At 35.0% G+C, this 60,948-nt stretch overlaps 1 protein-coding gene across 6 annotated transcripts; it reads left to right on the top strand.

Moving 5' to 3' along the window:
• The first annotated feature begins 2,587 nt into the window (after positions 1-2,587).
• On the top strand, positions 2,588-20,558 carry LOC147388169 (protein NARROW LEAF 1-like). 6 transcript variants are annotated; one of them, XM_086421846.1, is made up of 6 exons: positions 2,588-2,791; positions 7,303-7,809; positions 8,389-8,532; positions 16,835-17,075; positions 18,851-19,351; positions 19,858-20,558. In XM_086421846.1, exons 2-6 carry the CDS (start codon positions 7,315-7,317, stop codon positions 20,292-20,294), a joined length of 1,818 nt encoding a protein of 605 aa, XP_086277972.1. In that variant the 5' UTR covers positions 2,588-2,791; positions 7,303-7,314; the 3' UTR covers positions 20,295-20,558. The 6 variants fall into 6 exon arrangements, with proteins under 6 accessions (XP_086277972.1, XP_086277971.1, XP_086277969.1 ...); XM_086421845.1 differs by having other exon boundaries at positions 7,293-7,809; XM_086421843.1 differs by having other exon boundaries at positions 7,281-7,809.
• The last annotated feature ends 40,390 nt before the right edge of the window (positions 20,559-60,948 follow it).

Here is a 60,948-nt window from a genome sequence, read left to right as displayed (position 1 = left end):
GTGAAGATGATCTCTATGATGAGAAGATCATCCTAAAAAAAATCAGTTCAATCTGAAACTTCTAAGCCCATCAAAAGTGATTTAGAATGTAAATCGTCAATTTTTTACCAATAATTTGTAAACCACGTTTGATGGACTTAGAAGTTTTAGATTGAGCTTATTTTTTATAGGCATGATATTCTCATCATAGAGACCATCATCGGGAAACATTAGCTCAATCTGAAACTTCTAACCCATATTTTGAAAAATTATTATTTTTACATATGTAAAAACAATGGTTTTTCAAAATATTGGTTAGAGGTTTTGAATTGAGCTGATTTTTAGCGAGAATGGTCATTATGATGAGAAGATCATTTTCACAAAACATCAGCTCAGTATGAAACTTCTAAATCCATCAAAAGTGATTTACAAATTATTCGCAAAAAGTCGACGGTCCACATCCTAAATCACTTTTATTAAGGTTAAAAGTTTCAGATTGGACTGATTTTTTTTTTTTCCAGATGATCTTCCCATCATAGAGATCATCCTCATAAAAAATCAGCTCAATCCGAAACTTCTAACCCATATATGAAAAAACATATGTAAAAACAATATAACATTAATAAATTTTCAAAATATGAGTTAGAAGTTTCGAATTGAGCTGATTTTTTGTGAGGATGATCTCTATGATAGGAATGTTATCCGAAAAAAAATTAGTCCAATCTGAAACTTATAAACTCCATTAAAAGTGATTTAGAATGTGGACCGTCACTTTTTTGCCAATAATTTGTAAATCATTTTTGATGGATTTAGAAGTTTCAGATTGAGCTGATTTTTTGTGAGGATGATCTTCTCATCATAGTGACCATTATCGCAAAAAATCAGCTCAATCCAAAACCTCTAACCCATATTTTGAAAAATCATTGTTTTATATATATATGGGGGCGGTTCATGGGACGTATGTAAAAACATATGTAAAAAACAATGGTTTTTCAAAACATGGGTTAGAGGTTTTGGATTGAGCTGATTTTTTGCGAGAATGGTCACTATAATGAGAAGATCATCTTCACAAAAAATCAGTTCAATTTGAAACTTCTAAATCCATCAAAAGTGATTTATAATTTGTATTATAATAGAGTCTCTGAAACTCGATTAAGATATTGAAAATCCAATTTGTTTGAATAAAAATGATGAATTATAACGATTGGGGCACATTTGTCATTTCAATCATGAGAAATGTGGGGAGTAAGGTCCACGGACTGATTAGAAATAATATTTTTTTACTAAATGAACTATTAAGAGAAACCCTAAAACTTATGGATTAATTAAAAAGAAATCCCTCTGTGAAGATCCTTCCAATAATTTATCCATTTAATCTTTAATGGGGGCATCATAAATAAATTAGGAAAAATTACTTAATAGTCATTGACACTAACTTTTATTTCAATTTAATCCTTGACTTTTGTGGGTTATTAAAATAGTCCATTTAGTAAATCCCTCTTTTCAAAACAGTCTCGAAACCCCACTCTAGACATTTCTCACGATTGAAATATCAAAATTTCCTTAGCCATTCAAATTCATCATTTTTGTATAAAAAAAAAAAAAAATTGGATTTTCGTCATCCCCATTGAGTTTTGGAGTTCATTATGATGAAAATAATTTGAAAAGGAAGAATAAGTCATTTTTATTTATTTATTTTCAAGTATTCTGAAGATTTATGAAAAAAGTTAAGGTTTTTCAATTGTTTTGCTCCCTTTTTGGATGAAAATCGATCAAGGATGATTCTTTTGGTTTGAAATCATTTGCACAAAATCGTTCCATCAATTTTTAAGTCGATATTTCTATTATTTTAGTTAGAAAAACTTGAAAAAATGAAAACGGATGGATTTTATAGCATTAAGGTTGACATTTTTTTATTTTTTATTTTAATTATTGTTGAACTCAACAATAATTAAAACTGGTGAGCTCCATAATAAATAAAATTGGTGAGGTCGACAATAATTATGTTGAGTTCGACAATAATTTTTTTAGAAAAATATCAACCTCGACAATACAATATTGAACTCAAAAATAAAAATTGTCAACCTCGACGCTATAAAACTTATTCATTTTCATTTTTTTCGAGTTCTTCTAACTAAAATACATAGAAAGATCGACTTAAAACTTTACATAACAACTTGTGTAGATAATTTTTAATAAAAAAAATAAAGTAAAATAATTACATATATTTTCAAAATGGAATCTCCATTCTCAAATCATTTTTATTAGAATGGAATCTCCAAAACTTGATCAAAGTTTTGAAAATCCAAATTTTTTGGACGAAAATGGTAATTTTGAATGGTTAGGGTAATTTCTAACATTTCAATAGTGGAAAATGTCTAGAGGTGTTCCAAGACTATTTTGAAAAGAGGAATTTACTAAATAAACTATTTTGATAACCCACAAAAGTCGATGACTAAATTGAAAAAAAAGTTAGCGTTAGGGACTATTAAGTAATTTTTTCAATAATTTAAGAAATTAAGGTGTAATAAATAAAATTTGGGGTGCCAAAATTTAATTCATTTGCGGAGTGTTTTTATTTTAATTTTAATTTTATTTCATGGGGTTTTGTCGTAACAATCCATTCTGCAATTGATGCAAGCTGGCAATCCCAGTTATTACAGAAGAGATTCCTGTTGTAATCTGACAAATGGGCAATCTACTACTGCTACTACTAGTACTAGCCCATCTAAATACTCATCAAAAGGGGGTCTAAACCTCAGTTTTTTGACGAGCTCTCTTCCTTCGTCTTCTTCATCACCAGCTTTGATCGGTGAGTTCTCATTCGAATTTTCTTTAAAGATCATTTTTTTCTTCTATTTCAAGCTATTTTTTTCTTTGTATTTTATTTTTAAAGCTCATGCATGAAGTGGGTACTGCTCTGTTTTCTTGAACTTTCAGATACCCATTTGTAGATTGTTTCAGCTTCTAGCCTATTTGATGCTTAATCTTGGGATTTTTGGTCCATTTTTTCATTTATTTGTTCTAGATTTTTTTTCCCTTTGATTTTCAAGCTGATTTTATTTTTCCCAACTTCAAACATGTTGTACATACTGTTTATGCTCTCTGGGTTTGCTTTATTTTTTATTATTATTTAATTTAGTTAATTTCAAAAAAATATTGTTGTTCTTTCCTTTTTGCATGACATTCTGGTTTATTTTTTTGAAGTAGGCTTTGCATATATGCATCTATGGGTACTTTTCTAGTTATGGATTTTCCTTCTTCTTTGATTATTTGTTGGTTTTGGATTTTGTATTCCCCATCAACTGATACCCATTTGAGATTGTCTCTTGTCCCCTTTGTAATTAAAGTATATTGATCATGTTTGTATGAAATAGGCTAAATTTACTTATTTTGGTTTCTGTTTTTTTTTTTTTTTTTTGAATGTTTTAGTTCTTTATCCTCTATGAATTTCTTGATTCATGTTGTTATTCTTCTTCTTTTGTCATAATTTTTCTCTGAAAATTCAATTCCAAGCCATTTTTTTCGGATTCTTTTCACCTATTGAAGACGATGCAGCCAGAAATCCAAGTCCTACAAACTTGGCTAGAGGTTGCCTGGTTCCGAGGAAATTCCTTCCTCACAAAGAATTTTTTACTTCCATAGAGGTTGGTCAGTTTTCTTTAGCTTTGTAGGGCTGTGGAGAGATTTGCCTTATCTTAACAACATTCATCAGCCTACACCATCCTCTCTGCTATCATTATGGTATCCAATTCCTTCCACAACCTTTCGAAGCTTTGACCAGCCATTAGTAGACTTCAACAATCTAAGATGGGCATTTTCAAAGCTTTATCCTTTCACTAGCCTTTTCTTTCCTTGATATTCATAATTGACCTTCCCTGAGCGGCTTTTGTCAAGGATCTTGAAACTAAATTATTTTTGAAAGGTTCTTCAAAATAAAGTACTTGTTTTGCATTGTGTTAAAGTTGAGTCACCCCCAATCAACGACTAGACACCTTCTTTGAAAATGCCTTAAAAGATATTTGTGAGGTTATTTTTCTTGATTTGATCCTCACCCTGTAAAGTCTCAAGCTTATTAGGGGGTGGACCGGTAGACGACACTCCAACGATCTAGTTAGTAGAATGAATTTTGACAAAGTTTGTGAGGTCATAGATTGCCTATCTTTGCCATTTGTCTTTCCTCCTATTTATAACATTCACTTGTGTATATTTCATGTCTATAAGCATGATTCGTTGATTGTGGAACCGATTGGACCAATTTGCATAGTTGCTAATGGCTGTGAGGTGGTTATTGTGAATCGCTCGTTTTTCAGTTGCTATTTTATTCTCACATGATTGCACATCACTAAAGTAGCAATTGTTTGCACGCTCGACATTCAATACGGGCCACATGTATTATGTTGGCCACATAGACTATGTGGACCACATTGTCCTTGGCATCGTGGGTGGATAAACTTCCTAGATTCTTTTCTGTTACCCTATCTTAATTGCCCACATCCACGATCTTAGTGACATGTTTTCAATTCTGATTGAATGGGACTTTTAAACACTGACAATTACCCCCTCTGGAATGCAAATATTTCATTTATATGCTTGAGATTTGCGCTGTTAATGTAGATGAAAGTTCGGAGTGTCTTAATGTTTTGCTGCAAGTTAGTCTGTTCCGTGTGATGGGACATGTGTCCCTCAGTTTGTTGTCTTTATATTTCTCCATTTTAGCACTTTCATTGTCCTTGTCTTATTTGCCTCTCACTATTCTTCAAGGTAAACTACAGACCTTATCCAATTTTCCTTTCTCTTTTGCTAAAAATGGCCCCTCTCAACATTCCTAAAATTAAAGAGAGGTTCGGAGTCCTGGACCTGTGTCACTTCATCCATGCAATGGTTTCGACTCTAAAACTGGGGAGAAGAATATAGCCATTTTTGTGGATCAGCTCCATTCAGGACCTCGTTTCCCTCTTGATAAATTAGTGAGGGAGGTCAATCAGTTCGTGATCTGATTTTAGATATGTTGGGATTGATGTATTTTTGGCTAAGCTTAGTAAGGAGTAGACAGGTGTATTTTTTGAAGATTTAGTTTTTAGGTGGGAGTCTCTATGTTCTTTGTAATCAAAAATCCTTTTTTCCTTGTGATCTTGGTTGGTCATCTTGACCACTTATTTTTTTTTAAGGATAAAATTACACTTATCGAAAAAAAAATAGTGAGGGGGTCTTGCATGGATTTGGGTGTGCTCTAGGGAAGATGCATGATATTTCCAAATTAGAATCGATTGTCCAGGTTGACTGAAATAGAATTGAAATCTAAATTAATACGTTGATTGCACATGTTTGGCAATTTCAAATAAGTTGTGAAAACCTAGTTAGTATCGGGCGAATGAGTTATAATTTGGTGAAAAAAACCCAAATGTGTCCATATGTAAAGTTGTTGACCTTGATTACTTACATCAAAGTAGAATCATGTTGCAAACTTCCTTATCATTTCAAACATCAATCAATGCAATGTGCCTCACATGGAGTCCAATAGAGCCACTTCTTCTTGTCCATCAACTTCTTTCCATCTAACTTGTGTGCAGATGGATTATAAATAACTATTTGCACCCTCTTCTCCTCTCCAACTCCATCCCCCATTTCATCAAGAAATTTAAACACCATGTGGGTATTTTTTGCTATGCACCATCCACAAACTTCATAAAATATTCATTTTAATTATTAAAAAGAAAATTAATCAACCTTTGGCCATAAATGTATATCCATCCGCCGGACATAAGTGTGACCCCTAACCTCGCCCACGTACTTTTAACCTCTTCGAGCATCAAATCATGAGTCTTTACTTATTTTTAAGAATCCAAGTCAGCATCTCATACATGGAGCCATACCCTTATGCCCCATTTGAGCGTCATAAAGGACAAACTGTGTCTGTTAAATGCATTCACTTTATCACCTGAAAAATGCCTAATGTCCAAGCATACTTGATTCTTATGCTCCTCTGCTTTATGTTCTGCTAGGAAGTATATTTGTTGTGTGTTCCTCGCCATACCCTCTACTTCCCTCCACATCAACAACCAAAAATGGCTCCATCGGTCCCCCAACTCACAGATATATAAATGGCAACATGATCACCATTGCTAGATGTTTCTGGACCTGATATGTCACCTACATCTAAGGTTTAAAATCTCATCTCTATGCAGTGTTTTAGTTAGGAGAAAAATCGGGACCTTCTTGACTGTAGCATTCCAAGACATTCCCAAAACATTCAATGTTTTGGTTTGAATATTTTATTCTGGTGTGGACTGAAACTGGAATATGTCAGGCAAAACCTTGAAACATTACGGAACTCTCAACCATGCTTCATCTTCTAATGGGACACCATAATGAGCTCATGTGTTGGCCATGGAATCAACAGTTGCATGCATGTGCTAAATGTAGGCTCTACTAAACATTTGAGATATGCTATTTTACCTCTAAACATCTGCAAGAATCGTTGAATACAGGGACACATTGTTATAGGTACCTGCATGATGACCCTTCATCCTCTTCACATCTCCTTTAATAATTTTACCTCACAAATTGCTTCAGATGTGTAAATGTACAACTTTCCAAATCTTCTTTTGGTCCTTCAACCTTGGTCGGACCCTTCTATTTTTTCTACCTCCTTGTTGCTTTTTAACTCCTCACCATCTTCTAACAAATACCAAAGACAAAGAATAAGAAAAAGAACAAAGAAAAAAAAAAAAAGGTAAAAGGATTTTGAGTTATTTGGAAGCAAAAAGGGAAATGTAAATGTAGTTGTCCCAAACACCTCCAAAACTTTGATTAGTTTCTTGTATTTGATGAGACTTATTGCAAGAAATCTGTAGGAAGAAAATCCAACAAGATTTGAACCCACAACATTTTTTTTTATCATAAATGAAATACTAGGGTTCTAAAATTTTGAATTTTAGGTTTTATTTTTTTCAAGTAAGATGAGGATTTACTACAAAAGCTAGAGCTTTTAGGTCGTTTTGGGAATATAAATAAGGGAGGTATTTTGTGGAAAGAATAAAAAATGATTTTTCAAAATTTGGGTGGTCCATATGATACAGTGAGGCTAGCCTCAAGGGTCCTAGAGGCTATATGCATCAATAGGCTGAGCATAAGCTTTGAAATTCTCTGTTTGGGCTAAAGCCTTGGGCTATGGGCTTGTGCCTTGCTTCAAGGTGTACATCTCAACAGTCTTGTAGGATAGATTTTGCAGAGTTCTTTCTTTCTTTAATTTTTTTTCCCCATATTTGATGAAGTTGTCTTTTTGGCTATCGCAAAAGATTCTTTATTAGTTCCATGTAGGCTAACTGAAGAATGGAAAGGGCAAGTTCTTTGGATTTAAGGGGCCGTCACTCTGGATCGACACAATCAGAGGAATCAGCTTTGGACCTTGAAAGGAACTACTGTGGTCATCCAAATCTACCATCATCAAGTCCACCACTTCAAGCTTTTGCATCAGCTGGTCAACACTCCGAAAGCAATGCTGCCTACTTCTCATGGCCTAATTCCAGCAGATTGAATGGTGCCGCTGAAGATCGGGCAAACTACTTCGGAAACCTTCAGAAAGGTGTGTTGCCCGAAATTCTTGACCAGTTGCCTACGGGGAAGCAAGCGACCACCTTGCTTGAGCTGATGACTATAAGAGCATTTCATAGCCAGATCTTGCGTCGTTACAGTCTCGGTACCGCAATTGGGTTTCGTATTCGCCGAGGTACATTGACAGATATACCCGCTATTCTCGTCTTTGTTGCCCGGAAGGTTCATAGGCAATGGCTTAGTCCCATTCAATGTTTGCCGTCTGCCCTTGAGGTGAGTGAAGAGTAAATAGAAATGGTTCATTTTGTTATGAAAAACGCTTTCCTTACTAAACTTAGTAAGATTTTTACTCTTACTTGGGGTCCTTGACCTCAAATGGATTACCACATTGGCAATCGAACACCATAGCCCTCTAGAGTTCATGAAAAAACTTAGATCCAACAATTTTTTTATTTTTCAAAAAGTAATTTTTTTGGGCATGATCCAAGGTTTTGAACGGAACTCCCAATTTAAAATTAAATTCAACGGTGAAAAATAACATTTTTTGAATTTTATAGAATTTTGTCCTTTACAACCCTGTGGCATTGGATCATGTTGTTGGTGGCCACAAGGTGAGCTCAACGACCCTTACTAAGAGTTGAAATCTTACTAAGTAAGGCTAGTCGGACTCTTTTGTTATACTTTTTATGGTGGCTTATGTTGATGTTCCCTATTTCCTTCTCTGTCCTGCCTCTTATTCTCTGCTTGTTGAGGATGAGGGGGTGGGGTGGGGGGTTAACTTTGAAATCTTTATGCATTTGTGAGTGTTCGATGTTTTATTTCGAAGTTGAAGTGATTGGTGTCTATGATTAGGGCCCGGGAGGTGTATGGTGTGATGTGGACGTTGTAGAATTCTCGTATTTTGGTGCACCTGCAGCGACTCCCAAAGAACAATTATACACTGAGCTTGTCGATGGCTTAAGAGGAAGTGATTTGTGCATTGGTTCAGGTTCTCAGGTATTTTTTTGCTTCTCTTTGGCAACCTTCATGTTCTATATTTTGCTGGAGTTATTTATTTTCCTCTTCTATTTGTTCCCTATGATTTGTCTGAGTAATGTAGGCAAATTTGCATGTTGACCAAGATACTCGATGCACTAGCCATGGGTGCTGGTCTTCTTTTGGTGACATTAATCTTCCAACTTTTCATTTTTTCCATGAGACACAAAAAACATAAAATTAGGTCCTGCATATCTTTGGTTGCCTTTAGACATATAGATATGTTGGTTTAGGTTTGTTCTTATTTTATACAATAACTTAATCGGGTAGTTTTGTTACACAAAATGTATTTTAGGTCTTAAACCATATGCATGGACTGTTTCTTTTCTTATTTTTTTTCTTTTTCTGATAGGTTAACGGGTGAAGGTGTGGATTTTTGATCCCAGGTCTCTTCTCTAATTATTCTCAGCCTAATGAAGTTACCCAATTTTCAAATCTCAATCTATAAGAGTTGTATGCTCAATTTGACTATCCCTTCTCCTAAAAATTGGGAATTTGCTCCAAATTAAATATGTAGATGTTATATTAAAGAAGGAACAACTGCCGAAAGCATAAATTTTGACTTCGTAAGGAACTCCTGAGCTGAGGTGCCCAATATCTACTATTTGCTTTGGGATTTCCTTGTAGTCTGGATTGTGCTTATGGTGAGTCCAGTTTAGTCATGTATTAGTAGTAGTTAATGGTGTTTTATTACTAAGCAAAAAAGAAAAAGAGGAAATATTTTCAGATTTGTGCCATTTAAGCTTCTAGATGCCAAATTAAAAGGGAACGACTGCCCGACGCAGGAGTTTTGATTTCGGAGGCAAAAAAAAAAAGAGGGTGCCAATGTGCGTGCCCTACTATTTGGGATAAGGGGGGAGGGTGTACTGGGAATCCATATAGCAAATTGTGTATGGATTCCAATCTTGACATAAATTAAGCTTTATAGTGTTTGGGATTGGGTTTTTGATCAGCAAATGGACATAGGAGTTATTTGTTTGATATAATTAGAAAAAAAGTAAGAGGAACGATAAGCATGTCAACATGTATTGGAACATTTTGTTGCCTTTATGCATATATATATATATAGGGAAATGTTCGGCACCCTACACTTTACCCAACGTGTTTTGTCCTACATGGGTTAGAAGTTTTGGAATGGGCTGATTTTTGGTTTGGATGATCTCTACGGTTAGAAGATCCTCCTCACCAAAAATCAGCCCATTCCGAAATTTCTAGCTCCATGTTTACAAGTTGAAAAATCGTGGACCGTCCATTTTTTGTAAATCATTTTTGATGGGGTTAGAAGTTTTGGAATGGGCTGATTTTTGGTGAGGATGATCTCCTCACTATAGAGATCATCCTCACCAAAAATCAGCCTATTCCAAAACTTCTAACCCATGTAGGACAAAACACGTAGGGTAAAGTGTAGGGTGCCGAACGTGACCCATATATATATATATATATACATAGATACATATTCGAAAGTTGTTATTTATGATTCTACTATGCATGTACACTTTGTGTCAGAGTTCAGCATTATCCAACAGGGCCATAGCCAAGTGATTACATTCTGCTTTGTCAATCAGATTACTTTTTTGATAAGTAAATTCCATTACTAAGGGGATTTTGAGATGACCAATCAAAAACAAGAAAGCAAATTGAGGCACTCAAGTAACACCAATGCCTTGGACCCCAAACTATACTCAACAGCAATCCTACAAACCCAATCCCATCTACCGAAAAATCCACCAAAACTATACCCTTAAATTCCTTAAGACAGTTTGCACTAGTAGAAAATAATTCCCAAAATTGAGATGATAACTTCCTAAAACGAATGCTCACAACTCCCAAAGGCTTGACTATCCCTTTCATTCTAGATTCCCCGATAGATGGTGAAGGTTACTAAACCCAAAAAATCCTCTTGAAAGCTAAACAGAAAAACCTGAAAGCCTGCCAGTCCTCAAACAAAGATGAGAGAGGATGATGAATGTACCCAAGAAAGCTAAAAGGGGATAGGAATTGAGACTAGATCTCACAAGCCACCACACAATGGATGAGAAAATTATGGACAAACTTATTGTCACCCTTACACGTATAACATAAGTGCAGACCAATGACACCTTGCCAAATGACACTATCCATTGTAAGGATCTTGTTGGGCAAAACCAATCAAATAAAGAAGAAACTTTTGAAAGAACTTTAGGACTCTAGACTGCTTCATATGTGGATGATAAGGGAGATGACTGAACTAAGGACCGATGAAGAGATTTGTTAAGAAAAAAACCATCCTGATTAGCTGGATAAAAGGGTTTAAAGGGCAAGGGAAAACCTTGGAAAAATTATAAAATGTACATGTATCATGCATAATTACACATGTCATGATGCTAAAAAAAGGTCAACTATCAACATATCTTTGGAGGAAAAAAAAATATAATAACTGTTGAAAAAAGTTTAATGCCATAATATCAAGACATTGTAATCAAATTCCATATTAAACTACATATATGAATAACCAAATCCTATTTTATAACTCAAGTAAACAATATTCATGAACCAAATCACAAATAACCATGAGGCCACAAAAAAATGTGTTTAATCTTTTAATGAAAAGTAGTGTTGGAAAAGTTAAAAAAACATATTTAAAATGTAGAAAAAGGCATTCTTTTTTCTCATTGTAATCTTTAGAGGTAGAAAAAGTATTTTAAACATGATTTAAAAAAAAGAACAATCATCTTTTCGTGACTACGCCTTGGAGAGACTGTGACAAGATTAAAGATTAAGGCCAATCTCACAGTTATTGAACGTTCTTCTAAAGCCCAAGTCCGAAGAGACATAACATTTGAATCATGAAACTAAGAATTGACATAAATTCTTTTGAGACGACAAAAACAAATTGGAAAATTTCTTCATAAGAGCCACATCATCTCTCTCTCCAGAACCATTAGGGCCCGATTGATTCAGCTGCTTGAATCTGCTGTCAGCTTCTACTGTCAGAATCTGTTGTTAGAATCTGAAACACTGAAAAACTTGTTTGATAGAGCTTTTGTAAAAGTGCTGTGCTGTCAGAATCTGGTGATTACTGTTTGATACAGCTTCAAGAATCTACTGTATTAGGGTAAAATGACCAGAATACCCTTAAGGTTGATAATGCATCCAGAATGCATTAAAAATTATCAAAATACCTCTATAAATATATAATTACACTAAATATATATAAATATAATAAAATTATATAAAAATTAAAAAATATAATTATTTTAATTTTAAAATATTTATAATTATAAAAAAAAATTATAGAAAAATTTATAATTATATAGAAATTTTGGCAACATCTCCTCTTAAAAATGGACATATGAAATTTTCCTGACAAACAAAATACCTGCATAGTACGCAATCCAAAATTCACATTGTACATAAGCACTTACGAGTATCAAAGACCAATCAATTGGCACATGTTAGGAGACAATGAATTACCTTTCAACCCCCCTTGAATAGAACCCACGGTTAGATATCAAACTAATATCAGAAACTCTAATAATTACAACTAAGGGAGTTTTGGTTATTTAATATAAAAAAATCCTGAAGGAATTACTTTAAAAAAGAAAGTAATTTAGACAAACATACACCTCTTCGTTTAAGTGAATATTTGAGATGCACCCTTGGTTTTCAAATACCTTTAGATGTCTTTAACAAGGCCACTATTTTTATATCTGAATCTATAATCAAGTTAAACTAATAAAAATATCTATCCTAAAGAGTAAATTTCACTAAGGTATGAAACAAAGTAGCTCGGCTATAAATTCTTTAAATTCAACATAGGACATATAAATTGAATTCACCTTTACTATCCCCAAGAATTGCACTTATCACACGTTTCACTCCCAAAAAAAGATACAAAACTACAACATGTAAATCATCGTCCTCTATACAATAGTTGTCATACTTACCTTCCCTATAAAACAACGTTATCAGCTCCAATATTTTAGCGGAACAAATATAAATGGAAGTCTTATAAAAAAATTTCTTATACCCATCAAAAGAAAAATATAATAAAAGTTCATAGTTTCACAGTTCTCATTCTTAGCATGCTGTACAAGGTAACACCATAAGTAAATTAAATGAGAAGATAGAACCATCCCGCATAATGGCCAACTACAAAAAATAATACATGCATTATTTCTTTGGATATTTGAGGAGCATTTTCTTTGGGGCATCAAAAAGGATTTTTTTATCCATTATAAAACCCTAAAAAATATATGAATCTATTTATCTCTTGAAATTGAGGGGACTAAAACCTGATAATATATGAATCTATTGTTCATTTGGGGTTTCAGATCTTGGTGAATTGAGTTGGAGATCGATAACTCCCCTTATAAATTTGATTATCGAATACCCAATAACATTATATTCAATTTATAAAACATATATATATATAAATTATTGAATATCCGAAAACATTCGAGACAATTTTTTTTTTTTTTTTAAATTATAATCTATAACTCCCTTATCTTTCGAATCGATTTATAACAAGAACAGAACCAAAAGAGATGATAATTCATCGATTCGAGAACCAAAAAAAGTGAAAGATATTAAATAAATACAGATGGAGAATAAAACTGAAACAAAATCGTCTCACCGGGGAGTTGCACTGATTCATAAATAAGAATTTGCGAAGTAAAAAAAATAAAAAATAAAAAAATAAAACCCAAATTCAATGTTAGAATAACAGAGCATTGGATCATCGAACAAAAATTCTATTTTGTGCTAGGGTTTAACAAGAATAGAACCAGACGAGACGATAATCCATGGATTCAAGAAAAACAAAAAAGCGAAATAAATTAAACAAACCGAGATGGAAACTGAAACAAAATCGTCTCACCAGGCACTAGATCCAGGACCGTAAGTTTTCGGATGAGAATTCCAGAAGTTCGAGTGACCCATTTTCGCAGAAGAAAAAATCCCAATTTCGAATATCTATTATCGAAGCGCAATTGAAATGGAGAAATCTATTGGCACCATCAATTGAAGCTCGAGAAATCTATTGGCACCATGAATCAGTCGGCTGGTCGTCGTCTTCAATGAGATCAGTCGGCTGTAGAAATCGAAGGGTGAAATGATTGAGAAGCACCCATACCAAATCGAGGGTTTCTATGGCAGAGAGAGAGAGAGAGAGACTTTAGGAAAAGAGGAGAGACGACGACGACGACGACGTCGGTGTCCGAGGGTTCGGTCGAGAATGATGTTGCTGTGTGAGGGTTCTGTCGAAGAAGAGACGAAGAGAAATGAGTTAAAAAAAAACGGAGGGCAATAATGTCTTTTCACATGAGACGTTTTTCGGTAATTCGCGTCTCCCGCAAACGCAAATTGAAGAAGTTCTAAAATTCCGCTTTTCACATTTGCGTTTATAAACGCAATTTGGTAACGCAAAACGCAAATGATTGCAACCCATTTGATTCAGCTTCAAAACGCCGCGTTTTGACGCAAACGCCGGTAAAATTGCGTTTTGAAGCGCAATCAATCGCCCCCAAAATCTACTGCCTCCAAATCTGAAAATAATTCTCTCCGAAAATCAGAGAATTACAATGTTCCAGGGACTTGTCACTAAGAGTAAGAGAGGGAGGATAGTGCAAGCTGATACCTTGAAGTGTGGAGATAGAGAGCTAGTAACTCTACCAGATGCTCACATCCCCTCTCTTCGTTATCAGAGGCCCTAGGCTTTCGTAAGGCGAAGTGTAGTGGGCCCCAATATTTTTTCCAGAATTTTTTCCTAGAATCTGTTATCTCTTCTTTTCTTTATTGTGCATTATTCGTCATTAGTCCTTCATTTATTTTCCCTTATGATGGTCGCTTGTATGATTGTTTGACAGCCTTCAATGATTCCTTTTATTGATGACCAACTATCATTTGAATGGTAGGTGCTAGCTATCAGAGACCTGGGTTCAAATCCTACCAACACCAAGTTACTTAACTCACTAAAAACAGGCTTACCGATAAATAAAAGAAACTATCATTTGAATATAAAGATTACATAATGGACGAAATATTTTTCCATCTAAAGGATCTTCCATCCTTGAGACAAGATGATCTGTTTCATGAAGAATGATACCATACAAAAGATTCTACAATTCATATATACGAAGTTGGATCTAGCATGGTTCAATATTTAGTTGGAGATCTGCAAAGTTGAATGTTCTTCCAGTTTTTTGTCAAGATTAACCATACTCTGAATGGGAAGTAGAATAGTACCTATAAATGAAATTACTTAATAGAGATTTTATTTCGTCTAGAGGTTCACATTGTTGCATACCTTTGAAACTTGAGGTGAAAATTACTATATTGCTATACAATGAAAAATAATTCTAGAATCATACGAAATTACTTGCTCGTATTTTCAAGCATACTATGAATACAATAATAGAAATAATTCTTGGGATAGGTACATGGCCTTGGAGCCGATTCCCCCTTTCTCCTGTGTGAGAAGGCTCCAAAGTGAGAACACTTTTTCATCTTACCCCCCCCCCCCCCCCTTTAAGTATTCTGCTTGTTTCTTCTATGTTTTTTTGAGAATTATAGGGTAATAAGAAGATACCAATATACCACTGGGTTTACTTCCCATCTAGCTCCTAGGGTTTCCCCTCTCCTACTATTATGCTTCTTCCTTTTAACTAAACAATGGAGAAATGATATTCTTTTCTAACTTTTTTATGGAAATAAAAGAAACAAAATAGAGCGAGCCCTTAGTACTTTTAAACGATCTGCAAGTAGGCAGATAGTGGTGGACATTGGTTATTGCTACAAGAAGAGCTTGGATCTTTTTTCACAATTCCCATAATTGATGCCAATTGGTAAGAAAATTAGAGAACACCCATCATATTGATTCCTTCGGTTCTCCCAATTTGTATGGGAAAATCCGAGATTCTATCGATTCCTTGGCTCCCCCAATAGTCACATACTCACAACAAATGCACACATTTAACCATACATAACAAATTAACAATCACATAGGGATCATAAAAGAGACTATGAGAGGAAGAGATGAGCATTGGGCTTGTTGATGGGGTTCATCGCCAAATTTAGTGTTGAGCTTTAGAGAATCGATCCACTATTTTTCATGGTCCTAATTTCTATTTTCCTCCTCTCAATTTAGTAGGGGGAAGGGCTCTTTAAATAGCTAAAATCCATTGGCTACAAAATAAGTAACTTTTTTTCTAAGGAAAATATGACATCAATCAGGGATAACACAACTCTACCATCAATCGAGAGGATTCAGAATCTTACCTTATCCATGCCACATGATAGGATTTGTGTATATCTGAGCATCATGATGCATGTCATTAGCATTTAGTTTTAAGTGAGACTATTCTTAGAATATTGACCTCGAGATACACAACATCTTGACCACATGCTAGGAATATCCCGACCTCTCGATCACATTCTAGGTAATATCCAAATCTCCGACCATGTGCTTGGGAATATCCCAACCATGGATTTCTCAAGTTCTTTCATGACTTTGGGGGTTTAATGTTGAGTGTATATTTTCCTCCACTCTCAGGTGTGTCATACCCCTCTCCAACAGATTGGTCTATCACGGGTTCAATTCTTTCCACCTTTATGGGTGAGGGTGAGTGTTGAGTGTATATTTTCCTCCACTCTCGGGTGTGTCATGCCCCCCGGTTAATCTCCGTGACCCTCTAATATTTATAGTTCTCCCCCCTCCAACATAACGGTCCTTTGGAGTTGTTGGTTGGTTAACACTTAACATTTAATGCTCACATCTCAAAGTTCTATTTACAGGTCAAATTCATATTTTATGCCCATACAATCCTCTCTTTTCCCTAGTATCAGAGCCCCTAGCTTTCTTGTGCACTAGCGAATCATGGTGGACTCAGTTTCTTTTCGTACAAATTTTTATCTATTCTTTTTTTTATCGTATGTTAATTCTCATTAATCCTTATGGAAGGCATCCAGTTCATGAAAATTCAAGCCTTCTCTCTTTTCTATGTAGTAGTCACCATATAAGGAACATAATTTGTAATACCTGGCTTATCATTGGTGGTGAGATGTATCCTTCCCTTTCTAGAAGGTCATGGATTCAAATCTTCCTTAGGGTCTTTTTTTTTTTTCTAAAAAAAATTATTTTTGTAGATACTCTTTTAAAACTGTGAATTGCGTTTTGAGGATGAGATATGTTTAGATTCATCTGTTTTAATTAGTCATTTTCACTCTGTCTAGATATTGTCGTTGCAACCCTTCAAATGATTGAGTAATCTTTCTTCACATGTAGGTTGCAAGCCAAGAGACATATGGAACCTTGGGTGCCATAGTGAAGAGCCGGACTGGCAACCGTCAAGTTGGTTTCCTGACAAACCGACATGTAGCAGTTGATTTAGACTATCCAAACCAGAAGATGTTTCATCCTTTGCCACCCAGCCTTGGGCCTGGGGTGTATCTTGGAGCAGTGGAGAGGGCAACATCTTTCATTACGGATGATCTTTGGTATGGCACCTTTGCTGGAACCAACCCAGGTAATGTAGTGCTAAATTATTGCTCTCATTAATGTTATCCCATATCTGTAGCAGAAAATGTCAAAACCTACTCAACTCAATCTGATGAGTGAGAAAAAACCTGCCGTTATCACAATTTTTTTTGTTGAGTCAATTGATGGGAGATTTTTGCTAGAGAATTATGTGAAAAAGAACATTAGGCACGAGAAGGTTTAATTTCCCAAAATGATGCTTCATTTCCCAAAACCCAATGCAGGGATATGTAGACAGCACCTTTTTCAATATCTGCCGTCTTAAACAAAGTCCTTATTTCTTTCTTTTTTTCTTTTTTTTTAGATAAATGAAGAAATTATATTAAATAAACGAAGAGCGGTCAAGGTGACCATCTCAACGGAGCAATTCAAAAGACCAAAACAGACCCAAAACAGGCTCAAAGAAGGAAGCTAAGACAGATATTATAAACCCAGTCCCACTTTACACAAAGTCCTTGTACCTCAAACAAAGAAGGAAGCTAAGACAAATATTATAAACCCAGTCCCACTTTATATAAAGTCCTTGTATCTAAAACACCTTTGCTCTAGAATGATTGAAGTCCAATAATCAAAAGGTTTGGTTGGTACATCAATGGCCTTTTTTATACTCATATTTTCTTTAAAGATTCACCTATTTCCTTACAAATCTATATAATAAAATACAACTGTGGACCCCACTCTAGTTGCAGTTACGGGGATAAACGTCCCCTCCAGCTGTAGTGGAGTGGGGTCCACACTATCCTGACTTTATTTCTTTCCTCTTCCCCCCCCCCCCCCCCTCTCCTCTTTTCAATACTATTCCTCAAATGTTACTATCTTTCGTCTTTTACACTTTTAAACCCAAAAAGGATGTCTGTGTAATAGGCACGGGGAAATTCTAGTCTACATAACAAAACACAACTGTGCAGGGGCGGATTTACAGTGGGGGCAGTGGGGGCAATTGCCCCCACAAGAATTTCTAAACTTAATAGGGAGGTATTAATAATTTGAAATTTTTTTTTAACATTCTACTGCTTTGCCCCCACAGAAGTTTTGAAATTTTTTTTATTTGTAATTTGCCCCCACAAAAACTTTTAACATTCTACTGCTTTGCCCCATAGAAAATCAAAAAAAATTTCTATTTGTAATTTGCCCCCACGAAAACAAAATCCTGGCTCCGCCCCTGCAACTGTGGACCCTCACTCTAGCTACAATTATAGGGGATAAACCTTTCCTCCAGTTATAATGGAATGGGGTTAACGTTACCCCACCTTTTCTCTTCTCTCCCTTCAACTTTATTATCTTTCCTCTTCTCCCCCGTCCCTCTTTTTCAATAATACTCCCTCTAACTTTGCTATCTTTCCTCTTTTACCCCTTTAACCTTAAAGAGGATGGCACAGATGAACTCTAGTCAATCCATAAAATGCAAAATCTACTTTTAACATAGCTGGAAAAGGGTCTAAAGAGGCTCTTCGGCATGGGCCAAGATACACACAAAGTTGGAAAAGAATAAAAAGCTCACCATAAAGATCTAGAAAAAAGGCATGTAGGAGGGATAAAAAACTGAAAGCAAAGAGAACTTTCTTTTCTTGTCCTAGCATGGCTATTCCTAGTTCCACTGAACTAGTACTTGGGAGTTTGTTAGTTGTGGCCTGATGAAATTTAGTTGACTTGGTCAAGTTTTGAGCTGACATCTAAAACTGATTCTGTGCATGAATTTCTATGATGCTTAATCAAAATTGTCTCAAAATTTGACATTTTTTACAAATTTGTTTTCACCTGCAGAGACATTTGTGCGAGCTGACGGAGCCTTCATCCCATTTGCTGACGATTTTGACACCTCTAATGTCACCACATCCGTAAAAGGTGTGGGTGAAATCGGAGATGTCAAGATCATAGACTTGCAATCTCCAATCAACAGTCTTATTGGAAAGCAAGTGAAGAAAGTTGGACGAAGCTCTGGCTTGACTACTGGAACCATAATGGCCTATGCTCTTGAATACAATGACGAGAAAGGCATTTGCTTCTTCACTGATTTTCTCGTCGTGGGTGAGAACCAACAAACATTCGACCTCGAAGGCGACAGTGGGAGTCTCATCCTCCTAACTGGTCACAATGCTGACAAACCACGACCAATTGGAATCATATGGGGTGGGACAGCTAATCGAGGGCGATTGAAGCTAAAAGTTGGTCAACCTCCTGAGAATTGGACTAGTGGAGTTGATCTTGGGCGCCTTCTTGATCTTCTTGAACTTGATCTCGTCACGAGTAGTGAAGGGCTTCAAGGTTAGTGCTTTTTATAGGTACTCTGATTTCTTCTATTTGGTAGAATCTTCTCTCCAACCAGGTTTTTTGTTGAGAGATGCTATTGGCACCCCAACTTTTATTTATCACACCCTAATTAAAGATTAAAACATACTATTCTAACATTACAAAAGTTTGGTTCAAGTAATTTACTTCAACATTACAAAGCATAAATAACACATTAAACAATTTCAGCAGTTGTTTACTATTGGGATTAGGCTTATATAAAATTCTAAATCTAACAAATAAAAATGAGAGATTCTATTGCCACACCAACTTTTGCTAATGACTACAATTCACATGTAACTCATCAAAGAATTAGCACAAATCTTGGGGGTGGCCTTAGCAAATTTCTGTGGCAATCGAATTGACTTATTTTTTTAATTGTGGTGTAACAAGAAAAAGCTGGGGAGCCAATAGCGGCCTCTTTTTTTTATTTTTTTATTTTTGGGTCCTTTTCATATTACATGGTTTTATTATTAATATAGTGGCAGTGCAAGAGCAAAGAAGTGCATCGGCCGTAGCGGGGGATTCAACAGTTGGAGAGTCATCTCCTGCAGAGGGAACATTATCGAAAGACAAAAAGAAAGATATCTTTGAGTCTCTCGACATTAATATTGAGCAAATCCCCATTGAAGTAGGATCTGGTTCAGAAGTAAATCTAAATCCACCTTTCACACATGTTGACTTTCATATAGAAGATGGGGTCGATGTTCCACCCAATGTTGAACTTCAATTTATTCCGAGCTGCATTGATAGATCTCCATTGCATAAATATGACAGTCAGGGAAACCCAGACTTCAAAAATCTCTCTGCATTGAGGAATGGCTCCGATGAAGATCTCTGTTTCTCATTGCAGTTGGGAGATCGTGAACCCAAGCGAAGGCGTGCAGATTCGACAATTGTCATTGATGACTCAAACTGATGTACAAGTATTGCTCCGCACAAGGGAGCCAACTTTTTGAGAATGATCTGGTCAACATAGGGCTTACATATTCTGAAATTCTATTATCCGAACAATGAAAATGGATCATGGAGTAACAATGTTGGGAAGAGTACTTAAAGTTCTTGTCTCCAACCAGGTAAATTATTTTGCAATTTTGCTTTGTTGCCTTGTTCAAGTTGTATCTAGATGTGGGTCATACATACAGCATTTGATAAAAAATTGTCAGACCGACTTTCGTTTGTATTGTTTGTATTGTGTACACGCCCAAGTGTTTGTGTGCACACGCCCAAGTGTTTGTGTGCATGGCCGGGGCTGGGGTGGAGGGGTTGAGTTGTGTGGCGTTAGAAGGGACCAAATAAGTGAAGAACACTTTCCTACAAATGCTGGTCCCGATAACAAGTATGTTGTGGTGAAACCATTTCATAGTTAACTGATATCTTCGTTTTGAAGCAAATCGATTTTGATTCTCAAGTAATCCACACATCCCCTCTTATTCTAATGTAATATAAGACCCCTGTTTTTGAGTTGGCGTGAGAGTGGGGGAGAATCATTATACAAGAACATGTGATCAATAAATTTTTGACCCAAGACCAATATTAACATGACTCTGAACACTATGCGGAAAAAGGGGTAAACTTGATGACTTTTTTAAAAACTACCTTAAAAAGGGTTAAATTGGAGGGATCTTGGCATCGAATTTATCCTTTTGTTTCATGTACTGAAACACAGACATATTGAGTCAAAATTAACCCTGGGGGTTGACCTAGTGGCCAGCCGAGCCTTGATAAGCTCGTTGGGAAGGGTAGGTCAAGTGTCCTTGGGAGACCCACGATGAGGAAAAAAAGAAATATACAAATGCAGAAGTCTTGTGTTGTAATGTATTAAGAGAGCAGCTATGGGCACCCCAACTTTTACTTGTTATACACTAGTTATTTTCTTTATTTTAATTTAGGTGTAATAAGTAAAAGTTGGGGTTCCAATTGCAGCTCTCTCTATTAATTGGAAAGCAACACTTTTGTCCACTAACCAACATCATTATAAAACAAAAAGAGTAATGATGAAGTAATCCAAAGCATAGAGGACAATGCCTCGAATAGAGAATTCATGGACTCTTGAACCTATCCCCAAGTTCGAAGTCAGAGCTCTTGGATCAAGCCCGCAGACAACTTTCATGCTCTGAACTCAGATGGCTCCTTTAGAATTAACTCTGGAGGCGAGGAGAAGCAATCATTAGAGATAGCAATGGTAGTGCCATTAGAGTCCTCCCAAAAAACACTCATGCCAAATTAGTTTTGGCACACGAGCTACAAGCCATGCTGAAGGGGCTGCTAATGGCTTTTGAGCTTAACATCCACCTGTTGAAGGTTAGAGATGATTCAAAGCTACCGATTGATTGTATCAAGGGGGAGTACGAAGCTCCTTGGAGTGATGAGAGACTGATAAAGGAATTTAGAGCTAGAGCTAGACATTTCCTCAGGATAGACTTCTACTTTTACTTCTGAGAGTTTAACCAAGCAATTGATTTCCTTCCTTCCTCCCTTCCTCAGGCTAGACCCTATCCCTTAGTGAGCTAATTTGGATCCTTTGTAAAGATGTTAGTGGGCACATTTATGATCGTTTGTAGTCCTTTGTTTTCTGGTTAGGGGTTTGCCTAAACCCCCCTTTAATCTTTAAAAAAGAAAAAAAAAAAAAAAAAAAAAAAAAGAATAATGCTGAAGTGACCTCAGACTGAAATCTTATATTGCAGTTTTGACGTGAAAATATATGGGAACCATAGATGCTTTTCATCAAGATACGAATGAAAAACATCTACAGTTCCTATCCACTTTCATGACAAGAAGTGCAACATGAGGTTCCAACTTGAGGTCACTCCAGCACGACTCAAACAAAAATACCATTCATTTTCAATGGATTATTAAGATTCCATTATGTGCATCATCGTCAAGGTTGTGCTATTTCCTTGGTGTGCTCCGCAAGGTCATGAAATCGAGTCCCCTCAATCACAACTTTAGCTAATACACCCATTTTTGGTGGCAAGGTGCATCGGTAGTTAGGCATGTAGATTCAAGTAGAACCAAACCGAATTTTCAATTTTGGTTCAAATTTGGCTAAAATTGAAATTAGACTGAAGTTTTTGGGTTTTGTTCGAATGGGAAGAATCAAAACCGAATTGAACTGATTTTTTCAGTTTCAAACTCAGTTCCAGGTTTGGTTCAAGTCAGCTAAACCAAAAGTTTTTGAATTTTTTTAATAATTAATAATTAAAAATAATTTATAACATATAAACTTATAAATAACGTTGAAAATAATTTATATAACTTATAAAATAACTTGTATAAAGAAAACTATATAACTTATATAAATTATACTAATGTAATTTATAAAATAATTTATATAAATTATATAGTTTATATAATAAATAACTTATATAAACTATTTTACTAGATAACTTATATAATAAAATATTTATAGCATAAGATTTAACTTTAAACTACTAATTATAAACAATTAAAAATACATCATAAAATGAATAATTAAAACTTCAACTATACTTGTTGTAGACACCCAAACTTGATGGGGCCCTCGACGTGAAATGCCCAAAAATCCATAAAAATTAGAATGGGTCCTCAAAGCCCAAAACTCCAAAAATCTCTATTTTTTTTTTCAATAAATGGCCTAAGGCCTTTCTCATGTGGTCCATGAACCGAAGATTCCTCACCACTCCTCTCGTCTCTTTACCCATTCCAACCTTAATCCAAATCTATTACTATTCAACATACAACCCATTATTATACCCAAGCTCAATCATTCTATCTAAACCCAAGCCTTAATCATTTTACCCAAACCCAAGCTCACTAGACTCAACTTAACACTATACCTATTCAACCCACTACCTAACTATCTTACCCAAACCCAAACATCATAACCAATCACCTAAGATCATCAAGGTGGGACACATCTCACAGTCTCAACACACTTCCCATCCAATTACCAACCCTCATCACATTTTCTTTAAAAACATCATGAACTCACACATCAATTCATCACATTTCTCTAACCTATTCTCATCATTCCTTACAAACTCATTCTTACAAGTCAAACCCATACCCTTCTCTTTAATCAACTCATCTAACACTCCATCTCTGCACCCCTTTTGACATATGTCACCACTTCTTCACCCTCCCAAAACTTAATCAACCACCCTTTTACACCCTCATTTTCTTAAACCAAACATTACTCATTTTCACCTCACCAAACACTCAACCCATCAACCACTCTCTTACACCCCCATTCTCTAAATCAAACACCACTGATTCCACTTTACCTAACACTCAATCCAAATGGATTGAAAGATCTAACCCATTTGGGTTACAAATAATCCATTTATACCCCTTTCCATAAATGCCTTCCTACCACCATCAATTTACAAATATCCTGTCTCACAATCTTTAAATCATTTTTCCCATTTTCATTAATTCACCCAATTCTACCCGTAAAAATTCCTCTCCAAATCCTATAATATCTCCCCATTTTCAACACAATTCCCCTCTCATGAAAAACTCCAAAAACTAAAAAAATCACTCCCCTTAAAAATTAAAACTCTCTTTACTCTCAACTCACCTCTCTGCTCTCAACTCTTTATTCTCTCTCAAATAAATCAAGAAAAGTCAAGGAAGCATCACCTTGAAGGTCAAGAAGAACAAGGTGGGTCTTTGGATAAAAAACAACCAATAAACACTCCCTTATCTCCCCTCCAACTTCCCCTCTTTTACTCTCTCATTTCTTTACACCTTTGCACACACTACGAAAGATTTGAACCATCGAAGGGCCCTTTTTTCAATAAGAGTACCTTTAACGGTTTGATTCAAAATCAAAGTCCCTCACACTCAAGGGCACATATCGGATCTTTTCGATTCTTTTCATTTTATTTTATTTTCAAAATGACTGAATCCGAAGTTACCACAACGGTGGAGGGAGTAAGGTGCCTAGTACCTTTCCTACTTCCAAACATTGACCCCCCCTTACATAGATCCAAAGTTGGACCAATGAGTCCTATCCGTACAAGAGTCACTAAAATGCCAAAATAACATGTTTTTCAAAAAAATGAAATCCGGGTGATCATTCACGCATTTTTCCAAAAAGAATGGTGGCGACTCCAAAGCCCCAAGTGGGAGAGATATTTGGAAACAAAAATCTCGTGTCCACAGCTTGACGACTCCACTGGGGAGGTACACTAGTGGGTTCGACCTTTTTTTCGATTCGATCATTTTTCAAAAATAAAATACGTGTTTCCATTTGTTTTGTTCTCTAGTTTGTTTACTAACTTTTGTTATGTTTTTTTTTTCAAGTGTCATACAAGAATGGATGTAATATTTACGTACTTATGCTTTTTGTTTTTTATTTTTATCTTGGGACAAATAATGTAAGGATGGATACACTTTTAAAAAAAATGCACGTGCACATGCATTTCATAACCCAATGCATAAACAACCCCTCATTTGTTAAAATCTTAGCCCTAAATGCCGGTACTCTCAAGCCTTCAAGATGGTTATTTTGGGTGGCAGGGAGGTGAACATCCACCCCATTCACCAATCTAAGACGTGGACAGTTCGATGTACATTGAGATTTGAAGAATGAGTAGCAAAAAAATAGCTCATAAGCCCACATGCATCAAAGCGTAATTAATAAACTTATGACACTAAGCTTTTCAAAATCAAATGTGTATCCATCCCATGTTTATATGTTGTATTTTTTTAACCCATGAAGGCAAGTTGTATAGATTTAGACTGCTTTTCGTTTATTGTCATTGCATGTTCCCTTTGGTAAATAGGGAACATATTCTTTCTTTATATTTTGCACCCTCATAAAAAAAATTTGTGGTCCAAGACAAAAAATAGAGACAATGTGCCTCAAAATCTAGAATTTAGGGCCTAAAATAAATATCATGAACAATTCTTGATTGTCAGAATCTGGTCCATGTTTCATTCACGAACTTAAGAAAAATGATTTAGTCCGTGCTTGAAACACGGATTTGAGAAATTTTCTTAGGTCTGTGCATGCAGCATGGACCAGTGTGAGGGTACACAATATTTTTTTTTTCGAAAATTAAGGTTTTAGTCCATATTTAAAGCATGAACTAGTATAAAAGTACCTGGTCCATGCATTAAATACGGACCATAATTTTTTTTGTGTGTGTTCATTTCTCCCTTACATTAATCCTGACAACTTTTCTCTAAGACTTTATTTTTATTTTGGGGTTTAAGGCTTAGAAATGATTAAATGAATCACTTTTATCGTTAAGCTTAGGGCCTACCACTTACTACTTTTTATTTAATCAAACAGAGCTCGTCTACTCTCTACCGATCGAAATTGATCTCGACCTAATGTGGCACACTATTGTAGACACCTTATTTTTGCACTTGCCTGATTAATCAACTCGTCAACTCGATCGCAACGATTCCCAATGATGGAAGATTATTTCAATACTTTATTTGTTACCAGATATGTTTCAGAAATTCAGATGAGGTATCTCAAACTAACAAAATTATAGAAACCACGCTACGCTAGGAAAATATAACCCCAAAAACATAGAAACCATCATTTCACAGACAAAAAGAAGTTTTACGATAAAAATCACTAAAAAATAACCAAATTATCAAAATACCCCTAACATCAAAACATCATTAGAGCCCTCCTTACGCTTAGGACAACCCATTAGAATACATAAAACAATAAAATGAAATCAAATAAATCATTTCGTCAATTTTCACCAAATTCAACAAAATTACGAAAATACCACTCATAAGGGTTGACAATCATTTCACGTCAAAAAATTTCATAAATAACACAAACCAATAATCCCATTGAATTCCTTATGAAAAATCGATTCCAAAACATCCCGGAACATTGAAAATCGATTTGAAACACAAAAGTTCTCTTCGGGGGTAAAACGGTAATTTTTCAAAATTTAAAAATTTTTAATTTCGAAATTAATAAATAAAATATTAATTAACGTAAAGTAAAATCTTAATAAAATTAATTTAAAAATCTGAATTAAGTCAATCTCATAAGACTAAAGTTAAAACCCTAATCTAAAAAGACTAAGTCAATCTCATAAGACTTAAGTCAAAACCCTAATTAAAACCCTAATCTAAAAAGACAAAGTTAATCTCATAAGTTTTAAGTTAAAACTCTAATTAAAACTCTAAAGGAAACCTAATTAAACATTAACTCTACCTTAAAAAGTCTATAAATAAGAGCCCCCACACCTTAATCTCGTATCCAAAAGAAAATCTTAGAAAAAATAGGTCAAAAAGCCACCCTAGCCTTCCCAAAACCTTGATTTTGAAGCCCTAACACCTTACCTATCATCCAAACTTTGACTTTTATAAAAAAGACTCTAAAAAACTCTCCAAAAACCACCTAGAAATTCTTCACAAAACTAGGAAAAACTCAGATTTAAGGAGGAGATACTTCGTTTTGGAGATTCGAAGTAGATCCGGGGATCTAATAAAGCGAGGAGAATTTAAACGAGAAGCAGTTCTACCATATCTGAGGGAATAAGTCGTTGCGATCATCACAGGTATAATTTCTTTGTCTTTTTTATTTACTTTAGGTCTTTAGCAATGTAATATTCTTGGAAATTAGTAAAGACCGGCGTTTGCCAGGCGGGGTTGGTGTCTAACACTTTCCAACTCCGTAATGTGATCCCCGGACTCAGTATTTTTTTAAGTAGATTAGTTATTTTTATCTGTTTCGAGTCGATGTTTGGTTCCTAGACCGTAATAACTAGGTGGCGACTCCCAAATCTCAAAGTCAAAAGTGGATCTACACACCCCGCGAATCGATGGCACTTTCAACTATCAACTTTGGCCACAATCAAACCTATTATCATCTATCACCAAGATCCATTTCAAAATGGGTTCACAACCCATATTCATTTCAAAACGGGTTCATGACCCGTATTCATTTCAAATGAGTCCATGACCCATAACCATTTCAAAATGGGTCCACGACCCATATTTACTTTCAAATGGGTCCACGACCCATATCTACTTCGAATTGTGTTAACGATCCATGTCCACTTTAAAATGGGTCCACGACCCATATCTAATCCAAATTAGGTCTACGACCCATATCCATTTCAAAATATATCCACAACCCGTATCCATTTCAAAATGAGTTTGCGACCTATATCCATTTTAAACTGGATCCACAACCCATATCTACTTCAAAATGGGTTTACGACCCATATCCACTTTAAATTGGTCTATGACCCATATCCATTTCAAGTTGGCTACGACCCACATCCATCTCGAACTAGGTTTACGACCCATATCCAATTCAAATCGGGTCTACGATCCATATCCATCTAGATTAGGTCCATGACCCACATGTATTTCAAACTAGGCCCACGACCCACATTTAACTTCGACCTGAACCATGGTCCATCAAGATCAACAATCAGCCTATCAATCCAAATGAATCCAATTATTTTTCAACAAATTAGATTAAATTTTTTTTTTAAATTAAAAAATTTATTATTAAAAAAATATTTAAAAAAATCAATTGAAATTCTTGATCAAAGTCGGTGCCTAAGAATGATCTAGCCCTGTTGATATGAAGGGAATGAATTATATCTATTCAAGAAAATGAGGTAACTTAATAGTGCCTTTGCTAAAGCATTGTGCGCCACCTCTTTCCTGGGGATTTGACTGGCCGATATTGATTTTAGAGAATTGGATTGGGGGTTAACAAAAAAGGTATTTTCCAACTTGACTCATTTGCAATAACCTGTGTTTCACAAAGCGTTCTTCCAACTCCATGTTGATGTAAATTTTTTTCAAATTATGTCAATTTCATGTTGATATAATCACGTTTTTAATTATGCCAGCTTCGTGCTGATTTAATTTTTTTTTTAATTATGCCAGCTTCATGTTGATACCAGTTTTATGCTGATGTATTCGTTTTTTTAATTACGCCAACTCCGTGTTGATTCCAGTTTCGTGTTGATGTAATCATTTTTTAATTATGCCAACCCCGTGCTGATGCCAACTTCGTGTTGATGTAATTTTTTTTAAATGTTTGCTAACTCCGTGTTGATGTCAGTTCTGTGCTGATGTATTTCTTTTTCAAATTATGTCAATTCCGTGTTGATGCCAGCTCCGTGCTGATACCAGCTCTGTGCTGATGCAATCATTCTTTCTAATTATGCTTACTCCGTGTTGATGCCAGTTCTATATTGATGCTAGCTCCGTGCTAATGTAATCATTTTTTTAATTATGCCAACTTTGTGTTGATGCCAGCTTTGTGCTAATGTAATCGTTTTTTAATTATGCCAACCCAGTATTGATGCTAGTTCCATACTATTATAATTTTTTTTCAAATGTTTACCAACTCCGTGTTGATGCCAGCTTCATGTTGATATATTTATTTTTCAAATTATGCCAACTCCGTGTTGATACTAGCTCCGTGCTAATGTAGTCGTTTTTTCTAATTATGCCAACTCCGTGTTGATGCCAGTTCTATGCTAATGCTAGCTTCGTGCTGATGTAATCGTTTTTTCTAATTATGCCAATTCCATGTTGATGCCAGTTCTATGCTAATGCTAGCTTCGTGCTGATGTAATCGTTTTTTCTAATTATGCTAACTCCATGTTGATGCCCGCTTTCTGCTGATGTAATTCTTTTTCAAATTATAACAGCTCCATGCTATTATAATTCTTTTTTCTCAAACCATCCAGTTCTGTGCTGACAAACCACACATTTAAATTTATTTAATTAAAATTTTCTTTTTGAGTGCCATCCTTAATAATTGATCGGACTTAATAAAATATCATGCATTTCCTTTTTTGTAAACAAGATAGTAATGCTTGATTTTCTGTACTCACAAGTGGCCAAACGAAATAAGTACAAACACCCTGAGAAGCCTCCGTATTTCTTTCGATCTTCATTAGCTATGAACAACTCAGAAGACCCACAACTTACGATGAATGAACTGGCTACGACTAATGTGACGATAAAAAGGCTATTGAAAACAATAAAAAGACAGGAAAAAATGCTAATGACCATCTTGAGTAGTACTAATTTTCTACATGCACAAGCCGCTCAACACCAAAGCATCTGGGTCAAGCCTCGAATTCTCTGAGCAACCACAATCAGATCAACAAACCACCCCACCTCCTACTATGCCAGTATATCAAGGCCCTCTACTTTACATCCCATAGAATCAACAACCTCTGGTGATCATCCCAGACGACGAGTGTGACTTCAGGATTCCTGAGGCCAAGAGTACTATTGACGAAAAAATGAACCAACAGATCGAATCTCTCCAAGAGGAAATGAGATGAATCAAGGGCACGAACACCTTAAGAGGGACAAAATTCAGGGACATTTGCTTATACCCCAACGCACAACTATTAGCTAAGTTCAAATGCCTAGAATTTGAGAAATACAACAGGGTAGGGTGTCATTTGTCGCACCTCAAATTGTATTGTAGATCAATGTACCAATACGACGAAGACGATAGATTGCTGGTATAGTTATTTCAAAGAAGTCTGACATGGTCGACTCTTAAATGATTCTCGGGGTTGGATCATTCACTCATCAAGAACTGGTAGGATCTAACTGAAATGTTCTGGCACAACTACAGGTTTAACACAGATATGGGGTTGGATCGAAATGGTATGACATGAATGATGAGAAAATAGAGAGAAACAGTGAGGGAATATACCTAAAGATTGCGAGAGTCAGTTTTTTAGGTATGATTAGCCATGACAGAACTGAAAGCGCCCTCGATCCGCGGGGTGCGCGGATCCGCTTTTGACCCTTGAGGTTTGGGAGTCGCCACCTAGTTATTATGGTCTAGGAACCAAACTGACTTTAAAACGGATAATGAACTAATCTACTATAGAAAATCTGAATCCGGGGATCATGTTACGGGGTTGGAAGGTGTTAGGCACCAACCCCGCTCGGCCATTGTCGGTCTCTACTTATCCCAAATAAATCTACATGGCTAATGTCAAACCTAGATTAAAAAAAATAATAAAAAAGCTTACCTTCGATCTGCAAAAGTGCTATTCCCTCAGATCTGGTGAAAACGGCTCCTTGTACCGTGTTCCTTACTTCGTTCTATCTCCGGATCTGATTTCTGATCTCCGAGATAAGGTATCTCCTTCTTGGATCTGGGTGCTTCGAATTTGTTGTGGATTTTTGGGATGTTTTTGAGAGGTTTTTGGGTATTTTTTAGGCTAAAATCAAAGCAGGGGTGTTAGGTAAGGAGTTGAGGCTCCAAAATTAGGGTTTTGGAGAGGTTGTGGAGGCTTCTTCACCTACTTTTCCTAGGGTTTTTTCTTTGATACGAAAATAGGGTGTGGAGGCTCCTATTTATAAAGTTTTTAGAAGCATTAGGGTTTGATTAGGGTTTCTTTTAGGGTTTCAATTAGGGTTTTGACTTAGTCTTAGGGTTTTAGGGTTTTGACTTTAGTTTTATGAGATTGACTTGATTAGTTTAGATTGGGGTTTTGATTTAGGGTTTTGACCTTAGTCTTATGAGATTGACTTGATTAGTTTAGATTAGGGTTTGATTTAGGGTTTTGACCTTAGTCTTATGAGATTGACTTTAATACTTGACTCTAGTCTTACTTAATTGACTTTAATTTTGACTTTAGCCTTATTTGATTGACTTTAATATCTTGACTTTAGTCTTGCTTGATTGACTTTAAATTTTTGGAGAACCCCCCTCTATTATATCTTTGATTCTTTGGACCCCCAAATGGAGGGGTCCTTAAAGAAATATCTTGCGAACCATCAACAATTTTTCTTGAAAGCCTGATTGATCAATTTTTTTGGTTTAAATTTTATAATTAATTTTATTAATGTTTCACTTTACATTATTTAATGATTTATTTATTAATTTCGAAAATTTTAATTATTAAAATTGTGAAATTACCGTTTTGCCCTCAGAGAGGATTTTTTACGTTTTAAGTCGTTTTTCAATGTTCCAAGATGTTTTGGAATCAGTTTCTCGTAAGGAATTCAATGAAAAGGTTGATTTTTATCATTTATGAAATTTTTTGTGTGAAATGATCGTGAATTTTATGAGGGGTATTTTCGTAATTTTGTCAAATTTTGTGAAAATTGGTGAAATGATTTATTTGGTTTCGATTTGTTGTTTTATGTGTTTGAACGGATTTTCCTAAGCGTAATGTAGGCTCTAAGGTTGTTTTGATGTTAGGAATATTTTGGTAATTTGGTCATTTTTAGTGATTTTTATCGTGAAACTTCTTTTTGGTTTGCAGGATGATGATTTCTATGTTTCTGGGGTAGTATTTTCCTAGCGTAGCGTGGTTTCTAAGTTTTGTCAGTTCGAGATACCTCATCCGGATTTCTGAAACATATCTGGTAACAAAATAAAGCATTGGAATAGACATCCATCATTGGGAACCTTTGCGATCGGGTTGACGACTTGATTAATCAAGCGGATGCAAAAATGGGGTGTCTACAAGAACAAGAGATGAATACCACGTTTATCTCTACATTGAGACATTCATTTTACACCCATCTGGTGGGGTACACCACAGATACTTTCTCCATTTTGATTCAAGTAGTGGATCGGGTTGGGGATGGGATCCGAATCGATCTAATATTTGACTTCACAGCGTTAAGCGCAACAATAAGAACATCGGTACAGAAGAAATCAATGCCTTTGGTCAAGAAAATAGAGGAAAATCAGGTCAACAATGTATAATCTAACCAACCTCTCTTTATTCAGACACCAGTTCAGAGGCAATAAGCACCTCAAGTCCCTTATATGCTAGTACCTCGAGTTGCCTAGGCTCCAACACCGCAAAATCCCTTCTGGATGATTCCTTCACAATCTATGCTAATACAGCCAACTCCATAATTTGGTCAGAACTAGCAAACAAAAGTTAATAGGATCAAAAGAGTGTTCACCAAGCTACCAATGACGCTGTCAGAACTACTCATATTACTCAGGGGAGAGTATCTCACTAAGCGATTACCGAACCTGGAAATTGGTAAAGGACTAGGGTACGATCCCAACCTATTTTGCGAGTTTCATATGGGTACACCAGGCACTTTATTGATCAATGTTGGCAACTTAAGCACTAGGTACAAAATCTGATTGATCGAAAGGCTATCATACTGGATGGGCCAACAAACCAAACTCTACAACAAAACATCAATCAGAACCTTCTGCTTGCCCATAACAGATGAGGAAATGGACCTGTAGTGAACGTGGTCGTAAGAGAAGAATCTGACTTTAACCCTTTAGTGTTGATAACTCCCATAGGAGCAAAAGCCATAGTCCATTTAATAAAAAAAATTAGCAATACCTAATGTTAATGCTCTCTCCCGATACACCAAAAACTCCACCCTATTACCACTCAAAATATCTGGCCTGACCATCTATCCCAATGACCAACCTACAAGTTCCACTATCCAACCACCATTCATCATTTCATACACATCTCCCAACCCTCAGAACTCATTTTCTCGCCCACCTCTTCACATACCATATGCTTTATCCTTACGACCACCACTAGTTATCCCTTATAACCTTTCAAATCCAATTCAAACTACTATCACACCTTCATCAAAATCACCACCACTCATCCTTTATGTAAAACCTAAACCATCCGCAATAACCATACACTCTCCCAAACCCTTCCCATACAGTTCTAACCAGGTAGTCCCGTGGAGTTATGAAACAAGCATTGTCACTTTGACAAGAGTAAAAACAATGAAGAAAGTTATGGTAGCAGATATTGATCACATGACCAAGATTGGGGCATGCCATAGGATATTGGGAAAAATGGTAAGGGTTGAAGAAAAGAATGAAGAAATGGTAGAAGAGAATAAAGAAAAGAGAAATGAGAAAAGAAAAGATAAAATGTTTAAGGAAGACAAGTCAGGGCAAGAATAGGTAGAAAAGAAACATGGATCTAAAATGATAGACAAAGAGGCAGTAGACTTCACAAAATTGAAAGGACGACTAATGATTGCAAGTGAAGCCAATAATCAAAGAACTAAAGCTGCACAAAAGGGGAAGTCAATTCAAATCATAGTGTTTCAAAATTCAAAATGTTTAAAAAAACAAAGAAAAAAAAAACCCAAGAGAAATAAAAAAACGACAAAAAAAAGTGTTTTGCAAAAGCCAATTCAAATTGTCCAAGACTCGTTAGAAAACTCCCGTTTCAGAGTTTTCACTAAAATTATCACAAATCCAAGACCTCACATGAGCTTCACGCCACGAGGTAAAAGAAATCAAAAGGCCTACTCTGTTAGACCCCTTGCTTGGGTAGCCATTTCTTGTTATCAAATTCATTAAATCAAATCGGTGTATTCAAAACTTGTCTAAGCAAAATCCTTGGGCCTGTACAAATCAGGGTTTGATCTATTATTTGCAGTTCTTGGCATGTAATTCCTGCAAAGAGAGTCAATTGTAGACACCCATATTTGAACAGACCCTCGATGCAAAATACCAAAATCTATCAAATTTGGAATGGACCTCAAAATCCAAACCTTCACAAAATTATCTCTTTTTCCAAATAAATAGCCTAAGACTCTACTCACGTGGCCTACGGACCAAAAACTCCTCACCCCACATCTACACCTCTCAAACCATCACCATAACTACTCAACCCACTACCCATTTCTATACCCAAGCCCAACCTACCACCTAAGCCCACTGATTTCAAAACCCAACAACCCATTACCCAACCATCCTACCCAAGCCCAACCAATCAACCGCAACTCAATTCTTAACCCAAGTCTAACATCACAACCAATCACCCAACATCATCAAGGTGGGACACATGTTACCACCTCAACTCACCTCCCTTATCCAATTACCATCCCTATCATCTTTTCTCTAAAAACATCATCTATCCACACATCAATCCATCACCTTTCTCTAATATACTTTCATCATTCCTTACAAATCCATTCTTACAAATCAAACCCACACCCTTCTCTCCAATCAACTCATCTAACACTCTATTTTCACACAATTTTTGATACATGTCATCACAGTTTCTACTCCCCCAAAATCTAATCAACCACTCTCTTACACCCTCATTCTCTTAAATCAAACATCACTCCTCTTCACCTCACCAAATACTTAACCAATCAACTACCCTGTTACACCCCCATTCTCTTAAATTAAACACCACTCCTCTTCACGTTACCAAACACTTAACCAATCAATCACTTTCTTACACTTTCATTCTCTCAATCAAACACCATTCATTTCACCTTACCAAACACTCAACCCAAATGGGTTGAATGATCTAACCTATTTGAGTTACAAATGATCTATTTAAATCCCCTTCCCTAAATACCTTTCCATCTCCTTCAATTCACACGCACCCCCTCTCACAAACCTTAAACCATTCTACTTATTCTCATCAATTCATCCAATTATACCCTTAGAAATTACACTCAAATTTTATAAATCTCCCCTCATTCTCAACACAACCATCCAATGAAAAAATACATCCCCACCAGAAAAAATACAAAAGATACTTTCTCAATTCTCTACTCTCATTCTACTCACTAACCACCCTCATTTCTCCTAACTTATCAACTCAACACTCAATCATCAAAAGTCTCCTTATCATATCAAGATCAAGATCAAGACAAAGAAGTCTCATCTTTGAAGAATCAAAGAAGATAAAGTCAAAATCAAGGTGGATTTGGGACAAACAATCCCCCTTCTCTTCCTTCTAACTTCTCTCTTCTACCTTTACCTTTTCTCTATTCCTATGCACACACCACAAAAGGTTTGAGCCATTGAAGGGCCCTTTTTTTAATAAGGGTGCCCTTAATAGCTTACATCGATATCAAAGTCCTTTGCACTCAAGGGCACATATCGAATCTCTTTGATTTTTTTTTTTTTTTTGTTTTATTTACAAAACGACCAAATCCGATGTTACCACCAATCGTAGAGGGAGTAGGATACCTAACACCTTCCTTACGCCCTAACATAGGCCCTTTACCTAGATCCAAAATTGGACCAAGGAGCCATATTTGTACAAGAGTTACTAAAATACCAAAATAACATATTTTTCAAAAAAATGCAATCCAAGTAACCATTCACACCCTTTTCCAAAAAAAATGGTGGCAACTCCAAAACCCCAAGTAGGAGAGATATTCAGAAATGAAAATCTCGTGTCCACACTTGTATTAATAGAATTGTAAAATTATATTAAAACTAAGTGCATTATATTGATTGTATTACATTATTTATAAAATTAAATTGTAAAAATGGAGAGGTACTGCATCACAATAGTATGAGTACATCCCAACTAAGTTGACACTCACTCATCAATCTATCATATGCACATCTCAACCTAAAAAATAAATTAAAAAAATTAAATTAAATTTCTAATTCATCAAATGTTTCATTTAATTATACTTGTTCATTCAATTTTTTATCCTCACTCTTGGCCGTCCACAAATCTTTTAAAAAAAGTAGAACATCCACCGTCTCTAGAATTAGATGAATTATATATATGGAGTTAAAACTCTTCCTCTTGCACTAAAATTCGATTCAGATGTAACTGTAGAGACAATAATCGTTAATAGATAACATGTGATATTGTCCGTTATAACCCTTCCACCAATCTAATACATTATATGTACTCTCATCCCAAATATCCACTGAATCAGATTTCAAATAACGTTGTAATTCAAATATTGGAGTATTTTGAAAAATGACTATATGTGTGTCTACTAATAATTGTTGAAAAGTATATTTAAAACTACTAGATGGTGGTGGTGGTGATAGTACATTAATTAGACGTCATTTGATTTTATAAAGATTAAATAATTCTTTTCTTAATTTTATCTAATTCTTTTTGAACATTAATATTAGGATTTAAACTCCAAATAATTTTGTAAAACTCCAAATTTATACCTAAGGTTCAATATTGAAGCAAATGCCAAGTTTTTGAGAATTTTACTTCAATATTTATTATAATTTTCAATCATTTAAAAACCTTTTAGATTTTGAGAATCACGATTTAAAAGATCTTTAATTGAAACTAATTCTAAATAAAATTTTATGGATGTAACATATTTTACTCCCGAAAAACCAATTGTGGCTCCAACAAATCAATGAAAAAATTCACAAATATGTGAGGCATTTTCTCAATCTTCATTAGTTATTTCTATTTCACTACATAATTATAATAATAAACTAACAAATTACTTTTTTTTTATATAAATAATATAGGTTGCATTCCATTTATGTGATAGATTTAATTGAAATCATAATCGAGACCATAGATCAAAAGTGAACTTTTACGAAAAATTGTATAAGTAGAAGGTAAAAGGGAGGAGATCTTACATGATTGCATTTTTTACGAAGGATTGACTCTAAATGATCAATTTTATTCGACTTCGAAAGTTCTTGTTTGACCAAAACTCATTTTTTTTCTTGAAACAATTTGAAGCCTTCGACGAAATGAAACTTTTCTTCTTTTTCATCTAGCTTTGAATCCCACTCTACGATTTTTGAATCAAAGTTTCTAGTTTTAGAGAGGCTATGATTATAGTTTTAGTTTGGAGAAGAGATTAAAAACTATGTAAATTTTCTCTAACTTCAGTATTTATAGTGATCCAAGGTTGTAAAGGTCATTTTTAAATCTATTTTATTGTGTTAAAAAAAATCTATGTCCAAGGCTCCGTTTTTTTACAAATTTATAGTCTATTTTGGATATTTTTTTATAGGACGTAATGGCGCTATTTAATTTTCAAGAATCATTTTATAATAAAAAATTATTTATAATTGACAAAACTTAAACATTAATCATAATTTCTCTAGATACGTAATAAAATTTTAAGACAGTACATCAATCGTCCTTTAATTTTATTTTTATGAGGTCTTGGAATAGTTCAATTATCATGCTCATCAACTTGATCTCCTACCTTTGAGTTTTCAACAATGACCTCATGGTTTGTACTTGAAGATTCAGTAATTTGTTGAACTGCAGATTTCTCCATAGCCTGCTAGATTGACACCAAGGTAACTTGTATAGTGATGATTGTTTCTTCTAAACTGTCAACTCGCAAAGCCACAATACCTATCTTTGTTGACTTTTTCTTCCTTGCTGGCATGCCCATATCAGTGCTATGATACGTTCCCATTTAAACGAGAGAAATGACAATCTCAAGAGTTGAACACATCAAGGAGTGTAAAAATGTGATTAAAAGAAATATTCACTAATAATTAATAAGGCGATTACACCCTTTTATAAGTAAATTTCCCTACTCTTAATAAAATACTAATTTTACATTTTTCTAACACACCTAAGAGGGAAAAAAAATAGAGTCCTAACAATATTTGAATTTGAATCCATTTACCTGATCAAATATCATATAATATCTGATTTGAATTCAAAGGATGAGTTAACTTACCTGTATCATAAAAACACTATTTTTTTCTCAAATTCACTCATCTTCAAACTCTAGATTCTTTATCTGTAAGGACGTTCATCTAGTTTTCATCCTTTATCAACAATTTTTTTTTATAGAAAAAACATCATCATCAATATGTGTTAAAGAATTGAAGAAGCCTTGATTTTCTTTTTCTAGAACACATTCTTCAACTTTTATAAAAGCCCTCATCTTCAACTTGTGTTAGAAAAACCCTCATTTTCCTTTAAACCCCAGTCATCTTCAACTCTCATCTTATTTTATGCAAAAATCCTTGATTTTTAGGTTTTAGCCTTCAAGGAAAGTTAGAATTTGAGGAAGTAAAACAAGGTATGGAGACTTGTCTACAATGGGCCATTGAAGAGAGACGGAGAGAGATGAAGACCCAGTTAAGTGGAGAAGACTCCAAAATAATGTAGAAGAAGATCAAGTTCGAATACTTTTAAAATTTTAATTAAAAAAATATTATTTTATATATAACAGATTAGATATTATCAACTTGGATGGATCGATTGAAAGCATCTTCGATCTGTGGGGTGTCCGGATCCGCTTTTGATTTTTGAGATTTGGGAGTCGCTACCTAGTTATTACGGTCTAGGAACCGAACATTAACTCTAAAAGAAAAATAACACTAATCTATGAAAGAAAATACGGGTCCGGGGATCACGTTACGGGCTTGGAAGGTGTTAGGAACCAACCCCGCCCGGCAAACGCCGGTCTTTATTTTTTTCAAATAAAATTATATTGCTAAAAGTCCTAAATAAATAATAAAAAAATAAGAATGAAAAATACCTAGATGATTACAACGATAGTTCCCTCAGAGCTGGCAGAGAAATTCCTTGCTTCGTTTCCGTTACTGGATTCGTTTCGGATCTCCAAGATAAAGTATTTTCTCCTTAGATCTAAGTGCTTCCTAATTTTTGATGGATTTCTGAGTGTTTTTGAAGGATTTTTGGGTGTTTTTTGAGCAAAAGTTGGGGTTTGGTGTTAGGTAAGGAGTTAGGGCTTCAAAATTAGGGTTTGGGGAAGGCTATGGAGACTTTTTGACCTACTTTTTCTAGGGTTTATTTTTATTAGAGTTAAGGTTTGACTTTGGTCTTATTAGATTGGCTAGGTTTCTTTAAATTAGGGTTTTAATTAGGATTTTGACTCAAGTCTTATTTGATTGACTAGATTTTAGGATTTTGACTTAAGTCTTACTTGATTGACTTGACTTATGGTTTTGACTTAAGTCTTACTTGATTGACTTGACTTATGAAATTTTAATTTTAATTAGGATTTCACTTTACATTAATTAATGTTTTAATTATTAATTTTAGAATTTTAAATTGTTAAAATTGGAAAATTATCGTTTTGTCCCTAAAGAGGACTTTTGCATTTTAAGTCATTTTTTGATGTTCCAGGATATTTTGGAATTGATTTTTCATAAGGAATTCAATGGAAATATCGGTTTGTATCACTTATGAATTTTTTCGGCATGAAATGATGGTGAACTTTATGAGGGGTATTTTCATAATTTTGTCAAATTTGATAAAAATTGGTGAAATGGCTTATTTGGTTTCAATTGGTTGTTTTATGTATTTGAAAGGATTTTCCTAAGCATACTGTAGGCTTTAGGAATGTTTTGATGTTAGGGGTATTTTGGTAATTTGATCATTTTTTAGTGATTTTTATTATAAAACTTCTTTTTGTCTAAAAATGATGATTTCTAGGTTTTTGGGGTCATATTTTCCTAGCGTAGTGTGGTTTCTACAGTTTTGTTAGTTTGAGATACCTCATCTGAATTTTTAAAATATATCTGGTAACAAATAAGGCATTGGAATAATCATCTATCATTGGGAATCATCGCGATCGGGTTGACGAGTTGATTAATCAAGCAAGTACGAAAATGGGATGTCTACAGATGCTCTCTTTGATAGAGGGTTGAAGCAAACTAGATAGCAAATCTATTTTGGTAGATAGTGCAATATCCGAATGCCAAAACTAGTGACTGTTCATTTTGCAGCCTGATTTAAAAATTCGTCGAGATGTTCGGATCCTTAAGGATAAAACTTTCCTTGAACAAAAATGTTGTTAGGTCCTCGAGCGCGAGCTCTCACTGACGAGTTCAGATCCTTAAATTTTGGGAAAATTCTCCCTGACTAAAAATGTGCAAGTGTGTGCACTTAAAATTTGAGATAAATCTTAGATGATCTGAGCATAAACTGAGCATAATCCGAGTATTATCTGCGCATAAACCGAGCATAACTGAGCAAAATCTGACCATAAACTGAGCATAATTTGAGCAAAAGTTGAATGTCTTACTCTACATACTCTGGGTGAAGGAGTAATGAACAAATGTTTTGGGGAGTCCTAATTTACCTATTCGGGGCGAAAGAGTAATGAACTATTTTTCTGAGAGTTCTACTCTACTTATTCATGGTGAAAGAGTAATGAACTAATTTTTTTGGAGTCCTACTCTACCTACTCGGGGTGAAAGAGTAATGAACTATTTTTCTGGGAGTTCTACTTTACATACTCAGGGTGAAAGAGTAATGAACTATTTTTCTGGAGTTCTACTCTACATACTCGGGGTGAAAGAGTAATGAACTAATTTTCTGGGAGTCCTACTCTACCTACTCAGGCTGAAAGAGTAATGAATTAATTTGCTAGGAGTCCTATTCTACCTACTCAGGGTGAAAGAGTATTGAACTAATTTTCTGGGAGTCCTACTCTACCTAGGCGAAAGAGTATTGAACTAATTTTCTGGGAATCCTACTCTACCTACTCAGGGCGAAAGAGTAATGAACTAATTTTCTGGGAGTCCTACTCTACCTACTCAGGGTGAAAGAGTATTAAATTAATTTTCTAGGAGTCCTACTCTACCTACTCAAGGTGAAAGAGTAATGAACCAATTTTCTGGGAGTCCTACTCTACCTACTTAGGGTGAAAGAGTATTGAACTAATTTTTTGGGAGTCCTACTCTACCTACCCAAGGTGAAAGAGTAATGAACTAATTTTCTAGGAGTCCTACTCTACCTACTCGGGGTGAAAGAGTATTGAACTAATTTTCTAGGAGTCATACTTTACCTACTTAGGGTGAAAGAGTAATGAACTAATTTTCTGGGAGTCCTACTCTACCTAATCGGGGTGAAAGAGTAATGAACTAATTTTTTAGGAGTCCTACTCTACCTACTCAGGGTGAAAGAGTATTGAACTAATTTTCTAGGAGTCCTATTCTACCTACTCGGGGTGAAAGAATATTGAATTAATTTTCCAGGAGAAACAAACGGGGGATTAACACCGTATTTGACTTTTTCTTTTAAGAAAAATAAAGAATTGGATTTTATGAAGCTCCGGTCAACATTTTAACTTGCTTTGAACCTCAAGGGTTTTCAACAAATTGTTATCAAGAGGGTAACCTTTTAATTCAGTGTTAACCTTATCCTTTGGAGTTGATTAAGCTCTAGAACAAAATGCCCCTAGTTTGACAGAAAACATTGTACTAGGAATAGTTGAACTCAGTTTGAAAAAGACCGCCCCTAGTGTAAAAGGGAAAACTACATACCTTATTTTAAAGATTTGAAATCTTTGATTACCGCAAGCCCAATAAAGATTTAACTTTTAACTTTGACTTTTTATTGAAGATTTTGAGTCCGGCTCAAAGAAATTGGAATAAAATATTTCTTTCTAAAATTCATCATAGAATCTGTTCTCTCTCCTCGTTGGTTCACTTAGGGACATAAAGCTCTTCAGATCAATCATAGACTAGATACTTGTATCCACTGAGTCTATATTTGATTTAAACTGGATATTGAAACTTGATCATTCAGACTTTTAGTGTTTCGGCTCGGACCATCTTTTAGCTTTTCAACTCCCGGATTTTTTTCTGTTGCTTTAATTTTTTCTTAGAGTGCCCTTTCAGATTTTCAAACTAGCTAACATGCTCTAGCTTTTGCCTAGATCGCCTTTTCAGGTTTTCGATCTAGCAAGCTTATATTTTTTCTTTTTTCTTTGCTCTGATTGTTGCCAAGGTCGTCTTTGCGAGCTTGCCTCAATTTTTGCCTAAGTTACCCTTTCAGGTTTTCAACTTAGCAGGCTTCATTTTTTTTTCTTTCCTTCTGTACTTCTGGAGTTACTATTTGATCATGTTTTGCTACCTTCCTTGACTTTTTTGCACGGTACCTAGGAAGACTTTCATGGGTAAGCTTAGGACTAGGCATACAAAGAAAGGAATTTTGAAGTTCAAAAACTCGAATGCCCTTTGTGTGGCATTTCTTTTAAATTGTTTTCTTTTTCTTTGAATTCTCTTCCCCATTTTAACAATATATTTTTTTTTATTTGTTTTTTTTCTTGGAATCTATGTTTTTATTTTGATGTAGTCGGGCCTGAAGTAACTTCTCAGGTTGTCTACGTACCCCAGAATTTTGGGATCAGACTAAAACGTAGTTCGAATTCTTCCCTCCCCTAGGTTAGGTGATCGGGTTGAGAAAGAAAAAATGCATAATTTTTTTTAAAAAGGCTGCAAAAGGCTGAGAAGAAGATATTGAACTGGGTAGCAGGAAAATTGATTCGGCCAAAGATGACCTTTTTAAATGTAGTACCACTTGATCTGGTCAAGGTTGGTTGACTCTGGTAGTTCAATTCTATCATGATCTTGAAATCTAACATTTTTTTTAGATAGTATTTTCTTAATGGATGAATCTCTCCAATTGAATTCAGATTTCCTTCTATAGTCGAGGACAAGTGCTCAATTTTCTTTGAAGTCTGATGGTTAAATCCTTGACTTGTAAGTAAAAAACTTTGATTTTCTTGTCAAACGTGCGAGTGACTCTTCTCTGATAAGTTTACAGTTGGTACGGAATTTCTAGGTTGTTTTTCTTCAATCCGGTTTAGTTCTTCGTATCGATGACGGACCTAGTATGTTTCTAACGATTGACTTTTCCTTAAATAACTTGAGATATGGGATTTCCCTTTCAACGGGTAAGACTGCTTCCATATCATACACTAAAGAATAGGGAGTGACTCCAGTGGAAGACTGTATTGAAGTACGATATGTCCCCCAGTGTGAATGCTAACTTCTTTGACCAATCCTGACATATTTTCTCGATGATTGTTTTGAGATTCTTTCTCAACTGTTCCATTGGTCTAAAAATAGTAATCTATTTTGTGATGCTAGATCTCGAACAGAGTGATAGTCTCGACTTTAAAGTGTGACCTATTATCTGAGATCAATTCCGCTTCAACTGTTTCATTAGTCTAAGAATGGTAATCTATTTTGTAACATCTCCTCTGATTATCTGAGTCCTTTCTGGTTTGTACATGTGGTGTTCCATAGGACGAGTATATATTTCGTGTTGAACAACACCCAAAGTTAACCAACATATCCTCATCAGATCACGTGAACAAGTCTTTTAAAATTTCTGAGTAAATTCATTATCCCCTCATGTTCTTCTAGGGATAGGATAGTTTCTATTTGAATCTCTTTATGAATTATTTTCTGTTCCAATGTCAATGACCTTTGATTTCTTGATTAAAGGTTGAGCTCGACCATTACATTCTTGTTCAAGAAAGAAAAATATATCCTTGAAGCTAGATTATTAGTTAATTCATTAATGCGCTAGAGGTATTCAAATTTTTTTTTATCCAATCAAATTCAGAAGGGGCGATAGACACCTCTTTGACTCGACAAACTAACTCAATTCAATAGGAAAAGAGTAGATTCGATCTAAAGAAAACATGATCTTAATGAATTGAAAAAAAAAACTTGATTCAAGACTCATCAAAGATAATTACCCACACACAACGGACTTGACTATAGGCTGAGGACTCTGGATATTGCTTACAACTAGTAGGATTGAGGCAATGTGATCTTCAGGGAACAATTATGTAATTTTGAGAGATTTTGTGGCCATTTTTTATTGTTGACTTGGTACTAACGTTTCTTTTAGTTGACCGGACTTACAACTAGGTGCAAATCCTAAAACCTTATCAAAGGTGGAGTAGGCTTTAAGCAATTAGAAATAGAGGTCCATCTTGATAACATTGGTTAACCCCCTAGATTCAAAAACTCTAACTGATGAAATATTTCGATTACGAAACATTACATGAAGATGATTTATCGATTGATTATGAATCTTAAAAAATTTTGAATCACGATTAAGGATTGTATGATTTTCTAAAAGTAAGATCCAGATTGTACTAATCAGTATATCCCTTAATATGATTTTTTTACTGATCTCGATCTTGTTAAATATGAAATATTCAGTCCATTGAATTATATTGGCTGATACAAAGTGATTGGGAACATGTACCCATTTGAATTTGGGTCGGTTTGACCCAATGGATCTAAATATTCTACTTGAATTACTTCATCAACTATTTTTTAAAACTAATTAATCCAATCGGTCCATGTGTTGATCTATAAGATCATTTACCAATTGGACTAACTAGTTTAATTTGATATTGATCGGTATATCTCATCAATTAAGTTTACTGGGTTGGACCGATATTGCGGGTTGGATTAAAGTAGTGTGGACCGGTCCACCTACTTACCTTTGGGTTGGATTAAATAGAGCAATCTGGGAACACCCATAGTCAGTTCGGGTCGTAACCTATAGCAGCCAGCGTAATCCCTAGTTCAGAGGTGGCGCACGATGCTGAGCAAGGGCCCTCTTAAATACCTCTCGTCTAAAATTGACGTAGTCTATCCCCCTTGTGCAATAGGGTATAGCGGGGTAGGATCTCGCTTAGGCACTGATTTTGACTAAGAAGTGCAATTGGTGAACTTAGATTACCTTTGATATACCGCATATGTACGAGTCTAGGGTTGTTGCTTTCATAAATGGTTTAGCATCCCACGAGTGGACCGACCACGTACTAGTACTACATTGGTAATCAGGACATGTGACTGTGCGGTTTACAATAGGACAAAGACTCAGGTCGCTTCAGCATGGGTGCATCGATATACCTTTCAAAGTCACATGATCAAACGGTACTGATGCCCCAGTTTTATATACCCTAAGGTATGTGACTAGAGTTGTGATTTTCATGAATGACATCTCATCTCCGAGGAGACTGGACCACATACTAGTGCCACGTTGGCTATAAGGGACATGCAACGTGCAATGCAATAAAATAAACGTGCTAATGGTGTGTGCAAAACAGGGTGGGGTGTGCCCAGGGCTTTTTTTCAGATAAATGAGTCTATGGGCTTGATCAGATCACACAAGTATGGATATCAAATAAATATTGATTTGAAAACACAAAAGTATCCATAACATCAAGATTAAGATCAAGACATGCACATCAAAAATATATATCAATCAAGATCATGGCATGTCAGATATGCAATCAATTAGCATACCACCGAAATAATAAATCATTGAACAACCATTGAAATATGCACAAGATTTTTTTTTTAAATGAACTAAAACAAAAAGACTTTTTTTTGTGTGGTCCAATCAATGATCGCTTTGAGGGACCCAAAACAATTCGGGATTTCAATGAATATTGAATTGAGAATAAAATGATAGTTGCGGAGATAGAGAGTGATGTTTTTTTTTTTTTTTCTAAGCAAAGAAAAATATTATAAAAGAAAAAAAATCTATTATTAATTAGTACTACACAAATTACTAAACAAATGGATTTTTTTTTTCTTAAGAAAAATTGTTACCGACTATTAAATAAACCTAAAAAAATAAAAATTTTAATAATTCTGTTGCCACACCAATTTTTACACGTACGAAAAAAGAAAAAAACATTATAATGATGTGTTATATGTAAAAATTGGTGTGCTAAAAAAGATCCTTTAACGATGGCGCAGTCGAAACAATTTTTTTTTTATAGAGAAGCTTGATACTAAAAAGTATTTTCCACATAAATCAGAGATCAAAAATTTCACAAAAAACTCAAATCCTCTCATTGAACGCTTCTTGAATCCTAATCGGAATCAAGAGAATTCTACAAAGTAGGCAAATCTCGATCACGATTCATCCGACGATCCAAATAGTTTAGGTAGAAGACATGATTGCACTCCATCGACCGTCGGATTTCATCATCTCTAAATCTAGATTCAAATCCCTGTTTCAATCATCTCTAAAACTTTGTTCACGCTCCCCTTTCAATCTCTTAATTTTCAATTACAAAGTCATGATGGAAACATTGAAATGTTGAACCCAAAATTTTCCTATCAGTGGATGATTTTAGCAGAATCAAAATTCTAATCCTTAGCTTCAGACCCATCTCTAAGCAAAGAGAAATCGAGATTAAGCTTTTCTTCAAAAATTTCGCGTTTCAAAATAAAAACCAGATTTTTAGGAAGAAACCAAATTTTTTTTTTCTTTTCTAATCGATTTAGATTGAGAGGGAGAGAGAATAGAGAGAGAGAGAGAGAGAGGGTAGTGGCATTTTTTTTTCTTCTTTGTTGTTTTTCGTCCTCTTCTTTTTCATTGGAGAAGAAGATAGAAGTAGGAAAAAACACGTTTTCACTATTGGCACCCTACGCAAAAACAAAATATATTTTTTGATATTTTTTTTTCTTGTAATCCTTTCCTCATCACAAACAATATTAAAAAAGGTATTTTTTTTTGTTTCTTAATGCATCACTCACAAATAATTATATGAGAAGAAGATGAAAATAAACAAAATCGTTTTCTACTAATGGCACACTACGCATAAAAATATATATTTTTTTACGATTTTTTTTTATTTTTTTCTTGGAATTCTCTCCTCATCATGAACAACATTAAAAAAGACACTTTTTTTGTTTCTTAATGCATCACTCACAAATAATTATATGAGAAGAAGATGAAAATAAAAGAAATCATTTTCTACTGATGGCACACCACGCATAGAAATATTTTTCTTTTTTTGTAATTTTTTTTCTTGGAATTCTCTCCTCATCATGAACAACATTAGAAAATACAATTTTTTTTGTTTCTTAGCGCATTACTTACAAATAATTTATTTTCACAACTTGTCACCCATGCATAGTAACGTGCTAAAAAATTTTCATCCACAATTTTTTTTAAAAAAAAAAGGTAAAATCCATGATTCTCATCCCAATCACCATGACTTTCATTGTTTAGGGTCATAAAAAAGTGACCCTTAATTAGATCAAAAATAAAAATACAATACCCAAAATCCAAATAAATAATCCACAATCAAGTCACAAAAATAAAAATAAAAGATAAAAATAAATAAATAAATAAATAAATAAATAAATAAATAAACTAGGTCGATTTGGTAATGTTCTCATACTTGGAACTTTTCAAGTTTGATCCTCAATAATCCCCAATGGAGTTACCACTGAAAGCGCCCTCGATTCGTGGGGTGTCCGGATCCATTTTTGATTTTTGAGGTTTAAGAGTCACCACCTAGTTATTACGGTTTAGGAACCGAACATGGACTCTAAAAGGTAAATAACACTAATCTACGAAAGAAAATAAGGGTCCGGGGATTACGTTACGGGGTTGGAAGGTGTTAGGCACCAACCTGTAGACACCCCATTTTTGCACTCGCCTGATTAATCAACTCGTCAACCCGATCGCAATGATTCCCAATGATGGATGTGTATTCCATTGCTTTATTTTGTTACTAGATATATTTCAGAAATCCGGATGAGGTATCTCGAATTGACAAAACCTTAGAAACTACGCTACGCTAGGAAAATACGACCCCAGAAACATAGAAATCATCATCTTGCAGACCAGAAAGAAACTTCACGATAAAAATCACTAAAATTACCAAATTACCAAAATATCCCTAACCTCAAAACAACCCTAGAGCCTACGTTACGCTTAGGAAAACTCTCTCGAGCACATAAAATAACAAATCGGAACCAAATAAATCATTTCACCAATTTTAACAGAATTTGACAAAATTACGAAAATGCCCTTCGTAAAGTTCACAACCATTTCACACAAAAAACTTCATAAATAACAAAAACTAATATTTCCATTGAATTCCTTACGAAAAATCGATTCTAAAACATCCTGAAACATTAAAAACCGACTTAAAACGTGAAAAGTCCTCTTCGGGGGCAAAACGGTAATTTCACAATTTTTATAATTAAAAAATTCGAAATTAATAAATAAAATATTAAATAATTAAATTTAAACATTAATAAAATTAATTTAAAATTTTGAACCTAAAAAATCGATCAATCGGACTTTCGGGTAAAATTGTTGAGGGTTCGTGGGATATTTCTTTAAGGACCCCTCCATTTGGGGGTCCAAAGAATTAAAGATATTTTAGAGGGGGGTTCTCCAAAATTTAAAGTCAATCAAGCAAGACTGTAGTCAAAGTATTAAAGTCAATCAAGTGAGACTAAAGTCAAAATTAAAGTCAACTAAGTAAGACTGAAGTCAAAATATTAAAAGTCAATCAATTAAGACTAAAGTCAAAACATTAAAAGTCAATCAAATAAGACCAAAAGTCATAATAGAATTCTAATTAAATAATAACTCTATCTAATAGAGTTCTAACTTAAAAATAATTCTACCTAAAACAATTCTAATTAAAACACAATTCTACCTAAAACAATTTTAACTAAAATACAACTCTAATTAAAAGATCTCTAATTAAACACTAACTCTACCCAAATCAACCTTAAAAAAATTCTATAAATAGAGGTGCTCGCACCCTATTTTCGTATCAAATCATAAACCCTAAGAGAAGTAGGTCTAGAAGCTCCCCTAGCCCCCCATAAACCCTAGTTTTGGAGCCTCAACTCCTTACCTAACATCCCTCCTTCAATTTTAGTCTAGAAAACACCTAAAATCCCTCCAAAAACACCCCCAAATCCATAACAAACTTGAAGAGTTCAGATCCAAAAATAAGGAGATACCTTGATCTAGGAGATCCGAAGTCAAATCCGGAGACAGAACGAAGCAAGAGAGTACAGTACAAGGAGCTCTTTTTGTCAGATCTGAGGGAACAAAATCCTTGCTATCGGAAAGGTATGTAATTTTTTTATTTTTATCTAGGTTTTTAGCAATGTGATATATTTGGGAAGTTAGTAGAGACCGGCTTTGGCCGGGCGGGGTTGGTGCCTAACACCTTCCAACCCCGTAACATGATCCCCGAATTCAAATTTTTTGTGGTAGATTAGTTCTTTTTATCCATGTTAGAGTCAGTTTGGTTCCTAGACCACAATAACTAGGTGGCGACTCCCAAACCTCAAGAGTCAAAAGCGAATCTGCGCACCCCGCGGATAGAGGGCGCATTCAGTGGCGACTCCGCTGGGGACTATTGAGGATCAAACTTGAAAAACCCCAAGTATGGGAGCATTGCCAGGATGACCTAGATTTTTTTTATTATTTAGTTGGATTTATTTTATTTATTTTTTCTATTTATTTACTTTTTGTCTTGATTGTAGATGATTTTGGTATTGCATTTTTTTTTCCAATTAAGGATCACTTTTTGATGACCCCTAAATAATGAAAGATTCAAATTGACCTATGAAAATGATAGAATGATGAAGGTTGGACAGAAATATTAAAACATTTTTAGTGAATATTCTAGTGAGAATTAAGTCTGGGAGTCTCTTAATAAAACATAGATCTCGTCGAGTAGATTAATTTAGAATCTGAGTTCACTCAATTTCGTTATCGGAAGCCTTAGATATCATCGATGCAAGTTCAATCTGTAAATCTGGAATTATTTCTGAATGAAAGTTGGGACAGCAATGTTAAGACTTTTTTAGAGAATATTCTAGTAAGAATTAAGTCTGGGAGCCTATTAATAAAACATAGATCTCGTCGAGTAGATTAATTTAGAATCTGAGTTCACTCAATTTCGTTATCGGAAGCCTTAGATATCATCGATACAAGTTCAATCCGTAAATCTGGAATTATTTCTGAATGAAAGTTGGGACAGCAACATTAAAACGTTTTTACAGAACATGCTGGTGAGAACTAAGTCTGGACACCTATTAATAAAATGTAGATCTCATTGAGTAGATTAATTTAGAACTTGAGTTCACTCGATTTCGTTATCAAAAGCCTTAGATATCATCGATGCAAGTTCAGATTGTATTTTCCTAATTCACAGAAAATCTGAATTTATCTAATGTTGGCACAATTAATGTTCTTGAGAGTGAGCTCATCTCAATTGTCATTCTATCATCAATGTAACACCTATTGGAATCTCGATTTATTTTGGATCACCCAAAAGTGATCATTGATTGGACCTTAAAAATTATAAAAATTATGCCTATTGCAATGTTTGTTTGATCATTATCATATGCCATATTTTTTGATTAATTTACCATGATCTTGCTTGAAATACATGATTGATGTTGATCGTAATGTTAATGTGCTTATGTGATGGGAATAATGTGATCTTAATTGAATATTCATATGATTTGAATGATTTTGGTTTTGATTAAATGTATGATTGGTTTGATTGGATCCATAGGCCCATTTGTTTGAGAAAGGTCCCGGGCACACCCCACCCTGTTTTGCACACACCACATGCACGTTTACTGTTTTACTCACTTACACGTCCCATTTAGCTAACGTGGCACTAGTGCATGGCCCGGTCTCTTCGGAGATGCGACGTCATTCATGAAACCCACAACTCCAGTCACGTACCTTAGGGTATATCAAACTGGGGGCATCAATACCATCTGATCAGGTGATTCTGAGAAGTATGTTGATGCACCCAGGCTGGAGCGACCTGAGCCTTTGACCTATTGTAAGCCACACAGTCACATGTCCCGATTGCCAACGTAGTACTAGTACGTGGTCGGTCCCCTCGTGGGATGCCAAATCATTTATGAAAGCTACAACTCTTGACTCGTACCCGTAGGTATAAAAGATAGTCTAAGTATATCAATTGCACTTCTTGGTCAAAACCGGTGCCTAAGCAAGATCTTGCCCCGCTGTACCCTACTGTACGAGGGGGATAGACTACGTCTATTCTAGACGAGAGGTATTTAAGTGGGCCCTTGCTCAGCATTGTGCGCCACCTCTTAACTGGAGATCAAACTGGCTGTTTTTGGCTTCAGAAAAGTGAATTGAGATTTTAGATTATCACTTATACGGTATATCAAACCAAGTCACCACGTATCGAAAGGTATATAGGTGTGCCTGGGCAAGGGTGGCCAGATAAAAATGCATTGTACGTAGTAAGCTTAGAGTTTAGAAACCTTCCCAGTAGGTCACGACTCGAACTTATCGTGGGTGTTCCCGGGTTGTTTATTGAATGAATGCATGTGATTGATGAATGTATGTGAGTGATGTGAATGATGAGATCAAGAATGTATGGTTGTCCTCAAGGATAAAAAATTTTCTTTTTGAAAATTAAAATGGGTGCACCGACCCAATAAAGAATCAATTTTTTGCAATAATTTATAATGACCTAGTCCATCTCGATCCAATAATCATGATGGGTCGGGCCATTTAGATCAAAATGGAAATCAAATTCTTTTCTAATTCGGGTTTCAACCCATTTTTAAAGAAGAGAAATGGTTTACAAAAGGAAAGTATTTTCTAGAAGAAATGTTCTCTAAAAAATATACATATATTTTCCAAAAAAAGTGTTGTTTTCTAAGAAAAAGTATTTTCCAGAAAATGTTTTCCATAAGAACAAGATTTTCCAAGAGAAAATGCTTTCCAAATAGCAAACTATTTTTCAGAGAAAAAATATTTTTCAGAAGAAAATGTTTTCCGAAAGAAAAGAAAATGAAGGAAAAATGATTTACAAAAGATCTATTTTTGCATGAAAAATTTTTGAAATATGTTTTTCACCAAAAACCTTTTTTTTTTTTTGCATGGATCTTGTAAAATTATCAAAATATGTTTTTCTAAAAAGAAAATGACATGCAAAAAAATAATCAGATTTGTGAAAGTTTTATTCAATGAAAACATTATTTCCAATAATTTTCAAGAGTGCAATAAAATTATTTCCTTCTGAATAATCATTGGGCGGATGAATTGTTTAATGGATTGGTGCACAAAATTCAATAAAATCTCAGGGTTCATTTAAAATGTTATCAAGGGGGTGACACTGAAATTTGTTAAATTCACCTTCAAAGAGGTTTAAGGGTTATCATTGTACCTAAGCTCAATCGTCCATCGTCTAGCTAGGGTTACTAGTCCAGTCAGTTGGAACGAACGTCAACGCCAAATCAATCCTTTAGAATTTCTCAACATCGCTCAGTTATTCCCTGAAGATCATAGTACTTTAGTCTTGTTGGTTATAAGCAATGTCTCAGTCCTCAGTCCTAATCAAGCCCGTTGTGGGTAGTTGTATTGAGTTTTCATGAGTTATTTGAGTTAGCTCGAGTCCAATTTTTCAATGTCATATTTTCTTTAGATCGAGTCTACTTTTTTTCTGTTGAGTCGAGTTAGTTTGTTGAGTCTTAGAGGTGTCTGTCGCCCCTTTTGAATTCGATTGGCTAAAAGAAATTTTTGAATATCTCGAGCGCATTAACGAATTAACTAATAATCTAGATTCAAAGACAAGAAGATAAGAGTCGGGCTCAAGAAAGCAAAGGTCATTGACCTCGGAACAGAAATAAATTCCTAAAGAGATTCAAATAGAAACCATCTTATCTCTAGAGGAACACAAGGGGATAATGAATTTTCTCAGAAATTTCAAAAGACTTGTTCGTGTGATCATATGAGGGTATGTTAGGTACAAGCTTGAGTGTTGTTCAACATGGACTAGATACTCGTCTATATCAATGGAATTAAAGAAGATATTATAAAATGTATCAGTGCTATCCTCACTATATCTTGAGTTGCAAATCACATATTATCAATTGATATGGGGATACCTTTTGAACTGATCTCTGATAATGGGTCGTACTTCAAAGCATAAATCATTACTCTGTGTTCAAAGTTGAAGATCCGGAATCACAAATCATCCTCCTACCGTCCTCAGATCAATGGAACGGTTGAAGTAGTTAGTAAAAGTATCAAGACTATCATCAGGAAAATGAGTCAATAACATCGAGATTGGTCAGAAAAATTATCATTCACGCTGTGGACAATATCGAACTCTAATTCGATCCTCTACTGGAGCTACTCTCTACTCTTTAGTGTATGGAATGGAAGCAGTCTTGCCAGTTGAAATGGAAATTCCGTCTCTCAAGGTCTTGTTGGAAAATCATTTGTTAGAAACAGATTGGGTTCGTCAGCAGTATGAAGAATTAAACTTGATAGAAGAAAACGAGTTAAAGCCCTGTACCATGTGCAAACTTATCTAAGAAGAGTCACCCGTGCATTGGACAAAAAGGTCAAAGCTCATCATTTACAAGTCAAGGATTTAACTATCAGACTTCAAAGAAAATTGAACACTCTTCCTCGACTATAGGAGAAAGTCTAAATTGGAAAAATTCATTCATTAAGGAAATACTGTCTGGAAAAGTCGTCAGACTTCAAGATCATGATGGAGGTGAACTACCAGAACCAACCAACATTGACCAAATCAAACGGTACTACATTTAAGGAGGCCATCTTTGACCGAATCAATTCTCCTGTTACCCAGTTCAATATATCCTTTCTCAACCCCTTTGCAACCTTTTTCAAAAAGAAAAATTATGCCTTTTTCTTTCTTAGCCCGATCACCTAACCTAGGGGAGGGAAGTTTCGAATTACGTTTTGGTCTGATCCCAAAATTTTGGGGTACGTAGGCAACCTGAGAAGTTACTTCAGGCCCGATCACATCAAAAAAAAATAATAAAAATAGATTCCCTAACAAAGAAAAAATCTAAAAAGAAAAAATTCAAAAGAAAAAAAATTGTCAAAGTGGGGAAGAAAATTCAAGAAAAAAGAAAATAATTTAAAAGTAAATGCCACACAAGGGGCATTTGGGTTTTTGAGCCTCAAGATTCCTTTCTTTTTATACCCAGTCCTAAGCTTACCCATGAAAGTCCTCCTAAGTACCGTGCGAGAAGTCAAGGAAGATAGCAAAGCATGATCAGACAGCAACTCCAGAAGTTCAGAAGGAAGAAGAAGAAAAAAAGCCTGCTAAATTGAAAACTCGAAAAGGGCAGCTTAGGCAAAAATTAAGGTAAACTCGCAAGGTTGAAAATCTGAAATGACGACCTTGGCAACAATTAGAGCAAAGAAAAAAGAAAAAATTATAAGCTCGCTAGATCGAAAACCTAAAAAGGCGATCTAGGCAAAAGCTAGAGCATGCTCGCTAGATTGAAAACCTGAATAGGCAATCTAGGCAAAATTTAGAGCTATCAAAAAATAAAAGAAAATCTCTATTGAGTTGAGAAGCTGAAAAGGTAGCCCGTGCCGAAATATCAGAAGTCCGAATGATCAAGTTTGAACCAAATATAGACTCAATGGATACAAGTATCTTGTCTACGATCGATCTGAAAATGTTTACTCCCCCAAGTGAACCAAGGGAGATAAGAGTGAATTCTATGATGAGTCTCGAAAGGAAATAATTTTGTACTCTTGAGCCTGACTCAAGACCTTCAATAAAATTAATCAAAATTAAAAGTTGAGTCTTTATTGCGCTTGTGGTAATCAATTATTTCAAACCTTCATACAAGGGGCATTTTCTTTCTTCTTTAATGTAACTTTTCCCCTTTATACTAGGGGCATTTTTTTTAATTTTTGCATGATGTGTTCAATTATCTTCAATGCCACGTACATTGTCAAACTAGGGGCATTTTGTCTTCGAGCAATGTTAATCCTAAAAAATAATAGGAACCCCAAAGGTTACCCTCTTGATAACAATTTTTTCGAAAAACTTTTGAGGTTCAAAAGAAATAAAAACTCATGTTTTAAATTCATAAAACTTTTTGATACATCCTTGAGGTTCAAACAAAAGCATTTTGGATCTCACAAAGGAGATATGGCATTCTTTCGTTCTCCAGATTTTTTTCCAGATCCAATCATTCTTGGAATCGATCATTTCTCTTCCAGATTCATTATCTTCCAGATTTATTCGTTCTCCGATTCGTTCTAATCAGTTTTCTCCAAATTCGTTCATTCTTTCCCAAAATTCATTCATTCCTCTGCCAGTTTTGCTCAGTTGCCGCCAAGGGTTATCTTGGATTTTGCTCAGTTTCCGCCAAGTGTTATCTTTGATTTTGCTCAGTTGCCGCCAAGGGTTATCTTGGATTTTGCTCAGTTTCCGCCAAGGGTTAACTTGGATTTTGCTCAATTTTCGCCAAGGGTTATCTTGGATTTTGCTCAGTTGCCGCCAAGGGTTATCTTGGATTTTGCTTAGTTTCCGCCAAGTGTTATCTTGGATTTTGCTCAGTTGCCGCCAAGGGTTATCTTGGATTTTGCTCAGTTTCCGCCAAGGGTTAACTTGGATTTTGCTCAATTTTCGCCAAGGGTTATCTTGGATTTTCCTCAGTTTCCGCCAAGGGTTATCTTGGATTTTGCTCAGTTGCCGCCAAGGGTTATCTTGGATTTTGCTCAGTTTTCGCCAAGGGTTATCTTGGATTTTGCTCAGTTGCTGTCGAGGGTTATCTTGGATTATGCTCAGTTACCGCCGAGGGTTTTCTCGGAACTATGCTCAGATGCCGCCGAGGGTTTTCTCGGAACTATGCTCAGTTACCGCCGAGGGTTTTCTCGGAACTATGCTCAGTTACCGCCGAGGGTTTTCTCGGAATTATGCTCAGATGCCGCCGAGGGTTTTCTCGGAACTATGCTCAGTTACCGCCGAAGGTTTTCTCGAAATTATGCTCAGTTACCGCCGAGGGTTTTCTCAGAATTTTGCTCAGTTTATGCTAAGTTTATATTCAAATTATGCTCAGATTATACTCAGATTTTACTCAAATTTATCTCAGATTTTAAATCACACACTTGCACAGTTGTTATATCAGTCAAGGAGAATTTTTTAAATTCAAGGATCTGACACTGCTAGTGAGAGTTTGCGCTCAAGGACCTGACAACCTTTTGATTCGGGGAGAGCTTTACCCTCAAGGATCCGAACACCTTGACGAATTGCTGAATCAGGCTGCAAAATGAACTGTCACTAGCTTTGACATTCAGATATCGCACTATCTACCAAAATAGATTTGCTATCTGTTTGCTTCAATCCTCTGCCAAAGAGGGGCATCTGTAGACACCCCATTTTTGCACTCGCCTAATTAATCAACTCGTCAACCCGATCGCAATGATTCCCAATGATGGATGTGTATTCCATTGCTTTATTTTGTTACCAGATATATTTCAGAAATCCGGATGAGGTATCTCGAATTGACAAAACCTTAGAAACTACGCTACGCTAGGAAAATACGACCCCAGAAACATAGAAATCATCATCTTGCAGACTAGAAAGAAACTTCACGATAAAAATCACTAAAAATTACCAAATTACCAAAATATCCCTAACCTCAAAACAACCCTAGAGCCTACGTTACGCTTAGGAAAACTCTCTCGAATACATAAAATAACAAATCGGAACCAAATAAATCATTTCACCAATTTTAACAGAATTTGACAAAATTATGAAAATGCCCCTCGTAAAGTTCACAACCATTTCACACAAAAAACTTCATAAATACAAAAAAAACTAATGTTTCCATTGAATTCCTTACGAAAAATCGATTCTAAAACATCCTGGAACATTAAAAACCGACTTAAAACGTGAAAAGTCCTCTCCGGGGGCAAAACGGTAATTTCACAATTTTCATAATTAAAAAATTCGAAATTAATAAATAAAATATTAAATAATTAAATTTAAACATTAATGAAATTAATTTAAAAATTTGAACCTAAAAAATCGATCAATCGGACTTTCGGGTAAAATTGTTGAGGGTTCGTGGGATATTTCTTTAAGGACCCCTCCATTTGGGGGTCCAAAGAATTAAAGATATTTTAGAGGAGGGTTCTCCAAAATTTAAAGTCAATCAAGCAAGACTGTAGTCAAAGTATTAAAGTCAATCAAGTGAGACTAAAGTCAAAATTAAAGTCAACTAAGCAAGACTGAAGTCAAAATATTAAAAGTCAATCAATTAAGACTAAAGTCAAAACATTAAAAGTCAATCAAATAAGACCAAAAGTCATAATAGAATTCTAATTAAATAATAACTCTATCTAATAGAGTTCTAACTTAAAAATAATTCTACCTAAAACAATTCTAATTAAAACACAATTCTACCTAAAACAATTTTAACTAAAACACAACTCTAATTAAAAGATCTCTAATTAAACACTAACTCTATCCAAATCAACCTTAAAAAAATTCTATAAATAGAGGTGCTCACACCCTATTTTCGTATCAAATCATAAACCCTAAGAGAAGTAGGTCTAGAAGCTCCCCTAACCCCCCATAAACCCTAGTTTTGGAGCCCCAACTCCTTACCTAACATCTCTCCTTCAATTTTAGTCTAGAAAACACCTAAAATCCCTCCAAAAACACCCCCAAATCCATAACAAACTTGAAGAGTTCAGATCCAAAAATAAGGAGATACCTTGATCTAGGAGATCCGAAGTCAAATCCGGAGACAGAACGAAGCAAGATAGTACAGTACAAGGAGCTCTTTTTGTTAGATCTGAGGGAACAAAATCCTTGCTATCGGAAAGGTATGTAATTTTTTTATTTTTATCTAGATTTTTAGTAATGTGATATATTTGGAAAGTTAGTAGAGACCGCTTTGGCCGGGACGGGGTTGGTGCCTAACACCTTCCAACCCCGTAACATGATCCCCGAATTCAGATTTTTTGTGGTAGATTAGTTCTTTTTATCCATGTTAGAGTCAGTTTGGTTCCTAGACCACAATAACTAGGTGGCGACTCCCAAACCTCAAGAGTCAAAAGCGAATCCGCGCACCCCGCGGATCGAGGGTGCTTTCACAACCCCGCCCGGCAAACGCCGGTCTGTACTAATTCTCAAATAGAACTACATTGCTAAAAAGACCTAATCAATAAAAAAATAAAAAAAATTATCTTTTCCGAACGTAATGATTTTGTTCCCTCAGATCTGATAGAACAACTCCTTATACAGTATTCCTCGTTTCGTTCTATCACCGGATTTGATTTCTGATCTCTAAGTTGAGGTTTCTCTTTCTTAGATCTGAATTCTTCAGATTTGTTTATGAATTTATGGGTGTTTGGGTGTTTTTGAAGGGCTTCTAGGTATTTTTTGAGCTAAAATTGAGGTATGGGTGTTAGGTAAAGAGTTAGGACTTCAAAATTAGGATTTATAAGAGGTTAGGGAAGTTTTTTTACCTACTTTTTCTAGGATTTATTCTTTGATACGAAAATAGGTTGTGAGGACTCTTATTTATAGATTCTTTAAGTATTTGTTTAGATAGAATTATTGTTTAATTATAATTCTTTTAGTTAGAGTTATATTTTAATTAGAATTATTTTAGGTAGAGTTATATTTTAGTTAGAATTCTATTAAATAGAGTTATTATTTAATTAGGATTGTTAAATAGAATTATTATTTAATTAGAACTCTATTAGGATTTTGACTTTTGTCCTTATTTGATTGACTTTAAGATTTTGACTTTAGTCTTACTTGATTGACTTTAATATCTTGACTTTAGTCTCACTTGATTGACTTTAATTTTGACTTTAGTCTTACTTGATTGACTTTAATATCTTGACTTTAGTCTTACTTGATTGACTTTAATTTTTTGGAGAACCCCCTTCTATTATATCTTTAATTCTTACCTCCAAATGGAGGGGTCTTTGAATAAATATCTTGGCAACCATCAATAATATTGCCTGAGAGCCTGATTGATCGATTTTTTTGGTTCAAAATTTTAAATTAATTTGATTAATATTTCAATTTAATTATTTAATATTTTATTTATTAATTTTAAAATTTTTAATTATAAAAATTATAAAATTATTGTTTTACCCTCGGAGAGGACTTTTTGTGTTTCAAGTCGATTTTTTATGTTCTAGGATGTTTTAGAATCGATTTTTCGTAAGGAATTCAATGAAAATATTGGTTTGTGTCATTTATGAAATTTTTTGTGTGGAATGGTCGTGAACTTTATGGGGGGTATTTTTATAATTTTGTCAAATTCTATGAAATTGGCGAAATAATTTATTTGGTTTCGATATGTTGTTTTATTTGTTTGCATGGGTGTTCCTAAGTGTATTGTACGCTTTAGGAATATTTTGATGTTAGGGGTATTTTGATAATTTGGTCATTTTTTAATGATTTTTACTGTGAAACTTTTTTTTGTCTGTAAGATGATGATTTCTAGGCTCTTGGGATTATATTTTCCTAGCGTAGCATGGTTTCTAAAGTTTCGTTAATTTAAGATACATCATCCGAATTTCTGAAACATATCTGGTAATAAAATAAAGCATTGGAATAAACATCCATCATTGGAAACCGTTGCAATCAGGTTGACGAGTTGATTAATCAGGCGAGTGCAAAAATGGGGTGTCTACAGATGCCCCTCTTTGGCAGATGGTTGAAGCAAACTAGATAGCAAATCTATTTTGGTAGATAGTGCGATATCCGAATGCCAAAGCTAGTAACAATTTATTTTACAGCCTGATTTAGCAATTCGTCAAGGTGTTCGGATCCTTGAGCGTAAAACTCTCTCCAAACTAAAATGTTGTCAGGTCATTGAGCGAGAACTTTCATTGATAGTGTCAGATCCTTGAATTTTAAAGAATTCTCCTTGACTAAAAAGTGCAAGTGTGAGTGTGTGTACTGTGTGAAACTGAGTAAAAATGTGTCAGGTCGTAGAGATCTTCTCTCACTAATAATAATGATTCAAAATTGAAATGTGCTTATGCAACGAAAGCAATCATGACAAGGTTGAACAATGAGGTGATTGGAGTCATAACAATGTATGAACTTTATTAAATCCTATTTGAAATTCTTTTTTAGAGTTTGAAAAAGTATGAGTCACGTTTATCGGACTCGAACTTATTGTAGCCACTCTTCTCGGGCTAAAGAACTTAAACAATCCTGTTAATTCAATATGATTCAAACAAAGCTGGAGTCTTGTTTCTCAGACTCTAGCTAAGGTTTACAGGAACTTAAACAATCCTATTAAAATTGGAGTCTCATTTCTCGAACTCGAACTAAGATTTATAGGCACTTCAAAAAACCTATTTATTCTATGATTCGAAAGGTTGGAGTCTCGCTTCTCGGACTCGAATCTAGGTTTGTAGGCACTTCAAAAAATCTACTCATTCTATGATTCAAAAGAAAAAGTTAGAGTCTTGTTTCTCGGACTCGAACTTACTAAGCCACGTTTCTTGGGCTTAGATTTATAGGAACTTAAACAATCCTATTAATTCATTCTATGATTCAAAAAAAGTTGGAGTCTCGTTTCTCGGACTCGAACTTATTAAACAATGTTTCTCGGACTTAGATTTATAGGAACTTAAACAATCATATTATTTCATTCTATGATTCAAAAAAAATTCAAAGTTTGAAAGATCGGGCCTTTATTGGCTTATCATGCATCTGAATTCATAATTATCATTGGACTTTATCGGACTTTTAAGTAAGATTTTCCTTTTTATCATATGATTAAAAACAAAACTTTGGAATTAAGTGACTTTCAAAAATACTCCTAGTTTCAAGGTTGGTTTTAACTGGAACTTGACTACGAGCCTGATGGAATGGATTACACGAGTAGATATGGACTTTGATATATGAAAAACAGAAGATGTAGCTACGTGGTTTTCGTCATTACGACGGTCACAACTACTAAAATTAGAGTCGCCACCATTCAAGTTGGAAGTGGGTGTGAATGGTCACCCGAGGGACATTTTCCAAGAAATGACATTTTTAGCATTTTTAGTGACTCACGATGGATAAGGGTAGTCGAACCTTGAGATTCGGGTAAGCGGCTCGGTTGGAGAAAAGGGAAGGTGTTAGGCACCCTTTCTCCCCGCCATGTGGTGGTAACCTCCAATAACTCGATCATTTTGATTTTTTAAAAGAAAGTGAAAAATATGCCACGTGGGTGCATTTGTTCCCTAAGTAGGGATTTAATTTTGGCTTGATTATAGGGTCATTTCATTAATGGAAATGACCCTTATGAACCTTAGCCTTGGGGTCCAATCATCAAAATGGGTAAAATAAAATAGAAGAAAGGGGTGTTAGAAGAGATAGAGAGAGAGGGGAGGGGGAAGTTTAAGACCCACCTTGTAGCTTTCAAGTTCTTCTTCTTTTTCTTTCCTTCCTTCTTCTTCTATGCTTCTTAAATCCTTAGTGTAATATGAAAGTAAAATTTCTTTTTTAGAAGATAGTATGAGAGAGTGATGGAGAGGAGTAGAGAA

Source organism: Akebia trifoliata, chromosome 13 (genome assembly GCF_017979445.1).
Source record: "Akebia trifoliata isolate Shusen 1 chromosome 13, ASM1797944v1, whole genome shotgun sequence".
In the NCBI taxonomy this organism is placed as follows: Eukaryota; Viridiplantae; Streptophyta; class Magnoliopsida; order Ranunculales; family Lardizabalaceae; genus Akebia; species Akebia trifoliata.
The sequence above is the reverse complement of the archived record's forward strand: the minus strand, read 5'-3'. Positions and strand labels throughout refer to the sequence as shown.

Bases quoted from the DNA above. Each gene is read 5' to 3' on its own strand.
- LOC147388169 (XM_086421846.1), top strand. From the start codon at position 7,315: ATGGAAAGGGCAAGTTCTTTGGATTTAAGGGGCCGTCACTCTGGATCG. The intron at 7,810-8,388 runs GTGAGTGAAGAG...GTCTATGATTAG, and splicing joins GTTTGCCGTCTGCCCTTGAG to GGCCCGGGAGGTGTATGGTG. The intron at 17,076-18,850 runs GTAATGTAGTGC...TTTCACCTGCAG, and splicing joins CTTTGCTGGAACCAACCCAG to AGACATTTGTGCGAGCTGAC.